At 59.1% G+C, this 69,756-nt stretch overlaps 1 protein-coding gene across 11 annotated transcripts; it reads right to left on the minus strand.

Moving 5' to 3' along the window:
* Positions 1–8,513: 8,513 nt before the first annotated feature.
* On the minus strand, positions 8,514–36,547 carry TLE3 (TLE family member 3, transcriptional corepressor). 11 transcript variants are annotated; one of them, XM_030955063.1, is made up of 21 exons: positions 36,323–36,547; positions 35,759–35,901; positions 35,558–35,658; positions 35,411–35,474; positions 34,492–34,536; positions 26,119–26,181; positions 25,656–25,730; positions 19,873–20,074; positions 19,027–19,043; positions 16,474–16,593; positions 16,021–16,071; positions 15,740–15,895; positions 15,520–15,652; positions 14,873–15,054; positions 14,161–14,237; positions 13,760–14,009; positions 12,892–13,139; positions 11,745–11,892; positions 10,989–11,139; positions 10,015–10,091; positions 8,514–9,743 (listed from the first exon to the last, which is right to left on the minus strand). In XM_030955063.1, exons 2-21 carry the CDS (start codon positions 35,780–35,782, stop codon positions 9,636–9,638), a joined length of 2,292 nt encoding a protein of 763 aa, XP_030810923.1. In that variant the 5' UTR covers positions 35,783–35,901; positions 36,323–36,547; the 3' UTR covers positions 8,514–9,635. The 11 variants fall into 11 exon arrangements, with proteins under 11 accessions (XP_030810923.1, XP_030810921.1, XP_030810922.1 ...); XM_030955061.1 differs by having other exon boundaries at positions 14,858–15,054; XM_030955062.1 differs by having other exon boundaries at positions 19,873–20,077.
* Positions 36,548–69,756: the final 33,209 nt, after the last annotated feature.

Raw genomic sequence — 69,756 nt, forward strand, 5'->3', positions numbered from 1 at the left:
GCGGGCGCCTGGGTGGGAATTTCCAGGAGCGTCGAGAGGGCCCGCGACTACACTGGGGCTTTTGAAGTGCTTTTTCCACGTTTTAGGAGCCCAAAATGAGGATGAAACTAAAATGACACGAAGAAATAATCCCCCATTCAGCCCTGAAAGGATTATTCTAATTACTTTGATTATTAAAGATCAGACAGATTTTTTTTCTCTCCCCTCCTCCTCCTCCTCTTTTTTTTTTTTTTTTATTTTTTTTGTGCCGGCAGAAAGTAAACCAAGCCCCGAAATCCAAATCCTCGCTGGGAATTGAGGAACGTCTTAAGTAAACAGCGGGAACAAACGGGCAGTGTGAGGATCCGCGGGGTCCGGGGGGGCCCCTTTGTGCGGCCTCAATGGGGGCTAAACGCGAGCCCGGGGCCGCGTCTCGCCCCTTTCAGATGCAAATGCCGGGGCCTCGCCTTTATCCCGCTCCGAGCTGCCGGTGTCAAGCTGCGCCCGCCTGAAAGCGCCGGGATCGCGCTGCCCGGGGGCGCGGGGGGCTCTGCCCGCGCAGATGGTGCCGCCGAGCCCCCCCCGGCAAGGGCCGCGATTCGTTTAAGGAGTCTGTTTGTTTCTGCTGATGAGGGCTGTTAATTTGCACAGCGGTCTCATTAGGCCTAAACCACCAATTAATTTCTTTTGTTCTCATTAAACGGCTGATTCCGAAACATTTCGGCAGCCACAATGGATGGCTCCGAGCCGCAGCCCCGGCATCCTCCCCGCCGGAGCTGGCAGCGTTCCTGGAGCCCCGGCAGCCGGCCCAGCAGCCCCAAAAATGCCTGGCACCGGCCCCGGCTCTGCCCCGGCTACCTCAGCATCCTCCCCAGACCTTCCCTGGGTACCCCAACATCCGCCCCACAGTGCCAGCAGCACCCCTGGGTACTCCACATCTTCTTCAGCAGCCCCAGCATCTTCTCCAGGCAGCCCAGCGCCCTCTGACAGCCCTGGCATCCTCCCCTGGCATCCTCTCCAGCCCTGGCATCCTCCCCTGCAGCCCCAGCGCCTGCCCCTGGTACCCTGGCACCCTCTCCGGGTACCCTGACCTTGTCCCCGGCACTCCCTGGCTACCCTGGCGTCTCTTCCAGCTGCTCCAGCATCCTCCCAACGCCTCTGGCACCTTCCCCAGCAGCCCTGGCATCCTCCCTGGCAATGCTGGCATCCCCCCGGCCTCAGGGGGGGCGCCCCGGGCGCTGTCCCTGCCCCCCAGCCCGATCCCCCCGGGCAATCCGGGCACCGAATGCCCCGTCCTGCCCCAGCTGCCGCACCCAGCTGGAAACGGAGCATCCCCGGCTCCTGGAGCGCGGGGTGAGCCGGCCAGGCAGGCAGGGCAGAGCCCCGAGCTCCCCCCTACATATCCCCAAATCAAAAATAAAAGATTTGGGGTTTTTTTTGGCTGTTTTGTTTTTTCCCCCCCCTCTCCATTCCATTCTTTTTCCCGGGCCAGGAGGATCTGGGAAATGGGGATTTGGGGATGGTTGGGGTGGGGACACGCAGGGCCTGGCTCGTCCCAGCCTGGAGCTGCTCTGTCCCCGTGTGTCCCCAAACCTGGGCTGGCTGCGGGATGCTGTGTCCTCCTGGATGTCCCCCCGGTGAGGAAGGGGAATGCTGCATTCCCAGCTCCAGGAGAATTCCCAGGGGATGCTGCTGTCCCCTGCTGCACCTCTGGGGACATCCTCGGATTCCGCGTCCCAGCAAGGTTCCTGGTGCCACCAGCTTCCCTGGCGATTTGCTGGTGCTCTGTAAATTCCATGAAAAATTTATGGTCAGGACAAAAAGGAAAAAAGGGGGAAGGAAAAGAAAAAAAAACCAAAAACCAAACCAGCCCAGGCTCCAGCTGAGCCTCCCCATAAATTACCGGGATTTGCTTCCCAGGGTGGTCCGGGCAGCGCTGCCAGAGCCGCCCGCGTTCCGGGGGGAGGATCCCGGGGTGAAGCCTTGGGAAAGGGGCGGGGAGAGCAGCGGGTCCGGGGAGGGCCGGAGAGTCCAGGCAGAATGTTATATTGCACTAAATAGCTACTTAGTTGGGGGTTTTTTGTTTGTTGTGGGGTTGGTTTTGGGTTTTTTGGGGGGTTTTTAGTTTGGTTTTTTTTTTTTTTTCGTCTGTTTTGTTTTTTTTTTTAATGGCCAAACCTACAGATTTTTACTCTGAATCTTACAGCATTTTATTTCTTATTTATTTCTTATTTTATTTCTTTATTCAAAAATATATAACTTATTGCGTCTTTTCGCATCAGATACTCACAGTGTAGTCTTTCCACAGGTGATGTAACAGGAGAGGTCCCTGGGCCATCCGCTCCTGGGTTCCCAGGCAGGGGAAGCTGTCCCCAAACCAAGCCCTGAGCTCCCAATCCCGCCGGGAACGCTGTACTGGGAATGCCGTACCGGGAATGCTGTACTGGGAATGTCATATCGGGAATCCCGTACCTGGGAATGCTGTACCCAGGAATGCCATATCAGGAATGCCATACTGGGAATGCCATACTGGGAATGCCATATCGGGAGTGCCATACCGGGAATGCTGTACCGGGAATAATGTACTGGGAATGCCATACTGGGAATGCCGTACTGGGAATGCTGTACTGGGAATGCCATATTGGGAATGCTGTGCCCGGGAACACCGTACTGGGAATGCCGTACAGGGAATGCCATACAGGGAATGCCATATCAGGAATGCCATACTGGGAATAATGTACTGGGAATGCCATACTGGGAATGCCATATTGGGAATGCCGTACCGGGAATGCCGTGCCCGGAGTCCTGCCCGAGGCAGAGCCCCAGGAAGGTGCCGGGAGGAGCAGGGCCCTCAGCAGCTCGGGTTTAGCCCTTCTGGGCTTTCATGGGTCACCTATTGAGCCCAGCAGGTGCCGTGGGAGCAGCCCAGGAATTCCCAGGTGTCCATCAGGCCCTGTTCTCCTCCTGCAGCATTCCAGGCGTGCCCAGGGCCTGTGGAGCAGCTCCTGGGGTGTCCCTCAGTGCCCCTGTCCCCAGCCCAGCCCCATCTTTAACGAGGCTTGGGTGGCATTCCCCACAGCAGGAGCACCTGGAGCCATCCCAGAGGCCCTGGAGCTGCTCTGGAGCCGGGATGGGAGAGCTGGGAATGGATCCAGGGATCCAGGGAGAGCTCAGAGCCCTTCCAGGGCCTGAGGGGCTCCAGGAGATCTGGAGAGGGATAGGGATAGGGATAGGGATAGGGATAGGGATAGGGATAGGGATAGGGATAGGGATAGGGATGGGAATGGGGATGTAGGGCTGGGATTCTCCATTCTGTCCCAGCCCTGCCCTTCCACCCTGCATTCCCAGCCTCCCCAAACCCATGGATCTGCTGGTCCCTTCTGTCCTGGCCCTTTGCTGCCAGTCTGGAATATCCCATGTCCATCCCGGCACATGCCAGGGGAAGCAGAGGGGACACGGTGCCAGCCAGGTGCCACCAGCCCTGCCACCAGCCCCTGCAGCCCGGAGCCCTCTGGGTGCTCTCCCAGCCTGGAAATGCACGGAGTTTTATTAAATCATAAAAATCTCCCAGGTCTCATTAAGGCCCAGATACCCACCCCTGCAGCGCTTTAATGCCATTTTTTATCTTTTTGATTAACAGGAAACTGCTCAGCCCTGGGGACACCCCAAACCCTGGGGACACCCTGGGGCTGAGCCCATGGGGTGACAGAGGCACCCCAAACCCTGAGGACACCCCAAACCCTGGGGACACCCCAAACCCTGGGGACACACAGGGCTCAGCCCCACGGGGTGACAGAGGCACCCCCAGCCCCGGGCTGGGTTTCCCAGCTCAGGGGGCTCCCTGCAGCCTCTGGGGCTCCGTGGCTTTCCCCAGGATAACGAGGCCTCTGTGTGCTCCCAGTTTTTGTTTGGGGCTGGAGCTGGCTCCGGAGGGAAGTGTTGTGTGAGGGTGTTGTGGAAAAGCCTTGGCTCCATCTGGGAGCTGTCAGGAAAAGGCTGAGCTCAATCACACGTTGTTATGAATAGCAGCATTTGAGCCTTTAAAACCTTCTCTTTTTATTTTTTTCCCCTCTTTTTTTCTCCTTTTTTTAATATTTTTTTTTCCCCTCACCCCGAGGTAAATTCCAGCTGGGATCAACACTCCCCAGGAATTCCCCCGGAGGAAGTTGGCTGTTCACCAACTCATCTTGTAAAAAAAAAAAATAATAACAGTAAAAAAAAAGGTTCATTATTCCTGTTGAGCCGAGATGAAACAATTCCCTGGAATTAACGAGGCTCCTCTTGGCCAGCCGAGGTTCTGCTGCAATGAAAGTTTTTATTGTTGCCCAGAAAAGCCAAAAAAACCCCAAAATCCCCCAGGGGCTGCACTTGGGGCTCTCTCAGGGCTCTCCAAGAGGTGCCCCCAAACCCATCCCGATCCTCCCAGCATTCCCAAATCCTGCATGGGCAATGCCAGCCACAAACCTGGGATGCTCCGGGCTCAGCAGGATGAGGGAGGCTCGTCCCACATGGATGGGGACAGAGGAGAGGATTTAGGGCAAATCCAACCCCCTGAGCAGGGTGGGCCATGGGACAAGAGCCTGGAGTGTCAGGGGACAGCCCTGGGGGCAGGAGTGGCAATGCCAGGGACAGAATTCAGGGAAAAGGGGGTTGTGGTGGGTGGATCATGGAATCCTGGAATGGTTTGGGTTGGAGGGGACATGGAAGGACATCCAGGCCCATGGCAGGGACAGCTCCCGCTGTCCCAGGGTGTTCCTTGGGCACTGCAGGGACCCAGGGGCAGCCACAGCTCCTCTGGGAATTCCATCCCAGCCCTCTCCCCCCTCGCAGGGTACAATTCCTTCCCAAAATCCCATCCTTCCTGCCCTCTGGAGTGGGAATCCGTGTCCCATCCCTTGTCCCCAGTGCCACCAGCCCCTCCTGCCAAGGGCACCCCATGCCAGCCCCAGGACGGATTTTTCCAGCAGGGTTGGGATTTCTCCTGCCGGGCTGTTTTGCTTTCCTCCCTGCTCTGCTTGTTGATATTTATATTTTTATTTTGGATTAAGCCGAAGGGGTTTTGAGCCGTCTGTGCCGTTTTCCAGCGGGATCCCGGGCAGCCCCAGCTCCGGGAAGAGGAGCACGGTGAGGATGCGAGGGCAGGCGCGGCCGGGCCGAGCCTTCGGAGGCGATGCCACCCCCGGAGCCCGAACAAAGCACCCCGGCCCGCACAATCGTTCATTATGGCTCAATTACTGTAATTAAAGCTGCTGCGCTGCAGAGGCAGAGCCGCCGAGTGGAGCGGTGCCAGCGGCAGCTGAGGGGGTCCCCGAGCGCCGCCACCATCTGTCCCCAAGGCGGGGGTGGCACCCTGGAAACGGGGCTGGGGAGGGAGAGGAGGGATGGGGAGGGAATGGGAAGGGCATGGAAGGGGATGGGGAGGGATAGGAAAGGGATGGGGATGGATGGGAAGGGAATGGGAAGGGCATGGAAGGGGATGGGGAGGATGGGAAGGGAAGGGCATGGAAGGGGATGGGGAGGGATAGGAAAGGGATGGGGATGGATGGGAAGGGAATGGGAAGGGCATGGAAGGGGATGGGGAGGGATGGGAAGGAGATGGGGATGGGATGGGGATGGGAAGGGTTTCAAAGGGGATGGAAGGGATGGGGAGCAATGGGAAGGGTTTGGAAGGGGATGGAAAGAGAGGAGAGGGGATGGGATGGGAAAGGAGTGGAGGGGATGGAAGGGATGGGAAGGGATGGGGAGGGATGGTGATGGATGGGGAGGGGAATCCCGCTATCCCACATTCCCTGCTGGGCAGATTGTGGGGATGTGCCTGGGCACAGCTGGATGTGTGCTCTGCTTTGTTGCTGGGGTGGGCACGGCTCAGCATGGCACGGGACACACAACATGGCACGGGACACACAACATGGAATGGGACACAGAACATAGAATGGGACACAGAATGTGGCATGAGACACGGAAGGTGGCATGGGACACAGAACGTGGCACAGGATGGGACGGACACAGAACATGGAATGGGACACAGAATGTGGCACAGGACACAGGGCATAGAATGGGACATGGAATGTGGCACAGGATGGGACACAGAACGTGGCACGGGACACAGAACGTGGCACAGGACACAGCATGGAATGGGACATGGCATGTGGCATGGCATGGCACACAGAACATGGAATGGCATGGGACACACAACATGGAATGGGACAAAGAGCATGGCACGGGACATGGAACATGCCACAGGACGCAGAATGTGGCACAGGACACGGAACGTGACACAGGACACAGAACGTGGCACAGGACGCAGAACGTGACACAGGACGCAGAACGTGACACAGGACACGGAACATGGCACAGGACACAGAACGTGACACAGGACGCAGAACGTGACACAGGACACAGAACGCGGCACAGCCCAGCACGGCTCTGCTGCCCCCACCCCTTTCCCAGAGCTCCCCTTCAGGGACACAGCCCCAGCCTGGGAAAAGCAGTTTTGACATTCCGGAACCAAATCCCTGCCTGGTTCCACGGGAGCCTTTCCGTGCAGGAATCCCACGCTCACACAAGGAAATCACAAACAAGAAGAGGGCAATGCCACCCAAAACCACCACGTGCCAGGCTGCCACCTTCACATCCTCGGGATCCTGGGGAATCCATTCCCACTCGGTTTTCTGGCCATTTCCAGCTCTGCCTTTCTGGCGGCGTGGGCCAAGCCTGACCTGAGAGCGCCTTTAAAAAGCCCTCATGGATTTATAATTTAAAACTCCAGCATGGGTGGGAATAATTGAATTACAAAATCTGGGAGCTGACAGCACAAACGGGACTGGGAGAGCCCAGCAGCTCCTCCCCAGCCCTGGGAAAAGCAGAATCCACCCCCATGGAGTGCCGAGGGCAGCTGGGGAGGGAGGGGAACCCTTCCCTTCGCTGGGCAGGGCTGGAAGCGCAGCCAGAGCCACTCAGGGTCCCTTCCCCGCCCCTGCCCGGGCTCTCCCCATCTCCCAACAAAGGATTCCTCGCCATTCCGACCTTTTAATGGTCCCCCATGACAGCCCCAGCCTGCAAGGGGATGGAAATGCACTCCCGAGCACTCCCCTGCCCATTATCGGGGCGGGCAGAGCGCTGCTCCTGCCTCCATCCCTCCCTCGCAGCAGGTCCTGTCACCTCGGATCCATCACGGGAGCCCCGCAGGACAGGACGCTCCGGCTGGCCCCGCTCCGGGAAGGGCTTTGTCTGCAGCAGGGAGCTCGGGAACGGCGCTGCTGCCATCCCGGCCGTGGGAGGCACTGCCCGGGGCGGGATGCACTAATCCCAGCCCTCTCCTGCATGCCCAGATCCCGGCAGGAGCGCCAGGGCGCTGAAAGGGAGGGATGGGCTTGGGATGCCCCGGGAGGAGCCCAGCCCCCGGCAGCACAGCGCCACGGGATGGGGGAGATGCCGAGGGCTGGGAATTCCTCCCATCCATGCTGGGCTCCATCCCACCTCCAGCATCACCCCCAAACTCGGGGGTCCCTATCAGGACTGTCCTGTGCCCCCCAACCCTCCCCTCCCCTGCGTTTCCCACCCCTCGGTGAAATTCCATGGATCAGAGGGTTTAGAGACACTTTGCTTGCGGTCGAGCTTCAGTACATTGACTTTTTATTCTTTTTTTTTTTTTTTTTTCTCTTTTTGGCCCTTTTTTACAAAAACCAGTGGTAGTTTATTAACAGCTGTACAGATTCTGCTACATACTTTGGTGTGAAGTTGAGAGCCTGGCTCCGGGCGGCCCCGGAACGCCCAATTCCTGCATTTCACTCCTGGCATTCCGGGGGGAAAACCCAGCGGGGCAGAGCTGGGAGCCTGGGGGACACGAGCTGGGGGTGCCCCATGCCAGGGGGGCCCTGGGGACAGGGCAGAGCCCCCCAGCCCTTCCCAGCACAGCCCCACCCGTGCAGAACGGGCGCTCTGGAGCCGGGAATGCCGTGCCCAGGCGCGGGGTGCAGAAAGGGGCAGAGCTGCCCCCACAGATCCCAAAAACCGACCCCAAAACAGCCCTGGACCTCTCCAAGGCTTTGCTGGCCCCAGGGGCAGTTGTTAATCTGAGCCAAACCACCCTAAAATGCCTTTCCCTAAAAGCAGCTTTAGAGAACTTCTCCTTCCTTGGATCATCAGAGCCCCAAACTGATCCCAGCCTCCCACGGAGCCAGCCCCGGCCTGGAACATTCCCCCAGTCCAGCTCAGAACCCTCTCATGCCGATGGGAACACCAGAGAGGAACAGCAGGAGAGCTCTGCTCCTTCCCAGCTCCTCTGCCCGCCCTGGGAGGGATGGGATGGGATGGAGGCTCCTCGGGGGGCTGCAATTCCAGGCCCCACCTCTCCATCCTCCTCTCCCCCCTCAACAAAAAAACATTTGTTTTTTTTTACCTTTTGGACCAGATCCAACTCGCCAAAAATAATCCATAAAAATGTGGTATAAAAATCCTCTGCCGTGTGCTACGATACAGGTGAGCACTTCTGCTACACAAATACTTTTATTTTCCCGTTAGGTCTTCGTTTGTTTTTTTTTGTCTTTTTTTTTTTTTTGTCCTTTTTGGAACCCTTTAGTACAAAAGGCCTGTGGGGGGAGGGAGTTGCTCCATAAAACCAGAAGACACAAGACCATAAAGCCCACAAGGACCACAAACAGCCCCCCACCACACACAAACCCTACTTGTTAGTAAACTTTTCGATTTTAAAAAAAACTGTATTTTTTTTTTTGTCTTTTTTTTTTTTCCAAGGTTATCAATTCTAATTCTTTACTTTCATTTGAATACAAAACACATAAGTTTGCTATTATCTTTCGTGGCTCCCTGAGCTGAATTTTCTAAGCTTTCTTTGAAATCACTCCTCATTTGCTTCTGTCCGAAGACCAAGAAGGGCTTGCGTGGGCTTCCCCTTTTCTTCAAACATCCAAGCACAGAAAAAAAAAAAAAAAAAAGGATAAATCCATAAATCCATCTATAAAAAACAAACCCCAAGGTGATTGTGTTGATGTCCCGTCAGTAGCTGAGGATCCGAGCGATTCCCCACCATCACTAACACACGACGCACGACAGGAGGAACAACTTTTCACCAGTGGACATCTCTGCTCAGCCTGGATGGCAAAGTCCCCACGGACACTTCCGGAGGGGGGAAGGAAAAGGGGGAAAAACCCCCAAAAAATAAAAACAAAAAACAACAAAAAAAAAAAGCCAACCAAAAAAAAAAAACCCCAGAATAAAATTGCCACCACCAAAACCATCAGTGGAATACAATTACAGCAGACAAAAATACACAACTAAGTGTACTGGGAGGGTCCCCCCTTCCCACGCTATTTCCTAGTCCAGTATTTACATTTTTCACAAGTCTTATGCAGGATGCACAAAAAAAAAAGTCCCAATAAAAAAAGGAGTCCTTTTATAGTGCCACCAAAGCCAGACGGAAAGAACCGGAAAACCAAAAAAAAATTAAAAAAAAAAAAAAATCAAAAGGAACCCCAAAACCTTAAAACCAAATAAAAATCCGTTTAGGGCTTCCATGTGTGCCAGAGTTGCAGATCTCCAAATAAATCCGAGTGTGGCAGGTGCCGGGCGGAGCTGGGCCAGCCCGGGGCCTCCCCTGGGCATTCCCGGAGTGTTCCCGAGGGCTGCACATCCCAGGATCAGTAGATGACCTCGTAGACCGTGGCCTTCTTGTCCCCAGAGCCCGTGACGATGTACTTGTCATCCGCTGAGATGTCACAGCTCAGCACGGACGAGGATTCCTTGGACTGGGAAAAGCAGGAGGGGAAAGAACCCATCAGATTGGGAGAAAACTCAGCAGGGTGGGAGAGAGAACCCAGCAGGATGGGACAGAGACAGAACCCAGCAGGATGGGATGGATGCTCCAGGCTCCCAGGAGCATCCACGCTGGGGTCAGCACCACTTCCCGCACCCTGACACCAGTGCAGCCATCCCAAAGGATCTCCCCTCTCTCCAGGGTAACTGGGAATGGGAATCTGGGAGCAGCACCCACCCCATGCCCTTCCCAAGCTCTCCCACCTGGAAGATGCTGGCTCCGTAGGGCGTCCTCCAGGCGTTGAGCAGGTTGTCCTTCCCAGTGCTCACAAACCACTTCCCTGCGTTGGGAATTTGGGATCAGCAGCTGAACCCTGCCGGTGCCATCTCCCCAACCCTTCCCTGTCCCCACAGTCTGTCTGAGCCCAGAGATCTGGTAGAACTGGGAAAACCTGGAGGTTCCCTGGGGAGTCCTGCCCAGCCCTACTCTGCTGGGACAATCCAAGTGCTGCTTCCCACCTCCAGTGGTGCTCTGTGGCCGTTTGCAGCCAAAATCAGGATGGGTTTATGGGAATAAACCCTGCTAAAATCACGATGGGCTTATGGGAATAAACCCTGCCAAAACCAGGATGAGTTTATGGGAATAGACCCTGCCAAAACCAGGATGGGTTTATGGGAATAACCACCATCACACCCAGGATGGGTTTATGGGAATAACCCAGGGAATAAACCCTGCCAAAACCAGGATGGGGTTATGGGGATAAACCCCAAGTGCAGCATCCATGAGACGGATCCTGCTGGAAACATCCGTGCTCAGCCCCCCTTGCTGCATGGAGCGTAGTCCCCTCCTGCAGTTCATGGCCATCCCCGTTTCCCATCCCTGGAAGTGTCCATGGCCAGGCTGGATGGGGCTTGGAGCACCCTGGGACAGAGGGAGGTGTCCCAATTTAAGGTTCCTCCCAGCCCCAAACGTTCCATGATTCCACGATCCCCACCCATGAGGATGTGCCGGGGCGGGGTCAGGTGGAAGGTGCCCCAGGGATGAGCTTTAAGGTCTCTCCCAACCCAACCCAGCCCATTCCAGGACCGCTGCCCATCTCTCCCAACCCAGCCCATTCCAGGATTCCAGGATGCCCATCTCTCCCAACCCAGCCCACTCCAGGACTGCAGGGTGCCCATCTCTCCCAACCCAGCCCACTCCAGGACTGCAGGGTGCCCCTCCCTGCCCTGCTGCTCACCGCAGTAGGCGAATTTGAGGGAGAGCACGCAGCTCTCGTGCAGGTGCAGCTGGTACTTGTCGGGCTTGGTGTGGTGCAGCACCTCCACGTTGCTGCTCTCCATGCCCACTGCCAGCCACTCGCCCGTCGGGCAGTATCCCAGGGAGAAGATCTGTGGATAGGAGTGGGATATGGGGAGATCAGCGGGAATTCCCAGCCCCCCCATGGAAGGGTGGGATGAGAGATCCTCAAGGTGCCTCTCCCAACCCAACCATTCTGGGATCTGTGGCACTGCTGGAGCTGCTGGCCAGCCCCTGGCCAGCCCCAGATGGATGGAGCAGGTGGGGAGAGGCAGATCCCTGGGCTGGGATGGCTCCATCCCCATGGACACTGCTGTCCTTGCCAATGGGACACAAGGTCCCAGCTCTGCTCCTCTGGATCAGGCTCTCCTGGGAGGAGGCAGGACCCTGATCCCTGCTCTCACCCCACCCAAGGGCACCCAGAGAACCCTGCGACATCCACAGGCATGCCATGAAAACAGCTGCTACCTCAACAGCAGCCTCATCCTGCAAGGATGGAAAAGAGGAGCTGGCACAAGATCCAGGGAGCCCCAGCATTCCCGGGCCACCCCGAAACCAGCGGGAACAGCCACGCTCGGAGCTGCCAGGGCCATTTGCCCAGCAGGAAAAGCCCCGCCCCAGGAGGCAGGGGCCTCCCAGGACGCCCTGTTTCCCGTGGGGATGGATCCCTGCCCCTGTGCCCCGCTGCCCTGCCCACCTGGGAGGTGAAGTCGTGCTGCTGCAGCTGCCGCCCCTCCCGCAGGTCCCAGGAGCGCACCGTGTTGTCCAGGCCCCCCGTCCACAGCTTCGTACCGTCGTGGGAGATGTCTATGCAGCTGGCCCCGTCCGTGTGCCCTTGGAATTGCCTTGGGAGCAGAAAAAAATCATGGAATTCTGCAAGGGGAGTGCTAGAAAAGGCACGGAGCCGTATTTAAGGTGGTTGGATAATGTTTGTGCGGCTTGTCAACACCAAATATTCCTGGAAATCCACCCAGGAACATCCTGGGCTGAGGAGCACCAGCCTGGCCAAGGACTGGGCTGGTTTAGGAACGAGCACCAGGAGATGGTGCAGCATCACCAGAGGGTGTTCCTGGCTCCAGCCCCAAGAAATGGAGGTGGGGGACTTCCCATCCCTGGAATTTTAAGGCCAAGTTGGACAGGGCTTGGAGCAACCTGGGAGAGTGGAAGGTGTTTTGCCCAAGGAAAAGAGGAAAGGGACATGGATGGGACAAAAAGGAAAGGGGACCATGATGGACAGAAGAGGAAAGGGGACCATGATGGACGGGAAGAGGAAAGAGACGGCAATGGGGTGGTGAAAGAGGAAAAGAGACATTGATGGAAGGAAGAGGAAAAGGGATGTTGACAAAAGAAGAGGAAGTGGGACACTGACAAAAGGAAAAGGGACTTTGACAAAAAGAAGAGGAAAAGAGACGTTGATGGAAGGAAGAGGAAAAGGGACGTTGACAAAAGAAGAGGAAGTGGGACACTGACAAAAGGAAAAGGGACTTTGACAAAAAGAAGAGGAAAAGAGACGTTGATGGAAGGAAGAGGAAAAGGGACGTTGACAAAAGAAAACTGACAAAAGAAAGAGGAAAAGGGACGTTGTGGGGGAAGGGGTAAAGGAAAACTGACAAAAAGAGAAGAAAAAGGATGTTGTGGGGGAAAAGGGATGTTGTGGAGGAAAAGGAACACTGTCAAAAGGAGAAGAAAAGGGATGTTGTGGGGGAAGAGGAAAAGGGACGTTGTGGGGGAAGAGGAAAGGGAACAGCGACAGAAGACAAAAAGGACCGTGATGGGATAAAAATGACCTTTAAGGTCCTTCCCAGCCCAGGAGCCCCGAGCAGCAGGACCCGGCGGGGGCTCACCTGACGAGGGTCTGGTTGTGCAGGTCCCAGACGGCGATGTTGCCGTCGCTGCAGCACGAGAAGCACACCTTGGCGTCGGGGCTGATGGCCAGCGCGTAGCAGGCGGGCGCCGAGGACGTCAGCTCGGCCTTGATGCGTGGCGTGGGCGACGCCAGGTCCCAGATGGTCAGCGTGCTGGCCTCGCCCCCCACGATCAGCGTGCGGCCGTCCGGCAGCAGCTTGCAGGAGCGGATGTAGTTATCCCTGTTCTGGGGACACAAGGGACCGTCAGGGACAGCCTGGGGATGGGGAAGCGGTGATGGAAGGGAAAGGGGGTGGAGAGGAAAAGGGACGTGGAGAGGGAAGTGGAAAGAGAGTGCAAGGGCGTGGGAAAAGAGGAACAGGGACGTTGCTGGGGAGAAAAGCAAAAGGGACATTGACGGGGGAAAGACTAAAAGGGATGTTGAGGGGGAAAGAGAAAAAGGGATGTTTGATGGGGAAAGAGAAAAATGGACGTTGATGGGGAAAGAGGAAAAGGGACGTTGATGGGGAGAAGAGGAACAGGGAAATTTAAAGGGGAAAAGAGAGATAAGAGGAAGAGGAATAAGACAGTAACAGAAGATAAAGAGTTGGTAATGGGGAAGAGCAACAGGATGTAAAGGGGGGAAGAGGAACAGGGGAACAGGGAGGACAGAGGGGGTAAGAAGACACATAGATAGCAATGTGGGAAGAGATGTTGATGTCAACGGGGCAAAGCTGATTAACAACATCAGAGGTGGGTGAGGGCAGGGGACACAGCCAGATGATTAACAGCATCAGAGGTGGGTGGGGGCAGGGGACACAGCCCTGGGGACAGCAGCAGCCCCAGCACGGGGGCTCCAGCCCTCACCAGGCAGTCCAGCTGTGAGATGGGGCTCTTGCTGCCAGGCTGGCTGATGTCCCAGATCTTGACGCAGCCCTTGCCGCCGGTGTAGACGTGGCGGGTGGGGTTGCTGATGGTGACGGCGCACACCACCTCGCCGTGGCTCAGCGTGTTGATCTGCCGCGCGTGCCGCGGGATGCCCGGCCCCGCCAGCGCGTCGTGCGGGAACGGCACCGGCTGCATCTGCCCGTCCGCGCTCACGTGGAACGAGTACGCCCTGCCGGGGTGGGAAAGGGCTCAGCTCCAGGGACGGAGCTCGTGGGGCTGTCACACCGCGTTCACAGTGCCAGCCCTGGGTGAAGGCTTCCCTTGTCTCCCTCCTGGCCACTCATCCCCTCTGATCCCACAAAAATCCAAGCGGGACTTACGGTTTCCCTCCAGGGATGGACGCCAGGCTGGAGGGCAGGCCCGGGGCTCGCATGGGTGGGTGAGGGTCAAACCCGACCTGCCAAGAGATGCACGGACACGGGTGAGGCCAGGAATGCGACACAGCTTCCCATCCATGACCCCTGGGGACACTGGGCAGCTCCTGCTTTTCCCTTGATGCTCAAAGCTAATTGGCATTCCCCCTGGAAGGAAGGGGGAATCAGCCAAAGGGGTCAGCAAAACCAGGTGGGACACGCTCCCGCTCCCTGTGTTGTTCCCAAGCCCCCAGGGATGGGATCAGCCACTGTGCCTGGCACCCTGAGGGCACAAACCCCAATCTCTGCTTCAATGGCAGAAACCCAAATCTCCACTTCAATGGCAGAACCCCCAATCTCCGCCTCAACGGCAGAGCCCCCAATCTCCACTTCAATGGCAGCATTTGACTCCTTGTTCTGCCTTAAAACAGGAGTGTAGTGAGAGGAATGGGAAGGGGGTTGAGGAATGGGATAAGGGGCCAAGGAACAGGAAGGAGAAACCCCAATCCACTGGCACATGCACATCACCCCATTAAGAAGCATCTCCATCCCCACCCCTCAATCCAAAGCACAGCTGGCTCTGAGGAGCAGCCCCAGCCTCCCAGCCCCCAGGAGCCCCCCCAGGCCTCCCCCCAGCGAGAAAGGAGCTAAAAGTGCTACGTACAGCTCCAAAGCTCACCATTGGTGACCGGCCGTAGGCGGCGGCGGCGGCAGCGGCTGCGCTCATCTGCGGGGGGAGGTTGTGCAGCCCCGCGTAGGCGCCGGGGCTCGTCAGGGACCCGTTCATCTCGTGGTGCCCCATCATGGCAAAGGGCGCTGCGTACGAGCCCGCGATGGAGATGGGCGTCCGCAGGGCCGAGGCTGTGGGAGCAGGGACAGAGTCAGGGCTGGGGACACGGGCAGGGCTGGGGACACGGGCAGGGAGCAGAGCACAGCCACAGAAAAACCCAACATCATGGAGGAGCCCAATCCCAGGCCCAACACCACCTTCCACCCAGCCCAGAGCACTGGGTGCCACATGCTGGGATTCCCTGGACGTCTCCAGGAATGGGCTCTCCACCACCTTCCCCTGGGCACCCCTTTCGCAAAGAAATTCCTCCTGATGTCCAACCTGAACTTCCTCTAGCACAGCTTGAGACTGTGTCCCCTCATCCCAACACCGCTCACTCCATGACCAGACCTCCCTCCTCACCCCACTGGATCAGGTCCCCCATAAACCTGACTCCCCATAAATTCAATCCCCCAGAGCTGCTGTTCCCCATGGACAGGGACGAGCCGAAGCTGTGCTGGGGACACTGATGACACCGTGGTGACACTGGTACCCACCCAGAGGGTCCATGCCACTGGGTTTGCCGGGCATGGGCCGCAGCCCCGGGGTGCTGCTGGTGCCCGGGGTGGGAGCGTCGTTCCTGGGCGTCGGAGTGTTGGACTTGAGGCCGGGCGTGGAGGATTTGTCGTTCTGAAGAGAGAAGGGATGGAGAAGGAGGGGTGAGCTCCAGCTGCTGGGACCCACACCCTGCCCCAGGGCCCCCCAGAGGGGACGTACGTGGCCCAGGTCCTTGGTCTTGGAGGAGGGAGTGCTGCTGGAGGAGGCCACCGAGGCTGGGCTGTTGGGAGCGTCGCCCTTCTTCAGCCCGCGGGCTTTGTCCAGGCCGTTCTCCGGGGGCGAATGGGCCGGGCTCACCCGGGGGGTGGCAGGGTCCTGAGAGGGGGAAAAGCCTTGGAATTCCCACAGAGGGAAGGAAGGACTCCCTCCAGCTTCCCCTTGAGGCTGGTGTTGGGAGGTCCCTAAGGAATCACCTCCCACATCCCAAACCCAGAGCTCACCTCATTGGAGACATCGACCACCAGGTCATCGCTCTTGTCACCATCGCTGTCCTGGAACACAAAATGTGTCACACCCCGCAGAGAACTCCAAAAACCGGGGGGATCAGCCCCCCGAGGAGCCAAACCACCTCCAGCAGCAGCAGGACACTCGGGCTGGAGATCAGGGGAAATTCCTTCATGGAAAATGTGGTCAGGTGTTGGAAGGGGCTGCCCAGGGCAGGGGTGCAGCCAGCCAGGGGAGTGGATGTGGCACTTGGGGACACGGATTATGGTGGCCTTGGCAGTGCTGGGGGGTGGCTGTACGCAACAATCTCCAAGGCCTTTTCCAGCCTGAACGATCCCACAGTTCTCTGCCCCAGCTGACCCACATCACACCTGGAAAGCACCACCCCAATCCTGCTTTCTGCCCCCAGGTGCTGCCCCCGTGGCCTCAGAGCTGTCCCTGTCACTCACATATCGGCTCATGCTGTCCTTCTCCTCCGCTTTCCTCTTCTTGGAGTCGATGCTGTAGTCCGTGGAGCTCCTGTGCTTCTCGCTGGCCCGCAGGCTCTCCGAGGGGGACACGGAATTATTCTGTGGGACGGGAGAAGCTTTGAGAAACTTTGAAGGGGGAATAGAAAGAAACAAGGCTCCATGAGCAGCACAGCCCTGCCCCAGCAGGGATGAGACCCCCTGGTCCCCTCCATGCCACAGGACCCAGGGGACAGATCAACATCAGCCTCGCTGGGAGCACTGGGAATGCTGTGAGGATGCCCATGGACACCTGAGCTCCTTTGCTGCAATAGCAGCAAAATGCAGGAGGAGGTTGTTTATAGAAATATCTGGGAAAAGCCACACGGCCAGGAATGGCAGAGCGCAGTGCTCACGGCACAGCTCTGCTCATTGGGAATTCTGTCCTTGCCTTAAGCAGCAAAGCCCAGGGCATGCTGGCATTCCCAGGAAAGCTCCAGAGCGCAGGAGTTCTCCCTCTGGCAGAGCTGGGAGCCTCAGCCAGGCGGAGCAAAGGTACGGCTGCATCCCAGCCCTGGGAGCCGAAGGACATCCACAAAATGTCCTGGAAAACCCCCGTGACCAGGAGTGCCAGTGGCACAGGGGGAATTCCGCCCCTGCTCCAAGCAGCAAAGCCCAGGAGACGCTGGCATTCCCAGGGAATGCTGGAAGCAAACATGGCAGCATCATGAGGAGGATGCCTGGCCCTGATCCCACATTCCCCCTCTCAGTCCCTGGGAGCAGCAGGATCTACCCCTGCTCCCTCCCCACACATTCCGTCCCCAGTTCCTGGGATCAGCAGGATCCATCCCCATTCTTCCCCCGCACATTCCCTCCCCAGCCCCCAGGAGAAGCAGGATTCATCCCTGTTCCCTCCCCTCGGTCCCTGGGATCAGCAGGATCCATCCCTGCTCTCTCCCTGCACATTCCCTGCTCCATCCCTGCTCTCTCCCTGCACATTCCCTGATCCATCCCTGCTCTCTCCCTCCCCTCAACCCCTGGGATCAGCAGGATCCATCCCTGCTCTCTCCCTGCACATTCCCTGCTCCATCCCTGCTCTCTCCCTGCACATTCCCTGCTCCATCCCTGCTCTCTCCCTGCACATTCCCTGCTCCATCCCTGCTCTCTCCCTGCACATTCCCTGCTCCATCCCTGCACATTCCCTGCTCTCTCCCTGCACATTCCCTGCTCCATCCCTGCTCTCTCCCTGCACATTCCCTGCTCCATCCCTGCTCCCCCAGCCTGCCAGCCCCGCCGTTCCCGAGCCGTGCCCGCCTTTCTTCCCCGGCTGAAAGGGAGAACCAAAGCAGTTCATGTTTCTCCTCGGTCCCCACTAAGCAGCTTTGGATAACACGGAGCTCTTTCTTCCCAGGCAGTCATGCTGAAAACCCTCGCAGCTCCCAGAGAATCATGTCAGGCATTTAGAGGCATCGATCCATTCAGCCCCGCTCCTGGCCCGCCGCCAAGGAACTAAATATTTTTTATTGCACAGGCAAAGGCTGGGGAAAATATGAATGACTAACGCTGATTATCGCACACATTAAACCTCCACGGGGAATACCCCGGCTCGCAGTTTATGGATTGGGAAGCTGCCCGGCTCCGACGGCCCCCTGCCCGCCCCAGGAGCGGGTTAATGATGCCCAATTCCCCTCTGCCTCTCCCCCCTCGCAGAGCACTTCCCTTCCCCGCTCTCCAAAGGGCCGTTTGTGGGCTCGGGGCTGGCAGGAAATCGCTGCCAAGCCGCAGCTCAGCCGCCCTTTGTGTCCTGGCAGCTTTTCACACGGAATGCTGCGCTGGGGAACGAGCTCCGGGATCGCCCAGCCCCACCTGGACCCGGCCCCACCTTGTCAGCAGCACAGGGAGCTCAGGGACACCTGCAGAGCCTCCCTGCGCTGCCCCTTCCCATGGAATAATTCCTCCTGATGTCCCATTTTCCCTGACACCGGGGTGGGAGGTGCTGGCTCAGCCCCGTTCCATGAGCAGGGCAGCCCCCACCTGGCTCCTGCCTCCCTCCACATCCTCTCCATCCCTGCTCCCAGGGAATCCATCCCGAGGGCAGCCTCCGAGGTGGCTCCAAAATCCAGGGATTTTTCCTGGTTAGGAGCTGCTTGAGCAGCATAATTTGGAGAAATAACCAACCCCATCCCAGATTAGCTGAGCCCAAAAGATAACAGGGGAGTGATCAGGAATGAAGCAGCTTCCCTGACCACCCAGGGGATCTGGTCTGACCACATTCACACAGCCAAAACGATGGAATTTCCTGACCTTCTGCCACAAGCAAAGGGATTTAAATCACATTTCCAAACCACCACCACCACGGAGAAGGTGACTCCTCTCACCCCAGCGCAGCTCTTCCAGGCAGGATGAGGGATTTTATTGCCTGGTTTATTATTTAATAAGAGCTGTGCCAAAGGCAGCCCTGCAGCTCCCAGTCACCAGGTAGGTTTTTAAGGGATAAATAAAACTCGGCCGTGCAGCCAGCAGAAAGTGGGAGCAAAAGGAAGGAATGGGACTTACTGCACTTGAGTCTCGCTCTTCAGGAGATGCCAGGGCACAGGGGAGGGCACAGCCAAAACAGAACAGGAAAATAAAGCAAGTTAGGATAACTCTTAAAACAGAAAAATAAACCCAGAACCTCCTCGTGCTCTTAACTCAAACCCTTAAACTCCAGCCCTGTCTGGGCTCTCTCCAGCTTTAGAATCTCCCTCCATCCATGTCTCCCATCCAATTCCTCCCCTTTTTGTCCATGTGATTTATCTGGCCAAACACAGCTGGAAATGCCCTGGATCCAAAGGGAATGGCAGCAGCCCCAGGTGTGTCCCTGGAGTCACAGCTCCACCACAGGTGCATCTGTGATTGGTCTTGTGCGGTTGTTTCTAATTAATGGCCAATCACAGCCCAGCTGGCTTGGACTCTCTGTCCGAGACAGAAGCTTTTGTTATCATTCCTTCCTATTCTATTCTTAGCTAGCCTTCTGATGAAACCTTTTCTTCTATTCTTTTATATAGTTTTAATATAATATATATCATAAAATAATAAATCAAGCCTTCTGAAACATGGAGTCAGCTCCTCGTCTCTTCCCTCAACCTGAGACCCCTGTGAGCACGGTCACAGACAGGAGACCAGGAATGGCTTCATAGTGGAGAAGTGGAGATTTGGGTGGGATATTGGGAATGAATTGTTCCCTGTGAGGGTGGTGACGCCCTGACACAGGGTGCCCAGACACCTGGATCCCTGGCAGTGTCCAAATCCAGCTCAGAGCACACTGGGACAGTGGGAAGTGTCATTTTTAACTTCCTCCCCTTTCCAACCAACGCAGCCCAGGCCTGTGGCAGCTGCAGCAGCAGCAGCAGCCCCGCTCACCTCTGTGGTCCAGGTCGTGGTGGTTCTTCTCGTCCTTGACGGCCAGGTGTGCCTGGCTGCCCAGGGCGCCGAGGGCCAGCAGCCCCGAGCTGGTGCCGGTGACGGGCGGGATGCCGGGCGGCTGCAGCCCCGAGGGGTGCGGCGGCAGCTGCACCGGGGGGCCGTGGGCGGCGTGGGACAGGTGCTGCGCCTGGAGCTGCTGCTGCTGCAACGAAAGCACCAGTGAGCTGGGAGGGAGCGGGGCAGGGGGGGTGGGAGGGACGCTCCGGGATGGGACGGGCCCGGTCGCGCCAGGAGCGGCCCCGCTGGATGCCTGGAAGGAGAAGCCCCGTTAGCAGGAGGGCAGGGGTACCCAGGGGTGTCCCCAGGGGTGAGCAGGAGGGCAGGGGTACCCAGGGATGTCCCCAGGGGTGAGCAGGAGGGCACAGGTGCCCAGGGATGTCCCCAGGGATGTACCCAGGGGTGAGCAGGAGGGCAGAGGTGCCCAGGATGTCCCCAGGGGTTAGCAGGAGGGCAGGGGTACCCAGGGGTGTACCCAGGGGTGTACCCAGGGGTGTACCCAGGGGTGTACCCAGGGGTGTACCCAGGGGTTAGCAGGAGGGCAGAGGTGCCCAGGGATGTCCCCAGGACACAGCACAGCCCATGGCACAGCACACACAGCTTGCCCCCCAGGACAATCCTGCATTCCCAGAATGCTCAGCCCTAAGGACGTGGTTAGTTTGGCTTTTCCAGCAGTAAAAAGGATAAAAAAATCCCCCAGGAATCCCACCCAGGAGGCAGAGAGACGCCATGGCTGGAGGGCAGCAGCTAAACCAGGCAGAGGGAGAACATTCCAGCACCCAGGAGCCTCCCAGGCAGCTCAGCACAGGGAAGTTCTGCTCATTTGGTCAGGAGCAGCTTCCAGGTGCTTCATGGTGGGAGGAAAACTCCACACAATGGCCTGATCCCATCCCAGGACCCTGCTGCTCCCAGCCCCTCCTGACAGCGGATAAATCCTGCAGGGATCCCCCATTCCCACCGTGGGTTGGACATAAAACCCCACACTCCCTGGAGCTGCAGCCCAGCCAGGATGGCTCAGGGCCCCCAGCTGCTCCCAGGGGCTTTTTGGGAGTGAATCCCAGCACTCCTCCAGCCATGGAGATTCACTGCCTGCTCCAGCTGAGCTGCAAAAAGCTGAACTGCAGCTCTGGGGAGAGAAGGGAAAACCAGACACATTCCCTGCTTCACACACAGTCCTGGAAGAAAATCAGCTGAAATTCAGGGAGCGACTTCAGAGAGCCCCCAGGCCTGCCCTGGTGCAGCCAGGAGGGTCCTGGAGCTGGTGCTCCTGCCCGGGACCCTCCTGCCTGCACCCACAGCCCCTCCAGCAGCATCCCAGGGAAATCACATTTGGGTATCTGAGCACAACGGGAATCACGGGCTGGGGACACCCGGTACGAGGGGACACCTGGGCTGCAGCAGAGCCCTCCAGCCCACTCCAGGTCCCCACAAGCAATTTGGATCAGGATTTGTCCCAGGGCACTCTGAGGGGCAGGGATGGACAGCAGGACCTGCTGGCACAAGGGCCAGCCTGATGGACACCCCAGGAACACACCAAAACCACCCCAGGGATGGAGGGGTCCCCAAAACAACACCCCCAGGGATGGAGGGGTCCATCCATATTCCCACCAGTTCCATCACAGAAATTTCCAGCACATCTTGCCCAGAGCTGCAGGAGGTGCACCCAGGTGCCCCTGGATCCCTGGAATGTCCCTGCCATGGCAGAGGTGGCACTGGGTGGGCTTTAACCCCAAACCATTCCATGATTCCATGATTAGTATCCCCACATCACTGGGGGAACAGCCCTGGCCCGCTCCCGATGGAAGGACCCATTTTGGGCAGCAGAAGGCGACGTCCTGTCCCACTCCATGGACACAGCAGGATGGAGCAGGCCCTGGCAGGGTCACCCACCCCTTCCAGAGCTGCTTTGGGATGGAGAGGGAAATCCCCATCCAGAAGAAGATTCCAGGGGGGAGCTGAGGGCAGCCCCAGGCACAGGAGATCCATGGAAGCAGCTCTGATATCCCAGCTGCAGCAGGAGCCACATGGAGAAGGCCATCAGGCCTCTGCTGCAGGAAATCCACAAATCCCTGAGCCCTCCAGAAGCAGGAGCTGGTTCTGCCAGCAGGATGGGAAGCATCCTCAGGATGGACATTCCAGAGTGTCCCCAAACCAGGACATGGAGCAGAGCTGGGGCTGAGGGGCACAAGGTCGGTCCCTCGGCAGCTCCTCAGCGCCAGGATCAATCCTCTGGCACCAAAACAAATGGAAACAGATCCCTGGGGCTCTTCCCAATCCCCATTTCACAGCATTTCCACCCATTCGAGGGAGAGGCAGGGCTGGCCATTGTAGCAGAGCGTCATCCCAGAGAACGGCCCCGGGTGGTTCTCCAGCACCTCCAACATTCCCACATTGCTCTCCTGGGAGCTCTCCATTGGTATTTCCATAGCCCATCCCTGGAACACACCAAGAGCCAGTGGTTTATCCTCAGCAATCTCCAGCTTCCAGAAACATCTGCAGGCTGTAACTCATCCCAGCAGCTTTCCACCCAAAAAAGGGACGTGGCCTCGTGGAACAGCAGCACTCCAATTCCCAGGCTGTGGATGGCAATTCCAGCCCTGGAACAGCCCAGCCCCACCACCAGCGAGGCAGCAGCACCGTGGGGAGAAGAATCAGCACCTGGAGTTGCTCCAGCAGAGAAGAACAAACTGGGATTTCTTCCTGGTTTTCAGGTTGCCAACAGGTAAATCCATCCACGGGCTCGGTGAGGAGCAGCCCCTCACAGGACACAGCATCCCTGGTGGCCCACAGCAACATCTCCAGGTGGGTTTGGTTTTCTCCCCTCTGGCAGTGAGAGCAGAATCCAAGTGGGATGTCCTGAAGCCCCATCCCCGTGTCCTGGGGTAGCCAAGGTCCCAAAGCAGGGCTGCAGAGCTCCATCCGTGTCCCAGGCAGGTCATTCCCATGGCAAGGAGAGCAGGGTGAGCCACGGAGCCTGGGCTCAGCCCAGGGTGGTGCTGCAGAATTCCCAGGTTCCCAGTGCACCATCCTTCCTGCACATCCCTCGGGAACAGCGCCCTGGAGGCTCCCAGGAGGGGCACAAAGCCCACCTGGGCACAGAGCTCCTGCTCGCCCCCAGTGTCCCCTGCTGGAAAGGGCCCTTCCCTCCCTTCCCATCCCTTATCCCAACCCTGGAAATGCTGTGTTCCAACAGCACCACGGGGTGAGTGCTTCCTGCAGCATCCCAGGGATGGGGAGCCTCTTTGGGAACCCCAAACCCCCCTGGCCAGGGACCGAGGTCCTGCCGGACAGGTGACACAGCACAAGGGCTTGGAGCAGCATCCCAGGGATGGGGAGCCTCTTTGGGAACCCCAAATCCCCCTGGCCAGGGACTGAGGTCCTGCCGGACAGGTGACACACACAGCACAAGGGCTTGGAGCAGCATTCCGGGATGGCAGAGTGACTGAGCCCATCCACGGCTCAGATCCCTCAGGATGCTGCCCTGGGGCTCCAACTGAATTCCAGCACCAGTTTGGGCTCCTCCCGTGCTGCAGGGAGTGCTGTCCCCAGAATCCCAGGAAACAGGGGCTGGGAGGGATGACAATCCCAGATAACAATCCCAGATAACAATCCCTGCACACCCAGCCCGGGGCAGCGCCCTCGGAGCTCCTCGGTGGCGTCACACAGACATGGGGACATGGGAAGAGGTTCCAAATTTGGGAGGAAGGCTGGCAGGGAGTGTCTGCTGGTGGAGTGGCTTTAATTGGATTATGTCCATCACGCTCCATGCCTTTGTTCCCGATTTAATGGTTCAGCACCTCAGTTCAGCGCCGGCGTTAAATTTAGTGACGGAGTTTAATCATTTCCAGGGCAATCATTTCCAGGGCTACAACCAAATCAAGGCTCCATTTCAGCCCAGCCTCGAGCGCAGGAGCTGCGAGACAATGGCCCAGATGCATAAAATTAACAGATCTTGACCTCAAAAGGGGCAAAAAAAGAGCTTTGCACCGCTTGGGTGGGAGTTTGGGTTCTGCAGCATCAGCACCGGGGCACTGGGGCAGGCTGGGGACAGTGGGGCCACCCAGAGCAAACCAAGCCAGGGATGTGTCCACGTGGGCAGCCCTACACAAACAACCAGCTGAGGGCAGGGCAAAACACCAACTCCTCTGCATCTTGGGGACTCGAGCTGGAGCTGCCACCCAAACCAGCCCCACGCTCCAGGAGGAGCCTGGAACCATCTCCAAAAACCATGGGAGGCCAAGGAATCATTGTCCCTTCAAGCCATGGAAGGCCGTGGAATCACCATCCCCTACCATAACAAACCACTCCATGCACAGAGGGGAAGGAAAAAAACCCAAATCCTTTGGATTCTGTGCCTTTGTGGGCACCAGAGCCGGTGCAGGAGCACAAATCTTCCACCCAAACCAGTGCCATGCTCTGGGATGAGCCTGGAACCAGCTCTGAAAGCCATGGAGTCACCATCCCCTCCAGCCAGCAGCAACCCTACAGCAACCAACCACTCCCTGCACAGAGGGGAGGAAAAAAGGCAAAATCCTCTGGGTTTTGTGCTCTGGAGCAGGTGCAGGAGCACGGACCCAGCGCCCACAGCCACTCCCCATCTCTGGCCAAGCCATGGAAGGCCGTGGGATCACGGAGCAGCAGCGTGTCCCTCCCTGCTGGGCCAGCCCAGGGGAGATGCCTGTGATTCCTCGTCAGGGAGGTGATTAAAGGGCTGGGCTGGCTGTTAATGACAGCAGGGCCTCGCTGTGACCCAGGGAAGCAATTAGCCAGGGAATGGGGGTCATGGGCCTCCTCATCCACCTTAACTGAATTCCAATATCTGCCACTTCCAGCAGCTCCTGCTCCATCCCCGAACTGGTGAGGAGCAGCAGGAGGGTGCAGTGTCACCCCAAAACTCATCTGCCATTCCTGGGGCACTTCCCAAGAGGCACCAGCCCCACCACAAGGGATCCAGCTGCTTCCTCATTCCCAAAAAGTGCAGGAGCCCAGAGCACGATTCCACAGTGGGTGACACCCATAAAATACAGGAAAATGGAGGGAAGAGCAAGTTAGACACAGAGAATTACAAAGATCCTTGAAGCCTACGAAGGGTAAATAGTCATTAAAAAATAAATATAATTATAAATGAGTATTTTCTGGGAAACAAAGCCAGAGAAGCACTGGAGCCACCTGCCCAGGACGTGGATTGGGAATTCCCATGTCCCAGGGTTTGCTGCAGGACCAAGGCAGGGACAGCAATCACAGAAATGATTAGAATTGTTAATTTTCAATCAGAACCCCTCAATCTGCGCAGGGGGGAAAGGGTCAATGCATGGAACAACAACTCCGCCGAGGGCACAGCACATTCCACACCAACAGCCCGGCAGAGACAAGCCTGGCCTCAGGGGCTGGGGAGGCTCCCATCCCAAATCCCCCCAGGAACATCCCACTGGAATCCCAGAGCTGCCAGGGAGGCAGCAGCTCCCCGCCCTGTCCTGCTGGGGGCCAGACTGGGGCCGTTTTGGGGTTTGGGGACAGCCAGGAGCTGTGGGATTGGGGCCGTTTTGGGGTTTTGGGACAGCCAGGAGCTGTGGGATTGGGGCAGTTTTGGGGTTTTGGGATGGCTGGGGTCTGGGAGCCGCCCTGGGTGCCCTCCTGAGTGCAGGGTTGCCTCTGGATATGGTAAATGATAGGAATAAAAGGGGAATACACACGGTGAGAGGCAGATTGGGAAGTCCACGTACCCCGATGATAGCATTCAACTCCGTCATTGTCACTTGCTTGGCACGTTCAACAGCCTGGGCCACCTGCTGTTGGTGCTGTGGGGACACAGGGCCTGGGTCACTCACAGCCCAGGTGCAGGACCCCCCCAGGCATCGTTCCCCTGCTTTTGGGCCCTATTTTGCCCATTTTTCCCTATTTTTTTTGCCCAGTTTTGTGTGCAGCAGCCCAGGGGCACCTCCCAGCTCCTCAGGGAAAAGGGGAAGCCTCTCGGAGCCTTTTGGGCTCAGTGCAGCCCCCCAAGCTGAGCAGAGCCCCTGCAGGGCCCAGTCCTGTCCATGCCAAGGGTTCTCCAGCACTCAGGCAGGATTTAAATCCCATCTCTCACATCCAGCCCCCACCCAGGGGCCCAGCACTGCCTGCGAGGGAGGGGAAACCCCTGGGAGAAGCTGCACCCCCTCAAAGAGGGCGTGGAAAAGTCCTTACCTCTTGTGACAGAAAAGGCATGATCTGGGCTAAAATCGTGTTCAGTCTTTTAGCAATTTCTGTCTGAAAAAAGGGAAGAAGGAAAAGCAGCAGTCAGCACCCGGCAGCGGCCTCCCACGGGTGCCACAGGGCTTCCTGGCAGCAGCATGGTGACCCCTTCCTGTCCCTTCCCAAAATCCCCTGCCTGTCCCTCTTCCTGCCACAGATCCCCTGCCTGTCCCTTCTTCCTTTCCCTTTCCAAAATCCCCTCTCTGACCCCTCTCCCTTTCCCTTTCCAAAATCCCTCCCTGTCCCCGCTCCCTGTCCCCTCCCAAAATCCCCTCCCTGTCCCCTCCCAGCAGAGGCACTGGGAGCCCCCTCAAGCTCCCCATCCCACAGACACTTCCCTGCTTCCCTGGGACACCTCCATGCCCTTCCCAGCACGGGATGAGTGTCCTGGCAGTGCCACACCAGCCTGGACTGCCCTGGCTCCGAGCAGACAGCCAGGCCCATCCAGGGAGCAGCTGCTGCATCCCAGCAAATCCAGGGTTTGGTGGCCCCTCCATCTCCTCCCGCTCCCAAGGCTGCAGTGGGGGGTTGGTTTCCCCACAACACACCTTGGCAAAGCCACTGCCCTATGCAGGGAGCTGAGTCCCCACCAGGGCTGGGGTTCTGCTCTGCTCCCTGCCCATGGGTGGGATTCCCTTTGCCAGCCTCACATCCTGCTCTGCAAACAGCCTGGATGCACCAACACCTGCCAGCTGCACCCTGGGGGAAAAACCCCAAAGGACACCCAGCCCTTGCTGGGGATGGCTGGGACACGCTGCTCCTGCTACACAAACAACCCAACAAGCACCATCAACATTCCCAGCAGCACCAGGGAATGGAGACACCGGGAAAATCCTGACCTGCCCCAGCCTGGAGCCACCCCCATGGAGGGAACAACCCCACAGACCCCAGAGCTCTGGGTCCTGCTCCAAGGGGCACCCACAGAGCTCCTCATGGGCTGCAAAGCCACAGGAACACTCCTGGCCATCCTGTTCTCCAGAAGCACTCCCGGTGATTGGGTTACACCTGATGCTTTCTTAGGAATTAGCTCCGTGGGAGCTTCCAGGGATGTTCCTGGTGGGATGGCCATGTCCCTCTCCAGGGATGGCTGTGCCCCTCCCCAGGGATGCTCCTGGTGGGATGGCCGTGTCCCTCTCCAGGGATGCTCCTGGTGGGATGGCCATGTCCCACTGCAGGGATGGCTGTGTCCCTCTCCAGGGATGCTCCCAGTAGGACAGCCGTGTCCTGGCTCCCAGGGGTTAACCCAGGCTGTTCCTGGCCGAGGCAGCTGTGAAAACAGCTCCAGCTCCAAGTCAAACACGGCGGAGCGGCCGCGAGGATCCAGCGCCACAACAATGGCCGGGGCCGAGCGCTGGCAGGGAATCAAACGCCCCGAAATTCCTTCCGCCAGCCCCAGCAGCTCCTTATCAACAACACGAGAGATTAACCGGGAGAGCTCCGGCCTCCTGCTGGCAGGGAGCCTCCTTCCCAGGACAGCCACAGCCACCATCTCCTCCCAAACCCCGCCGTGCTCCCCACATCACCCCAAAGCCTCACCCTGCTGATCCCACAGCTCAGCTCCCTGGGACAGCTCCTACAGCACCCATGGGGTTTAAGCCCAGCCAAACCAAAGGAGCCATCAGCTCCACCTGCTCTCAAGCGCTCTGAAGAAGATCCCCAAATATCCTAATTTGGGGTAGAAACCCCAAAGGACACCCAGCCCTTGCTGGGGATGGCTGGGACACGCTGCTCCTGCTACACAAACAACCCAACAAGCACCATCAACATTCCCAGCACCACATAAACAAGGAGACACCAACTAAATCCTGATCTGCCCCAGCCTGGAGTCACCCCCGTGGAGGGAACAGCCCCACAGACCCCAGAGCTCTGGGTCCTGCTCCAAGGGGTCCCCAGAGAGCTCCCCATGGGCTGCAAAGCCACAGGAACACTCCTGGCCATCCTGTTCTCCAGAAGCACTCCCGGTGATTGGGTTACACCTGATGCTTTTCTTAGCAATTCCAGAGGCAGGGAACGTGCTGGCACACCGTGCCAAGGCAGGGATGGCTGGAAGTGACCACAGCTTGGACTCAGGTACCCTGGCCACAGCCACCAGTCAGTGGGATCATCATGGCCCTGAGCGTGAGGATGCACGGATCCAGCAGGCAGCCGGGGATCACGGACTCCTGGAACAGTTTGGTCAGATGGGACTTCAAAGCTCATCCAGTTCCACTCCCTGCACCTTCTAGGAGCCCAGGTTGCTCCAGCCTGGCTTTGGACTCTTCCAGGAATGGGGCAGTCACAGTCACAGTGTCCCAGCCCCCTTTCAGGGAAGGATTCCTTCCCAGTATCCCTGTGTCCCACCACCGCAGGGACACTCTGCCATGGTGACCCCTGTCCCCAGCACCAGGCTCTGGCCAGCACAGGGTTTTCAGCACCCAACGCTCCCACAGCTCCAAGTGCCAACCCCAAGCCCAGCCCTGGCGCCGTGGCCGGAGCAGCCAGGCTGGCACCACGAGTGCCACCAGCCCCTGTGGTGCCACTGCCGTGCCCTGCCATGGGAAAAGCTCCTTCCAGCCTCTTTGGCACTGGCACTTTGATCAGATTATATTTAGCTGCAGCTGCATTAAAGATTTATTCCTCCAGCTCCAGCCCTTGGATTGGGATGCAGCAAGCACAGCCGCTGCTCCAGGGTCTCTGCCCTGGCAGCTCCCGGGTTCTAGAACAAATCTGATCCATGTTTGAGGGGAGAACACCAGCCAGCCTCCCTCGGCTGCACCCTGGAAAAACACAGCATCCAGCCAGGCTGATCCCATGGAGCAGGAAGGGAAGGAGCTGGGTTTTCCCCAGACAGCCCTGACCAGCAGCACACACGATGCTTCCACCTTTAAATGCAAAATTTCCAAGCGAGATGTGAAGCCAAACTCCCCATTCCACACAGAAAGAGACTTCCCACGTGGGATCAGGCACAGAGATATTGGATGTCCAAAATATTATGTTTACAACCATGAGGTTTCCTGCGAACACGAGATTCAATCATCTTTAAATATTTGCTCACTTTCCCTCTCCCCATTCCCTGGCACGTTAAACTCCAGTTGTCCCCATTAAAACTTTAACTGGGAGTGAAGGGGATTCTCTGGAACGCTGGGAACATGGGAGGGCTCCCTGCCTGACACCTTCCCCTTCACAGGGCTCATCCATCACCTTGCCCAGAGCCCCTGAGCCCCACCTCAGCTGCTCCTGCCAAGGAAAGCCTCCATTCCCACCGCGGGTTGCCATGGCAATCCCAGCTCCGCATCCCCTTCTGCTGCCCTGCATCTTCCCTGGACCAGGGCGGATCAAACACCCGGAGGGGGCACGGGGAGAGGCTCCCAAACACCTCCTGGCTGTTAAAAAGGGCAAGGAGTCGGGAGAAGCTGAAATCCCAGCTAATCCCCCCTCGCTGTGTGCCCCTGCCAGGAATCTGCCCTGCTCCCTGCCCGGAGCCTCCCGGCATGGGGTTTCAGTGAAACCAGAGAAAACATCTGCACCGGTGATAAATCAACACCGGCACCACTTGGCCCCGGCTGAGGCTCCTGTCACCTGCTCTCAAAATGGCCAGAGCCACCAGCAGCATCCCAAGCACTTGGGGACACGGGGAGCTGCTGCTGGCACTGCCTGGGAGAGGTGGCAGCTCGGTGTTAAATAGCTGGGGCTGGCTGGGCCCCGCAGCTCCTGCACTCCCGTCCCTACACCTGGATGGGGCAGAGGGAATTTAAAAATAACCCCCCGGATGTCAGTCATGGCAGAGGCAGAGCAGCCTTAAAACTGACCCAAAAGCTGGGAGTGCAGAGCTCCAGGCTGGATCCAGGGTAGGGGGGACACCCCAGACAGGGCTCTGGGCACTGGGGACACTCCTTGCGCCAGATTGTCTCAGCTTGGGATGTCCAGGAGGCAAAGGGGAGCTGCAGGGATGTGCCAGACCCGGGGTGACCCCCCCAGACAGGTTCCAGCATCTCCCCCATTGCACAGGACAGCACACAGATCCCTGCTGGGCTCCCTGCTCCTGGGAGGATGGAGACGCCATCAGGGACCAGCCCCACAGGCACTGCTCAGCATCCCAAAAAACCCTGCACAGGACACCCCAAAAAAACCCCAAACAGCAACCCCAAACCTGCAGAGAACACCCCAAAACCCCCTGCACAGGACAACCCCAAAACCCCCTGCACACATCACACAGCCCTCAACCTCTCCCCCAGATGGAAAATATTCTCCGTGGGGAAGGGAATCCCACCAGGCCGTGGCAGGTGGAGATTTTGGGCCACGCCAGCCCCAAGCCCAGCCTGCCCTTGCTGCTGGGTTTATGCAGTGGGATGAAGGATGGGGAGAAGGAGCTGAACACAGAACACTGCACAACACCCCAAAACATATATAACACATCCTCAAATCCAGGAATCTCCAGAGGTGGGAGGGAACACCAGGATTATCCAAGGCCCTGCACAGACACCCCACCAACCCCACCCTGTGCCCCAGAGCGTTGTCCAAACGCTCCTGTAGCTCTGGCAGCCTCGGGAATGCAACCATTCCCTGGGAAAGAACAAATCCATCCCTACACCCACAGGGCACCCTAAACCCCTGCAGGGGCTGCAGGAACACAGCACCAGCACCACCCCACAGCCCCCAAGCTTCTCCTCGTCTCCAAAGCACAGCTCCCCCCACAAACACCCCGTGGTGATTCCCCAAAGGCTCTGCACCCCACAGCCCCCTGCAGACCCCCCCAAACCCTCCTCCCCCGGCAGGAGGAGGAGTAAATCACACGAGGCGTGAAGCACCAGCAGCATTTGTTGAAACCAGGATATTGTCTCTTTAAGCACATGAAAATCAGGCCCTTGAGCAGTGTGGTTCTCACTCGGGCGCACAATTATGGGTACTTTCAGCTGTCTACCACTATTTCAAGTGCTCTCTCCAAGCGGGCTGTCAATGGCATGTTGAAAGCTATTTGTGGCTGCTATCGTTATTAGCAAAGTGGAGAGCCTGGCTGATGAGAATTAAATTCAGGGCGGGGGCGTGCAGGGGCAGGACACAGCCCCTCATTAGGGAATTACCACCAGCAATGGGGTAAAGCTTGCAGAGACCCCCGAAACTCAGCCAGGAGCCCCCAGAATTCACCCAGGAACCCCCAAAACTCAGCCAGGGAAGACAGAATTCCCTTCTGCCTTGGGAGCGCTGAGAGCACAGCTCGCAAATTACTCGGCTTCTGAAGTATTTAGCAAATTATTACCTGGCACTCCTTGCTAACGAGCGCGACAGAAAGGATATTGTGTTCCTAGAATATTCTAGAAACACACACACATACACACACAAAAAGCTGCCTCTCTCCCCTGGAAGTGTTGGGGGCTTTAGGCTTGTTCCAAGCATTAGGCAGGGAAACAAGAAGTGCTTCTGTGGAGCGTTCTCAGCCATAACAAGGAATCAAAGGCAGCACAAAGGTTCTGTCCTCCGAGGTGTCCCGTTTCCCCACGCAAAATGCGTTTTCCTTTTGGAATGGTTATTGCCCTCGGCGATTATCCACGGAGATCTGCACAGAAACAATGCACGGCCGACAGGGGAAGGGAAGTTTCTTTTGGAAAAATCAATTAACCCGACCGAAAAAAAAAAAAGGAAAAAAAGTTTTGTCGGCGTTTCAAAAGAAAACTCCTGATTGGAGCCGGGTTTAGGAAAGCTGAGCCCGGGGGAGGAGTTGAGTTCAGCAGGAAGACTGATGTAAGGAGCAATTCACTGCAACCGACTGGGGAATCACTTCCTAAATATTTCCTTGCATATGGAGTTGTTTATGAAACTCCATTTTTTTCCTAACGAGAAACAAAACGAGAAGAAAGGGGGGAGGCAAAAAAAACCCCAACCCCACACGCAGCCACATATGCACACACTTAATATTCAGCGTGGAAGAGATAATCTGTTATATAAGCCCACAGACAGACAATCCCCTTTTGCTTAAAGATGAAGTATCCATCAATGTTTGTCTGGAGCAGATGTAATCACAAGCAGTCAAGTCTGGAGGGCAGGACACTGCATGAATAATTCAAGCACTTCAGTCTACTTGATTGTGTGCAGATAAACACAAGTCAACCGCTAAACAGGTCAGCTGATAAACTTGTTTGTTCAGGACCAGCCACCCTCAGCCAGATGCCGGCAGGACCACGCCGCAATTAGCGGGATGCCTTGCGGGATGCCTGCCGGGGGGATGCTGCGCCAGGGATGCCTTTCAGGGGATGCTGCGGCCCCGCAGAGGGGGGAAAGCCCTCCCCGGGCTCCCGCTGCGGTCCGGCGCTCCCCGCTCGCCCCATTTTCGCCTGGAAGCGCAGCCCGGGCTGCTTTGTTTGTTTGCTCCGCGCTGCTGTCAATTAGAGAAGGAGACAGCTCCAGCTTGCCCCGGTTCCCGGCAGCGGGCACGCAGCAGATGTCACCGGGAAGCGCCCGGGCGGGCACGGGATGCTGCGGGAATCGCTCGCACGGCTCCCAGCAAAGCGGGGACCACGCCGGCCTCCTGGGCTGCCGGCACCGGGAAGCACCGGGACGGGCGGGGACCGAGCCAAACCGGGAATTCTGCGGCTCCTGGGGCAGCCCCGAGACCCCCGCGGCACACGGAGGAGGGGCTGCTCCATCCGCACCTCCCGGCGCTGCCAAACCTCGGGACGCACCCATGGACCGGGGGGAAACACTTGGGAACGTCTTGGGAATGGCATCTCCCAGCGAGGGAACCAACCCGGCATCTCCCAGGCCATCATTCCAGCATCTCCCAGCGAGGGAACCAAGCCAGCATCTTGGGGTGTCATTCCAGCATCTCCCCCAGCATCCTGGGCCATCATTCCAGCATCTCCCACCGAGGGAACCAAGCCAGCATCTCCCAGGCCATCATTCCAGCCTCTCCCAGCGAGGGAACCAACCCAGCATCCTGGGGTGTCACTCCAGCATCTCCCCCAGCATCTCAGGCCATCATTCCAGCATCTCCCAGCACTGAGCAGAGCCATCCAGCACCCAGGTAGGAGGAGGGTGGGCAGAGGAGACCCTCTGCCCCAAGAGCCTGGGCTGGGGTCCCTCCAGGTGACCCCAGAGTCCCCTGGGTGTTGCTGAGGTGGCCGCAGGCTCTGTGTCCCTCTGGCCACACCAACGCCGTCCCTTCCTGGCAGGAGGCCGGGCCTAGCCCACAATCCCGAATTTTGGGGTGTTCCCGAGCACCCCAGCTCAAAGCTGGCCGCGTTCCCCCGAGCTCGGGGGTCCCGCAGCCCCCACGCAAGGACCCCGGGGCCGGGCAGCGGCCCCCGAGCGGGGAGTCGGGATTATCTGCGTGGAAGGAGATATTTATAAAAAACTGAAGACTAAGCAGGAATTATTTTCGCTGCCCCGTGACTACGGCGCAGCAAGGCGAGGGGAGGAAGAGAGAAGCGCATTCAGAGACGCTGCTTTGCATCTCATCAGCGCCCTGCGAGCCTCCTCGGAGGAGGAGGGCGATGCCGCTATTAAGCCAAACCACTTTGGAGTTGAATGGGGCTGATTTGCGAGCGGCAAAGTTGATGTCAACTTCTATCTGCCCTAAGTTCTTAATTAGAACTCCTTCTAAAACCAGTAAGCAGCAGCAGCACAAATAATCAGGTCTAATCTCAATAATAACTTTATTCCTTTAAGTTTTACCATCATGTGCGCAGCCTTTAGGCTCTTTACCGATAATCTTATCAAGGTAGCACACCACATTCTGCTGGGGCCTTTTCTCTATTTTTTCCTTCAGGCAAGTTACACATTAGAGAAGACTGGAAGGGAGGGGAGGGAGGAAAAAAAAAAAAACCGACAAAACCAAAACCCCAACCAGCCCCAAACATTGCTTCACTTCCCAGATGCAAAGACAACTCCGTGCCATTGAGCAACACGCGGTGAGCTCTGGAGATAATTCCCGGCTCGGTCTCACGCTCCGGCAGGGCCGGGAGCTGGGGATGACCTTACAAACAGCCCTGCTGTACCCACAACACGAGCAGAGGCCAGCACAGCCCCTATCAGTGTTTTCCAAGCCTTGGGAACGCGCTATTCCAGGTATTGACCTCCCAGCACGGGAGGCGAGGCTGTTCTCACCTCTTTGCATAAACACGCTGCCGAAAACCGAAATTCCTCGTGAATATCGACAAAATAACCCCACCGAGTGCCATCAACCTGCGGTGCCAATTTAACAGCCGGGCCGCGGGATCCCACCTGGAGTCACATCCCTGCCTCCAGCACTTATTCCCCATTTAGTGCAATCAGGGCCGATTTTACCTCAGGTGGAGGAAAAGGGCAACAGGAGATCAATCAATCGCAACTTCCCCCCTCGAAATTACTCACCTGTTTGTGCATTTCAATATTCAAACCGTACGACATTTCGTAGTACTGGGGAAGGAGAGAAAAAAATAGAAATAAATTCAATTAAACACGAGAGCCAAGGAGAATTTGAATTCAATTCACAGAAGGCATTTGCATAAGGTCATTACCAAAAAGCATCCTGGGCAAAACTGGGCTTAAAGCACGGGTAGCCAAGGAAATTACACCTTATAATAAGCAGATGTTTATGGGTTTAACTGGCAGGCACTTAACGAGGGGACACTCCTTTTGACTCCTGTTTTCTCCTCCTAAGCTACTTAGAAAAACAAAGAGGCGCAGAGCTGGGTGACAGGCGTCTGCTCAGCCCTGGCAGAACAGGTACAGCCCGGAGTCTGGCCAAAAATCCAGCTTCTCACCGGGGGGGGGTGATCTGTTCCCCCCCGGGACCAGGGGAGCGGCCAGCAAAGGGGGTGCAGGGCCCGGCCAAACCCACCAGAACCCCCAACGAGCCCACCCGGGGGCCCGGCATGCTGATTTAGCTTTAAAAAGAGCGTTTTGTGGCAACAAAAGTGCCCATTTCCCTCGGGAAGGATGAACGGGAGCGGGGGGAGGAGCCGCGATGGCTCCCGGGTGGCCTCGGGGCAAGCGCGGGGGGGACCCCACGAGCACCCGGGATCCCCCCGAGCTCGGGGTCGCCGCTCCAGCCCACCCCCCCCGCAGCCCCCCCGCGGCCGCAGCACCGCTCCAAAGGGGTTAACAGGAAACTTGGGATGGCGCTGGCAGCCGGCTGGGGCTCGGAGCGCCGGGCACCGCCGCCCCCCAAGCCGGGGGTCCCCGGGCAGGCAGTGCCCGTGCCGGGGGGGGTCCCCTGGTCCCCCCCGTTCGCAAGCTCGCAGCTAATGACATTTGCAGGCTGATCCGAAATCTGATTAAAGTCTCTCACCATAACGTAATGGCGCTGCATTTCGGTCTTCTCGTTCGCCAGCTTGTCATACTCCACTTTGAGGCTGGGGGGAGAGCGCACGGTGAGACCCTGCGGAACCGGGGGGCTCGGGGCGGGGGGGGCGGCCGGGGGTCCCCCCGGGCTCACCTGTGGTACTGGGCCTGCAGGAACTGGAACTCGTCCTTGATCCGGTCGCAGGACTCGGCCACGGTGAATTTGAAGCCCGGTTGGCCCGGCTGGTGCGGAGCCTGCGGGAAGCGGCCGCGGGGGTTACCGGGGGGGGGTTACCGGGAGGGGGGGGCAGCCGGAGGGAGGGGAGCGGGGGCGGCGGGGGGTACCGGGACTCACCGGGTGCCGGCCCTGGGGGTACATGGCCGGGCTGGGGCGCGGTCACTGGAAGCAGCCGCGCCGAGCCTCGCTACGGCGATCGCGACGTGCGGAGCTGCCGCTGCTGCCCGCCGGCCTCGGAGCGCTCCCGGAGAGGCCGAGAACTGAACAAAGGGACGAGAGGAAAGTCCGTGCGGGGGCGGAGGGGAGGGCGGAGGGGGGGGGGGAGCGGGCCCGGCCGGTTCCCCCCCGCACGTTCCCCCCCCCCCCCCAGCCCGGCCCCGCACCGCCGGGGAGGCGCCCGCGGAGCCGAGCCCAGCCCCGCAGCGCCGGGGCCAGGTGCCGACCCCCCCGGCCGCCGCGCTCCGCGGGCCTCCGCTTCCTCAGCCCCCCTCCTTCCGGCACTCACTGGCGGAAAAAAAAAAAAAAAAAAAAATCAACCACCCCCCCCCCCGCCGGAAAAAAAAAAAAGGAAAAAAAATAGATCAAAAAGCCACAGCGACAACAACAACAACGCGGCGGCGGGAGGAGGGTCCCGCGGTATTCCTGCGGCCGGGAGAAGGGGAAGCAAAGCCAGGAACTAACGCCGGAGCACGACGGCCATGGAGGAGAGGAGGAGGGGGAGGAAGGCCGTACACATCCGACTTCCCGGGCGCCGCGGACATGCGAGGTGCGAGCGGGTCCCCCGCCCGGGGGCGGCCGTTCAGCTGCGTCCAGCCGGGATCGCCGTAACTCCGGGAGCCATCGCGGAGCGGGCGCGGAGCGGGGCAGCGGCGCCCGAGCACGCGGTGCCGCCACAGCGCCCGGGCGGAGCGGGGCGGCGGGCGGGGGACAAAACCCGGGCGGCCTCGCCGCCGCCAGCCAATCGAAGCGCGCCGCGCCCACGTGGGCAGCCGCCGGCAGGTGCTGATTGGACGGCGCTGGTGTAACGTCACAATGGCAGCTTGTGTCTGACGGAGGGGTGGCCGCGGGCCACGCCCACCTCGGGCCCCGCCCCGCGCAGGCCCGGCCCCGCCCCGCGCCCCCCGGCCCGGCTGTGACTCGGGCCCGGCGCTGCCGTAACCCGGCTCCGGCGGCCCGGTTCGGGCGGTAAAACAAACACGGGCGCTGTGGCACCGGAGCGCCTCCGCTCCGCACCGGGAAAGCGCTCGGTACGAGTCCCCCGCACCGGCGGGCGGCGGCAAGGCCGCCCAGCCTCCCCCGGCGGCCGCGCGGCCCCTTTGATGTGTCGTGAGGGCCGCGCTGCTCCCCCTCCGCGCTTCCCCTCACGCCTGAGGGGCTTTAACGAGGAACACGGGTAATGGCGTTAACGTCAGGCCTTCCCGCCGCGCCCGCGGGACACCCGGCTGCGGCCCCGCGGGGGACTCCCCGGCCGCCGCAGCGGAGCGGGAGCAGCCCCGGTCCCGGCGGGCCGGAGGGAGCGGGGCCACAGCACCGGCGGCCCCACGGGCGGGCCGGGCCCGGCCCGGCCCAGCGCACAAAATGGCCGCTCGCCCGCGCGTCAGACGGAGCCTCCGCCCCACGTGGGGCCGCGCGCCGCTCAGTGCCCCCTCCGCCAATCACGGCGCGGAGCAGGCCGCTGCTCCAACGCTATTGGCTGGAGGGAGCAGCGCTGTCAATCAAAACCACGCGGGGCCGCCGTCGCGCGGCCCCCGCCCGCCGCCCGCCCGCCATGGCGGCGTAATTAGCCCGGGCCGGCGCTTCCTCCAGCTCAAACAATCTGTCACCGCCGAGCCGGGCGGGCCGCGGCACCGCCGCGATCTCTGCGGCAACGCCGCGCCTCGCCGCTCACTCGACAAGAATGAAACACCGCCGCTTAAATAACAAACAGGAACGGGCAAAGCGCCCCGAAACGCCGCCCCGCTCCTCGCTCCCCGGGCGCGGGGGTGCGAGCGCCCCGCTGACCCCCGGGTGCGGGACGGGGGTGCCCCGGCCCCCCGCCCGCCGCTAATTGGGCGCGTTCCGGTTGTTGACGTGACGAGCGCTGTCAGCGCCCGGCGCTGCCCATTGGCTGCCGCCGCCGGGCCACGCCCCTGCCCCACGTGGGGCGCGGCCGGAGCGCCGCAAAACGAGGAGCGGATCGAGCGCGGAGCGGAGTCACGGCGGGGCCGCTGCCTCCGCAACCTTCCCGCCGCCTCCGTCATTCCCAGCTCTTCCCAATTCCCTCATTTTGACGCCTTTCGCGGTTTTTTGTGGGGGCTTTGCCTCTGTCCGGGCAGCAGCTCTTTGTCAATCCCCTGCACTGCACAGGGCATGTCGGAGTGATGTTGGGGTATCCATTGGGGTATCCAATGGGGCATCCATTGGGATGGACACTGGGTGTCCATCCCTTGGGGTATCCATTGGAGCACGCATCAGAATGAACATTGGGTTGTCCATCCCTTGGAATATCCACAGGGGCACCCATCAGGATGGACAATGGGGTGTCCACCGGGATGTCCACTGGTGTCCCTCGAGTGACCCATCGGGACCCCCATTGTGGTGCAAATCCCCCCTGTCAGGCAGATGCTGGGGGCTGGGATCATGTGGGAGCACAGCTCCCCGGAGCACTCGGAGCAGGAGCAGCTCCTGGAACCGCCGGTGCTGGAGAAACAACAAAAATTAATGGCAAGGAGCCAGCCTGGAAACCTTCGTGGTCCTTATTCCCCCTGCAAAGTGCCCTCTCCGAGGGGGCCAAGGTGACAGGGATTTAGTGGAGGGACGTGGCCGAGCTCCCAGTGTCACACTCTGCCATTGCTCCCAGGACATCCCAAAGCAAAGGGATCAGCACCTGGGAATCCTCCCCTTGGGCAGGCCCGGCATTGGGTCACGCTGCCCTTCCCCAGCACTCTGCCCTTCTCCGCAGCCCATTCCCGGCAGGAAAGGGAGGATTGTCCCCTCTGCCCCCCCGTGAGACCCCACTGGATCCCAGCATCATCAGGGAGATCAGAGCTGCTCCAGGAGCCCCTCTGGAGCCAGGCTGGGAGAGCTGGGAATGTTCCCCTGGAGAAGGGGAGGGTCCAGGGAGAGCTCAGGGCCTGAAGGGGCTCCAGGAGAGCTGGAGAGGGACAGGGGACAAGGGATGGAGGGACAGCACACAGGGAATGGCTCCCACTGCCAGGGCAGGGATGGATGGGAGATTGGGAATTGGGAATTCCCGGCTGGGCTGGAATTCCCAGAGCAGCTGGGGCTGCCCCTGGATCCCTGGCAGAGCCCAAGGCCAGGCTGGGACCTGGGACAGTGGAAGGTGTCCCTGCCATGGCAGGGGTGGCACTGGATGGGCTTTGAGGTCCTTTCCAAGCAGCTCCAGGGTTCAAGGATTGTGTCCAGTCCTCACTCTGTACCCCCTGAACTGGAAGACGTGGAAAAGGGGGTCATTCCCGTGGTGGGGCTGAGCCAGACTCTCTGTCCCAGGGACTTTCCAGAGCCAGACTCAGGGGACGTGAGGCCACTGGGAGAGGAACAGAAAGCGGCGATTTTGCACTGAAAATTCACTTTATTGCTCAAAATAGAAGCCATTAGCTGGGCTGTGCCCCTCCCCCTGTGGTACTTATGGACAAATTCTGATTTTTACTTAATGGTTTCCCTGAAAAGGTTGTAATTTTCTTCCCATTCCCATCGAGCCGCAGCTCCAGCGCTGTTGTGGTGAACTCCAAGGGCTGAGGATGGCTCTGTTAATTGATATTTCTCATGCTGGGACTGCACTGAAAGAGGAGATGTTTTATTTTAGCTTATTAAAACTCACCTGGTTGGGGGAAAGAAAAAAATCAAAAGAACGATTAGGGGTGAAAGGAAACGTTCTGGTTCATATTGATTTAAGGTCTGCTTAAATTGATATTTGCACATCCCAATTAGAAACCCGTGATCTTTTCCCAGAACTTATTTTTCTTTTTCCGACTTGGGTTTTCTTTTTCTGCAGGATCTTGGGAGAAGCCTCAGAGGGAGAAGCTGCTGTCTCCTCTCCCAGCTGGCCACGAGTGTGGACATCAGTGGGGACGTGGTGTCCCGAGGATGGAGCCCCCTCCAGGTGGGGATGAGGATGAGGATGAAGGCTTTGAGGACGTTTGGTGGTGCTCAGTGTCACCATCCCAGTGCCATGCAAAGAGCAGCTCCCCATGGGATGGTGTCCCCGTGGAGAGCGGGAGGATTGGGGTTTTGGGGACAATGTGGGGATGTCACAGCTCCAAGGGTGGCTCTGCCCCGTTCCTGGCGCCCTGTGAGGTGGCACAGCCGGGAAAGGAAGCTGGAGATGTTCCCTCTCCGCGTCCGGGGAGAAACCTCGGGCTCAGCTGCTGGGCACGGGTGTTGTGACACTTGGTGACACCGTCCTGTCCCCTGCAGCCTTTCGGGGAAACCGCCCGAGCTGCCCCTTCCCCTTCCCCTTCCCGAAAGCCCTCTGCGGGATCAGCCTCTGTCCCCATCCTCCTGCCGCTGCCGCTGCCACTGCCACCCCTCGGGGGTGTCCACAGCCCCCAAACCCCAGGAGGGACACAAGGGAGGGAGAATCCCTCAGGATGAGGGCAGGGACTTCGGGAAGGGTCTGCACAGCCACCGCCACCCCCGGCCTCCTGCGGGACACGGGTCAGGACGGGACCCCCGGGATGTCCCCGCGGCTCTGGAAGGGGCCGCAGCTCCCCGGGGCGATGCGGATTTGCTGCGGGGCCGCGGGAGAAGGCGGCGGGGCCCGAGTTGATGCCCGCGCGCGGACCACACAGCCGCTCCCACGTGTGTCCCTTGTGTCCCCTCCTGTCCCCTCCTCCCCGGGGCACAGCCCGGCGTGACGGGAGCCGCCCCAGAGGTGACTTTATCGCTGACAAGGCGGTGCCAGCCCCGGTCACCGGTGTGTGTTTACACTGCAGGTGACATTATCTGCCCTCCGCGCAGGGCAGGACCCTGCCTGCCAAATTCCCTTCAGCTTTCAAGTTTATCTAAACAGGGACTGCGGAGCGGGGAGGCAGCGCAGCGCTCGGGAGCCTGCGAGCCCGGAGATTTGGATATTTGGATATTTATTTGGATATTTGGATATTTATTTGGATATTTGGATATTTATTTGGATATTCGGATATTTGGATATTTGGATAATTGGCTTTGCGGGGAGCTGGGCTGTCTCTGCTCTCGGCACCGAGGTTTTCCAGCTCCCCTGGCAGGAGAGGGCTCAGTCCTGCGCCCCTCTGGCCCCGGGGCTCGGTGGTGGCGGCACCGGGGGAGGTACCGGGGCGGGGCAGGAGCAGCACGCTCGGAGGGCGATGTCGCTGCCCGTGGCAGGGGCAGGCTGAGCCCTTTGGGGTCCCTTCCCCCCGGACCATTCCGAGGTCTCCAGGCGGTTGCCGCCGTTGCCACAACAGGCCCCGATTGCCGCGGCTTTCACAAGCCCGGCTCCCCGGACCTCGCCCTCAGCCGCGGATTTGCTTGAGCAACGCCGGTGCCCGGCCCAGCCCGGCGCCTCCGGCTGCTGCCGCACGGCCGGGGGGGCTCTGGGGGCAGCACCCCGGCCCGGGACCCCCCAGAACCCCCCGAGCCCCCGGCACGCTGCCGGCACCAAAGCCGGCACTTCTCTGCCTGGGTTTGGGGCAGGGAGAGCGCCAGAGCCCTCCCGGCAGCACAGACAGCTCCAAAGAGCTGGAATTGCCAAGTTCTGCCCAGGATGGGGGACCGCAGGAAGAGGGATCGTGCCCAGGACTCACACTGCAGCCCGGGTCCCATCCCAGCAGCTCCAGTTTGGGTTGGAAGGGGCCTTAAAGCGCATCCAGTGCCACCGCTGCCATGGCAGGGACACCTCCCGCTGTCCCAGGCTGCTGCGAGCCCCGGCCAGCCTGGCCTGGGACATTCCGGGGGGGAATGTCCAAGTTAAATCCTCAGGAGGATGTGGGAGAGGAAGACAGGTTCAACTGTTCCCTGCACATCCTGCTCATGCCCTGTGGCTGGAGCCAGGTCACTCTGGCATCCTCAGGGATGCTCCTGAATGCTCCTGGAGACTCCCGGGATCCTTCTGGATGCTCTTGAACCCTCCTGGGTGTCCCTGGACATTCCTGGCTGCTCCTGGATGGTCCTGAATGCTCCTGGATGCTCCGGGATGTTCCTGGTTGTTTCTGAGTGCTCCTGGATGGTCCTTAATGCTCCTGACTGCTGCTGGATGTTCCTGGATCCTCCTGGATGTTCCTGGGAGCTCCTGGGTGCTGTCCCGTGCCCGCCGCCCCCGGATCCCGGCCCGCGGTGCCTCGGGCTCACCTGCCCTCCCTCCCCTCCCGGGGCAAACAGCTCAGCCCCGGCTTTTGCTGAGCGCTGTCTAATTATAGATATTATATTGCAAATGGCTTTTGGGCCTGCTAATGGTATTACTGGTGTTATTCTTCTACTTGTTAATTATAACCAATTTGTTTGGGATGCCTTCCCAGTTTTCGGCTGTAATTGCTCTCCCCGTTCCCCGATGGCTGTGACTCAGCAGAAACTCCGCAGTTTCGCTCAGGGATGAGGTTTCTCTTTGTCTCTCCTGCCAAGCGTGGCTGCAGACGCTGCCCGAGCGGCGCGGCCGCTGCTCCCAGCCCGCCGGTGGCGCGGGAGAGGCCGCGGGGCTGCGGGGCCGGGAGCGGGCCCCGTCCCCGAGCGGCTTTGGGATGCTCGGGAGCAGCCGGGTCCGGGCCGTGACCCGTGAACCATCCCAGGATCCCGCCTGAGAAATCCCAGCGAGCTCCGTGCGGCCAAAGGCTTAGCCCGGGGAAAGGGGGGAATATTAAAGGCATTGTTTTCTTTTTGTTATTGCTAAATTCTTAAGGAGTTTGCTCTTCTCCTCTGGCCGGCATTAACTGCTGATAAGTTATTTGGAAAGCGAGTATTTCGGCAGAACAGCCGCTCAAGTAGCCTAATACACACATTAGAGTCTATTTGCACTTAAAAGAAGTGGGAGGTATTAAATCAGCCCCTGGCCAGATAGGCATTGTATAAACAAGAGCTGTTAACTCCTACTTGATAGCGATGATAGCGAGGGAAAGCAAAACAGCCCTGCAGTGTCACCGCCGGCCTGACACAACTTGTTGTAGGTCTGGGCAGAGAAAGAAAACAAACCCCGGGCAGTTCAGGGCTGCGGGAGGGCGGCGGGCGGGGGGAAGATCCCAAAGCCCTCCCGGCCCAGCAGCGGCGGCCCGACAAGGCGTGGACACGAGGTGGACACGCTCAGGGACCTGCGGAGGCCACCGGGAGGTCGGGACAGGGGGGTCGGGACGGGGGGTCCCCGCTCGGCCTGCGGGGGTTTCCGTCCCGGATCCCGCTCGGGCTGTGTACGTTGCTGGGGGATGCTGCCGCCTGGGTATTAATGAAATTTATGAGTCAGAGCGAGCAGAAGAAACTGTTTTCAGCTGACTTCACTCACCACTTCCTCTCGTCGCCTTCGCCTCTCCCGGCAGCCCACTTATCCCGGCCTGGAGCGGTGCCCGCCGCCCCTGGCCGGTGCCGCTCCCGGGAAGGGCCGGGGCGCTCAGCTCCGCTCCCCCGGCGCAGCTCCCTCCCTCCCTCCCTCCCTCAGTCACTCAAGCACTCGAGTTGTTCTCTGCGGCTAATCAAATGTCAAAACAAGCTGCCCCCGTGATTTGGAGAGCTTTTAAGCAGGAAGACATTCACCGCCGAGACACGAGAGTGCGGCAGCGGGAGCGGCCCGGGCTCAGCGCTGCTCCCGGGACCTGCTGGGCTCTTTGGGATCTCTCTTTGCCAATCCCAGGAGCTGCTGGGCTCCTTGGGGTCTCTCTCTCTTGGCGATTGTCATGAGCGGCTGGTACCCTCGGGATCCCTGCTTGCCCAAAGCCAGCACGCTGGGCTGGGCTCTTCCTCCTCCTCCTCCATCGGGGGCTCCTCCACTCGTCCATCTCCCCATCCATCCACCATACCCATCCATCCATCCATCCACCACCACCAGCCAGCACTGCTGGGACTGGGGCTTCTTCCATCCATATATCCATCCCTCCACCATCCATCCATCCATCCATCCATGGTTCCATCCATCCATCCATCCATCCATCCATCCATCCATCCATCCATCCATCCATCCATCCATCCATCCATCCATCCATTCATCCATCCTGGTGGGCAGCACAGCATCCCCATCCTTGTCTCCCAATCCTTAATTCTTAGCCTTGGTTTACAGCCTGACCCTAAACCAGGTGCCCTGGAGCCAAACCACTGCCCTCAGCTCTGTCCTGGCTCTGCAGCTCGGGGGGATGGAGGGGACCAGAGCTCAGCCTCACTCCCCACCCCAAATCCTTCCCCAGGGCGCCTGTGCCACCCCCGGTGCCATCTGTGGGGCTGGCAGGGGGCTGTGCCCGCTGTCACTGTGGGGAGAGCACCAGGAGCAGACAGGGAGCGGCTTTGTCCCCGTGTGGGACAAGGAGAGCCCTGCGGGTTTGTTTTTGGACAAATGAATGGATTTCAGTGTCTGACCAACACTGTGGGGAATGCCAGGCCCGGGTGCAGAGCTGGCTCTTGTCAGCTGAGGGAGGGAGCAGCCCTCTGTGCCCTCTGTGCCCTCTGTGCTCCCCTCTGTCTCCTCTGTCCCCTCTGTCCCCTCTCTCCGAGGGCAGTGACTGTGTGGGGCCATTCTGGGAAGATCCAGCAAATCCCCGGGAGTGCCACATCCCAGAGAGCTTTGTCAGCCAGCTGGGAAGTTTGGGAAGGGCTTCACACTCCGGAGACAGCCATGGCACTGCTGGGAGTGGGTTTGGGAGCACGGGAATCCCTGTGGCACCCCTGAGGAGCCAGGCCTGGGAGCTGCTGTGCCAGCCCAGCGCCAGGAGCTTTCCATGGGGGCTCTGGCACAGCCCAGGCCAGCCTGGATGGGAATTCCCAGGGGAAGAGCCCCGGGAATGACAGCCCTGCACCCCGGTGAGCCTGGGAAGGGCAGGGCTGGGAGCTCGGCGGGGCCCGCGGGCGATGCTGCAGCAGGAGCTGAGCCCAGCCTGCGGAGCAGCCCCGAGCCAAGGGCCCAGCCCAGCTCCCCGTGCCTCATGCCGGCCGTGGAGGCCATCCCCACCTCTGGAAGGGCAGCAGCTGCCTTTCCCTGCAGTGCTTGGGAGAGCTCCCGAGGGGTCAGGGCTTTCCAGTCTGTGTCAAATCACAGGATCGTGGGATTCCCAATGGTTTGGGTGGAAAGGAACATTGAAGCTCGTCCCATCCCACCCCTGCCATGGCAGGGACACCTTCCACTGTCCCAGGGTGCTCCAAGCCCCATCCAACCTGGCCTGGGACATTCCCAGGGGTGAGCAGTCACAGCCTGGGCTGGGGAAGGGGTCCCTGGGTGCACTGGAGGCCTTTGAAGGTCCCTTCCAACCCAAACCACCCCGGGATTCTGGGACTCCAAGGGCTCTGGGTTCATTGGAGCTGCTGGGCTCTTTGGGGTCTCCCTTTTGGCCCCATCACCCTCGTGCTGAGGCACCATCAGCCCCTCCAACAGCTCTGTATCCTCGGTTCCAGCTCATTGAGGGGGTTTGGAACCCAACCTGCATGGCCCCCAAACCCGAGGGAAAGGATAAAACAACAAATGATGCCTCTGGAGCACGAGAAATTCCTGCTTAGATCATGAATGTTCCTATTTCTTGCTTTAGGAGAGCAATGAAAGCTGCCCGAGCCAGCGTTTATCAGGGGTGCCTGCAAAGGGGCACCAGACGGCCCCAAATAAATCCCAAAATAAATGGGATTACAGCCCTGCTGTTCCACCTCCCTCACCTCGTCCTTCTGGGCGAGCTCGGAGCGGCCGTGAGGAGCCTCCGGGGTCCCTTTCAGCTCCTTCACTAGGGACATCCCAGAATGCTTGGAAAATCCTTCCCGGACGATGCTCTGGAGGAATCTGCTCTGGACATCAGAGAGGCTTCGTTCCCGCGCTGTTATTTTATTAAACCATTAAAAGATACTTCTTTAATAGCTCCAGAAATACCTTTTCTTTTTGTTTTTTTCCTTTTTTTTTTCATGTGGCTGGGGCTGCTCCCGCCTGGAACCGGCACAAATCCTCCCGCAGGTTCAAAGCTGTCTGGCTGCTGGGAATTGGGGATAATTGGGACGAGCGCGTTCAAAGGAGAGCGAGGCCGGCGGAGCTGACCCGGCTCGGCCCGGCCCGGCCCGGGGGATCACTGCTGGCCCCGGAGCCGGTCCCGGAGCCCGCAGCCTGCCCGGACACGCCGCTCGGGCTGCGGGAGATGCAAACGCGGCTGGAAGGAGCTGTTAATTGTCAAACCGCCGCATTTCGGGGCGAGCGCCCCCGGAACGCCCCGAGGGCTCCGAGCGGGCCCGCAGCTCCCCGGGCATGGGCTCCGGGAGGGGAGGATGCGCCTGGTTTGTGGCTGTGGTGGATGCAAAGGATGGGGAGGGATGTGGGAATGCGGGGGGAAGGGAAACTGGAGAAATGGGAAAGGAGAGGGGCCGGGGGATCTGATCTCTGCTCGGATCCCAGGGGATCCATGGGCAGGGAGGCCCCGACGGAGCGGGAGATGGGGCTCAGCCGGCTCCTGGGAAAGGCCGATCCCATCGGGAATGGCCCCGGGGCAGGCACGGAGGCCGGGGAGGCTCCGAGCCTGCCCAGCCCGGGGCCAGGGCTGTTCCCAGCTCGCTGTCAGCACGTCCTGTCCCCGCTGTGGCAGCCCCGGGGCTCCGAGTCCCAGCAGGAGCTGCTCCCTCCTGTTTCCTACCGAAAAGGGGAGCGGGAGGCGGCCCAACTCAGCGAGAAGGGACGCCAAATCCACCCTGGGACCTCAAATCCACCCTGGGACCCCAAATCCACCCTGGGACAGAAACCCAAATCCCCCAAAAGGGCGGCCCCGGCCCTGGGGGTTCCTGCGTGAGCAACGCGTCCCAGAGCACCGGGATATTTTTTTTCTTCCCTGACTTTGGGAAGAGAGAGAACCCCCCGGGCGGAGAGCGGCTCCTTCAGAGCCGGGTTCCAACAACCGGCAACTCGTGTGTGTCTTGGACTGGAACCCCGTGCGGCTGGGGCCATGTGCGAGATGTAATTTAAGCTCCAGCTCCGGGCCCGAATGTTCTCCAAGTGCGGAGGTTTTGGCACCGAGGGTTTGGTTTGGTCCCAGCTTTCATGGCAAATTGAATAATCACAGGAGGGGGAGGAACGGGGAGAGAGCAAGAGAGAAAAAAACCCGAAAACCCAACAACACTCGACAGTTCTTCCAAAAGTGGAAAGAACCAAAACACATTTTGGCTTCCTCAGCCCTGAGCCGGAGTTATTTCCCTCTAGATCTGGAGCAGCTTTCCCAACAACCCTTTTCAATTTAGCTTTTTATTAAAATCAAGCCGTGCCCTGGCAAATCCGTGCGGAGCTGCCTCCTCCCCCGGCCGTGCCCGGCTCTGCAGCTCCTGCTCTGCTGCTGGCACCACCACCAGCACCCCCTGCCCCCAGAGAGCCCGGGGCACGTCCCTAAATCACCCACCCCTGTGCTGACTTCCTCTGCCTTTTAATTATTCCCGTGTTTAGGGTTTGCTGCGGCTTACGGGTTTTTTCCCCTGTTTTCCTGACTATTTGCTGGCTGAGAAGCAGCGATCAGGGATGGAGCTCAGCAGCACAGCCCAAACCTCCCTGCTGGGAGCAGCCTGCGACACTGCGACGTGTCCCTGCCGCGCCAGGGGTGGCACTGGGTGACATCCAGGTCCCTTCCCACCCCGACCATCCCAGAATTCCAGCACTCACCTGCAGCCGGGCACACCCCAGTTCCAACCCCCACTGTACAGCCGCACCTGAGGCCCTGCAGGGGGAATTTTGGGGTGCCTGGGGGGTCCCAGCAGAGCCCCCCTGCACCCCTGGTTAGGCTGCATCCCCGGGATGAGGCGGCAGGTCGCTGTTAATCAGCTACAAACGATTAAGTCATTGGCCAAGCGCTTGGCTGCTGCTTTGGCGAGGAATTAGGCCTCCATAAAATCAAGCAGCATGAATCTCCGAGATTTACACGCTGCTTTCTTAACAGTTTTCAGTATATTTCAGTAGTTAATAAAACTAAATGCTGCTTTGTGTAAAAGGTAATAGATGACGATCGTGGGGGGTTTTACTGGCACTCAGTGCGCTCAGCCAACACCTCATACGTTCACCTCGGAATCCACGGAAAGCACTCTGCGCAGATTAAAAGCAGATTTATCACAGATGTGCCTCAACATTATGCTTGGCTTGAACCATTAGACTCCTGGAGTTTAAAGGTTAGGCTTTAATGACTTCAAGGAAGTCGGGTGCTTTTTAAAGCTTTAAATAAGCAGCTCGGATAGTCCTGGCATTCCCAAACAGGGCAGACTGGTTCCGGGCTGCTCCAAGGATGCAGAATTCCCACTCCGGAGTCGGCTGGGCACAGCCCTTTGAAGCAGGCCCAGCTCGGGAGCTGAACCCTCATGCAAATCCACAAGGAATCATTTACCAGATGAAAGTGCTGCCCTGAAAGCTTTGGTGGTGGAGCAGCTTCGCATCCCCATGGATGGGATGGGATGGGATGGGATGGGATGGGATGGGATGGGATGGGGTGGGATGGGATGGGATGATGGGATGGGATGGGACGGGATGCGGGATGGGGGTGGGATGGGATGGGATGGGATGGGATGGGATGGGATGGGATGGGATGGGATGGGATGGGACGGGACGGGATGGGGTGGGATGGGATGGGATGGGATGGGATGGGATGGGATGGGATGGGATGGGATGGGGGATGGGATGGGATGGGATGGGGGATGGGACACTCAATCTTGTCCTGTTCCATGGAAAAGGACAGCTCCCACTGTCCCAGGCTGCTCCAGCCTGGCCTGGGGCACTGCAGGGATGCAGGGGCAGCCACAGCTGCTCTGGGCACCCTGTGCCAGGGCCTCAAACCCTCACAGCCGGGAATTCCTGCCCAAGATCCCATCCATCCCTGCCCTCTGGATGAGGGGACACCTGGCTGAGCAGACACTTGGATGAGCTGCCAAGGCACCGCATGGATTTTCCACCGGCACCCGATGGATTTTGCCCCGATGCTCCAGGACCTCTCCTGTGCGGATTTTGGGTTCCCCCATCCCTGTCCCGCCTCTCCCCCGTGCCGAGGGAGCTCCGGGGCCCCGCCGAGCTCCGCCTGCGGCCGGAGCATCGCGGAGCTGCCGGCGGAGGGGGAGGATTCCGGCAGAGCAGCCGTGCGTGTTTGATGTGGTTTAAATTAACCTCGATTGCTGTCTAATATTTTAAAAAGACACTTTTTCTAACATGCGGGAATAATGTAGGAGAACTAATGTTCCCTCCTGAAATGCCTTTCAGGATGGTGATAAAAGTGCACTTTAATCTGCTGTGAGAAGGCTCCGGGAGGGAGAGACGTCACCCGGACAGGTGGAACCGTGGAATAAATACATTCATTAATGAGAAGGAGGAATTTGCATCTCCCGACTTTTCCACAACACCTGCTCCGTTGTTTTTTGTTGTTGGGTTGGTTTTTTTTTTCCCCTCCAAGCAGCTTTATTTTGTTTCCTGAGGGTCAGGAGAACCCAGGGATTCGGGATTGTGGCCGTCATTAAGCGACGCTTCCAAAGGCTGTAAAATGTCAGGGAAGCAGCGCCTGGGAACCGAGGGCTCCATTAAGTTTTTCCCTGTGAAATTAAGCACCTCTATTGCCTTAAATGAGACTTACAGCCTCATGACGGCCCCATGCAAATCCTCAGCGGCGTTCCCGGGCCGGGGGCAGGGAGGGAGGAGCTGCGGGAGCAGGGAGCGCTCCCAGCCCAGCCCCACATGCCGGGGAAGGAGCCCGGAGCTGTGGGAGCAGAGGGATGTGGGGTGCCAGGCACGGGGCACCAGGGCGTTCTGCCTGCCCCCAGCCCCGCAGCAGGAGGGATCCCGGGCTAGGGGACAAATCCTGGTCCTGGGTGCTCATCCCGACTTCCCACAGAGGCTTCACTCGCTGGGGTGGTTCCCAACTTCCCCATGGATGGTGGGTGCTACGGACACTGCCAGAGAGCTGTGGCCACAGCGGTGTCGCCCCCAAATATCAGCATCACCCCAAATATCAGCGTCATTCCCAAACATCAGCATCATCCCAAATATCCGCATCATTCCCAAACACCTGCATCACCACCAAATATCAACATCACCCCAAATATCAGCATCACCCCAAATATCAGCATCATTCCCAAACATCAGCATCATCCCCAAACACCATCATCATCCCTAAATATCAGCATAATCCCCAAACATCTGCATCACCCCCAAATATCAGCATCACCCCCAAATATCAGCGTCATCCCCAAATATCAGCGTCATCCCCAAACATCAGCATCATCCCTAAATATCAGCATAATCCCCAAACATCAGCATCATTCCCAAACCTCAGCATCATCCCAAACATCAGCATCATCCCCAAATGTTTCCATCACCCCCAAACATCTGCATCACCCCCAAATATCACTATTACCCCCAAATATCAGCATCACCCCCAAGCATCAGCATCACCCCCAAATATCAGCGTCATCCCCAAACACCATCATCCCTAAATATCAGCATAATCCCAAATATCAGCATCATCCCAAATATCAGCATCACCTCCAAATATCAGCATCACCCTCAAGCATCAGCATCACCCTCAAGCATCAGCATCATCCCAAACATCAGCATCATTCCCAAATATCAGCATCATCCCAAATATCAGCATCATCCCAAACATCTGCATCATTCCCAAATATCAGCATCATCCCAAATATCAGCATCATCCCAAACATCTGCATCATTCCCAAATATCAGCATAATCCCAAAACATCAGCATCACCCCCAAACACCGCCATCATCCCTAAATATCAGCATCAATCCTAAACATCAGCATCATCTCTAAACATCAGTGTCATCCCCAAATATCATCCCTCCCAAACACTGTCATCATCCCAAAATATCGGCATCATCCTCCAAAACCACCAACACCCGGAAATATCAGCACCATCCCTAAATACCAGTGAGACCCCCAAACAGCAGCACCCCCGCAAACAGTTAGAACAACCATCACCCCTAAACACCAGTGACACCCCAAACACGAGAGCAAAGCAGCATAAAACAGCATCACCCCCAAACAGTGAGATCGTTCCTAAATGTCAGCACCACCCCAAACATCAGCATCACCCCAAACAGCAGCATCACCCCCAACAGCAGCATCACCCCCAAACACCCTGGACAGAGGAGTGAGGGAGATGGGAGGGGGCCCAGGCGTGGGATGGGGGGACGTGGAGAGGTGCCAGGTCCTGAACAGGATCCCAGGTGGAGATTCCATGTCCTGGACAGGGGTCTCAGGTCCCTGCCAGGATCCCCCTGTCTCACTCTGGGCTCCCAGGGGCTTTCCCCGTGCCCAGGACCCCACAGCCCCACAGACCCCACGTGGAGCAAAGCCCAGCAGGGCCAGCCAGGGCTCCTTGGTGTTTCCTCAGTGTTCCCTCAATGTTCCCTCAGTGTTCCCTCAGTGTTCCCTCAATGTTTCCTCAGTGTTTCCTCAATATTCCCTCAATGTTTCCTCAGTGCTCCCTCAATGTTCCCTCAATGTTCCCTCAGTGTTCCCTCACTGTTTCCTCAGTGTTTCCTCAATATTCCCTCAATGTTCCCTCAGTGTTCCCTCACTGTTTCCTCAGTGTTTCCTCAATATTCCCTCAATGTTCCCTCAGTGTTTCCTCACTGTTTCCTCAATGTTCCCTCAGTGTTCCCTCAATGTTTCCTCAATGTTTCCTCAATGTTCCCTCAGTGTTTCCTCAGTGTTTCCTCAATGTTCCCTCAGTGTTCCCTCAATGTTTCCTCAATGTTTCCTCAATATTCCCTCAATGTTTCCTCAGTGTTTCCTCAATGTTCCCTCAGTGTTCCCTCAATGTTTCCTCAGTGTTTCCTCAATGTTCCCTCTGTTTCTCAATATTCCCTCAATGTTTCCTCAATGTTTCCTCAATGTTCCCTCAGTGTTCCCTCAATGTTTCCTCAATGTTCCCTCAATGTTCCCTCAGTGTTCCCTCACTGTTTCCTCAGTGTTCCCTCAGTGTTACCTCAATGTTCCCTCAGTGTTTCCCTCACTGTTTCCCAAGACCCCGGAGGAAAGGGAGCACTAAACGCGGGCAGTTTTCCCCGGGCAGCGCTGACAAGGCCGGCAGGGCGCAGCGGGAGGGGGAAGCGCTGCTCGCTGTGCCCGTGCCCCGCCGAGCGCGGCTCGGCTTTAACGGGCTCGGCACCTCCACGGCGCAGCTGACAACAAAGATGTTCCCCTAAACCTAACACGAGCGGGAAACAGCTCCGGCGCGCAGCGAGTAATTAGAATCTAATTAATTTGCATTTCACAGGAGAGGCAGGGATGTCGGAGGGAGAGGGAACATCCCCTCCTCGCCGAGATTAAAGGGCTGGCGGAGGAGAGCGAGGGGTGACTCGGAGCGCTCCCCCGCGAGCAGGATTAAACGGGAGCAGGTGGGAAGATGACAGGTCTGGGAGCTGCGGCCAACAGAGGTGTCTGCGGGTCAGCAGCGCCGTGCCGAAAATACCCAAACAGCGACTCTTCCTGGGAACAGCATCCCCTTCCTCCCGCGCCTCCGCCCGAAATGAACCCTTGCAGTGTGACAGTCCCGGTGCTCCCCAGCCCGTTCCCAGCGCCGGCTGCTCCCGAGGCATCCCCGAGCTGCGGAGCGCCGGGGGAAGATTTACAGCTCCTTTCCATAATGATGACACCAGGCAGGAGATTTCGCTGTCAGAGCCGCCGGCGCAGCCACGGGAGCCCTGGGGAAGAAAAACAACCCTCAAAGCCCGGGGAGCTCCGTGATTGTCATCCCTGTTCCATCCTTACTCCATCCCTGCTCTATCCTTATTCCATCTCTGCCCCAGCCCTACTCCATCCCTGCTCTATCCTTATTCCATCCTTGCTCCATCCCTGTTCCATCCTTGCTCCATCCCTGCTCTATCCTTATTCCATCTCTGCCCCAGCCCTACTCCATCCCTACTCCATCCTTATTCCATCTCTGTCCCAGCCCTGTCCCATCTATGTTCCATCTCTGCTCCATCCTTACTCCATCCCTGCTCCATCCTTACTCCATCCCTGCTCTATCCTTCCTCCCGTCCCTGCCCCATCCCTGCCCCATCCCTGCCCCATCCTTGCTCCAGCCCTGCCCCATCCCTGCTCCATCCCTGCTCCAAGCCCCATCCAACCTGGTCTTGGACATTCCAGGGATCCAGGGGCAGCCCCAGCTGCTCTGGGCACCTGTGCCAGGCTCTGCCCACTCTCCCACCCAGGAATTCCTTCCCAACATTCCCAGTGTCACTCCGAGGCCATTCCCTGTGTCCTGTCCCTTGTCCCAGTCCCTCTCCAGCTCTCCTGGAGCCCCTTCAGGCCCTGCAAGGGCTCTGGGCTCTCCCTGGATCCTGGTGAACACCCCCAGCTCTGTAAAAGTTTGGGGATTTTGGGCCAAGGAGAAGCAATTCCCTGCAATTCCCTGGCTGGGGCCAGGAGCATCCATCCCAGCCAGGGGGGAGTGAGCAGCAGCCTCATTTCCCTCCTCCTCCTCCTCCCCACTGGGGTTCCTGAACCTTCTCCCTGGGCCCTGCCCAGCCCTGCCCCTCGCTGGGGCTGTCACAGCCCCCGTGCCACCCTGGCCACCAACACCTGGCACATCTAGCACATCTGGCACATCTGGCACATCTGGCACATCTGCACGGGCAGGGGCGGCCACGCATGGGCGGAGCCGGGGCCGGATGCAAAAAAACCCCAAATGCAGCCAAGGGCGGATGCAAACCAATGCAAATGGGGAACCTCGGGCAGGCAAAGGGCTGCCTGGGGGACACTGGGGACACCAGGGGACACAGGAGGACACCAGGGGACACAGGGGGACATTGGGGGATGCAGGAGGACATTGGGGGATGCAGGGTGACACAGGGGGGGGACACAGGGGTCCCCCAGTCCAGCCCCACACCCCGAGCAGTGGGACAGGAGCAGGGCGCAGGATGGGGATGGGGAATCAGCCGGGGTCACGGTGCAGGAATCCCCCAGCAGGGCAGGGACAGGGCCTGGGAGGGGTCTCCAAGCCCAGATTGGGTTTTCCCTCCCCGAGGGCAGCCCCCAGGGCCCCTCCTGCCCCAGGCAGGGCCATTCCAGCCCCTCCTGCCCCAGGCAGGGCCATTCCAGCCCCCAGAGCCCTCTCCAACGCTGTCCTCCCTGTTTTCCTGCCCGTGCCTGGCCCTCCAGTCGCGGTGTGTGCGGCACCAAATCAGCTCTGCAAACACGCCGAGGGGGGATTTATTCTTCTTGAAAGCAAAATAACTAAACAGCACATCAGAGGGAAGGCGTTTAACTCAGCCAGCTCCTTCCCTTTGTTGGGAACCAAAGCGATGGAGATTTGAGCGGGTTTCTCCCAGGCTTCCCAACCAAACGCGCGGCAAACGCGGCTCCAGCTCCATCCCCTCGGGATTTGGGGTGCTGGGGACAGGAGATAAGGCTCCTGCTGCTCCTGCATGGCAGGGGGATCACAGGCAGCACAGCTGGCACAGGGGAGGGATGGGAGGGAGGCTGGGAGCGGGAACATCCCCAGGGAGCATCCCCAGCGGCGATTTGAAGGCTCCCACCTGTCCTTCCTCCCCAGGAAAACAAGCCAAGCCCAGCCCAGTGCAGCCCCCTCACACACTCTGCAGTCCCTGTGCCCCATCCCGATCCCCGGGCACGGAGCCACCGGGATGCAGCTGGAATTCAGTGGGATGAGGCTGGGAGGCCTGGAAATGCTGCAGCTGAGGGCCTGTGTGGCTTCTGGAACACTCAGGAGCTCCTGTCCCCATGGAGAGTGTGACAGGAACACTCAGGAGCTCCTGTCCCCATGCAGGGTGTGACAGGAACACTCAGGAGCCTCCTGCCCTGAGGTGCTCCCTGCCCCAGGGGCATCACTGGGGCAATTCCACCCTTCCAGCCCCCAACACATCCCATCCCTGGGAAAAGGGGACGTGGATCTCTGGGCAGCATCACATTCTGAAAAGAGTGGGGATGTGGCACTTGGGGACACGGTTTGGGGTGACCATGGCAGTGCAGGGCTCAGTGATGTTCAGAGGGCTTTTCCAGCCCGTGGATCTGTGGCTGGCAGGGCACAGCTGTGGCTCTCTGTGTCATTCCAGGGATCCCATGGCACAGCAGAGGTGCGGCTCTCTGTGCCATCCCAGGGATCCAGGGCACAGCTGTGGCTCTCTGTGCCATCCCAGGGATCCCAGGGATCCAGGGCACAGCTGTGGCTCTCTGTGCCATCCCAGGGATCCCAGGGATCCAGGGCACAGCTGTGGCTCTCTGTGCCTTCACTGCTGTGCCCGCGGCTCCAGCCCAAGGGAGGTGACACGGGGACAGGGCCGAGCCGTGCCAAGCCCGCTGTGGCACATCCTGGGGACACGAGCGGGTCAGGCATCACCTCCGGGATGTGCCACGCTCCAAAGCAGCTCCCCGGAAAGTTGTCAGAGGCGGCAGCTGGGAAAGGCGCCGGAACAATCCCAGTGCCAGTCCTGGCGCGGCTCCAGCGCCGTCCTTCAGGGCCATTTGCAAACAAACCAGGCGAGATGAAAGATTGATGCCCGGCTCTCCCGGCAGCACATCCAGCCCCTCCCCTGGGATTCGTGGCTCGGATAATTCATCGTTCCCACCTCGCTTGTCACCGCCGCGCTCCGGAGCAATCAGGGGTGAGAATTCCGGGAGGTTCCCGGCTCGCCGCTGCGATTCGCCTGCAGATTTGTCACTTCACTAAAGACCCAAATTACACCCGTTTAGGAGCCGGCTCCGCTGCTCGAACCTGCGCGAGCTCCTGCCGGGATTAGGGATTCGCGGCGGTAATTATGGAAATGGGGATGTGCAGACGGAGAGCTGGCAGCAGGAGCGGTGCTGAAATGTCTATTTATAGTTCAGGGGGAAGAAAATAAACCTCGCCTTCTCCAGGCAAGCAGATGGGCTCGGCGGCAGACGGGTTCAGGGAGAGGAGCGGGGAGGGGATGGGAGCCGGGGAACATCCCGGGATCCGGGCACATCCCGGGAACCGGGCACATCGCGGGAACAGAGCTCATCCCGGGAACCGGGCACATCGCAACCGGGCACATCCCGGGAACCGGGCACATCCCAGGGAATGGGCACATCCTGAACCGGGCACATCCCAGCCGGGCACATCTTGGGAACCGGGCACATCCTGAACCGGGCACATCCTGAACCGGGCACATCCCAGCCGGGCACATCCGGGAACCGGGCACATCCCAGGGAATCGGGCACATCCTGAACCGGGCACATCCCAGCCGGGCACATCTTGGGAACCGGGCACATCCGGAACCGGGCACATCCTGAACTGGGCACATCCCAGCCGGGCACATCCCGGGAACCATGCACATCCCGGGAACCGGGCACATCCCGGGAACCGGGCACATCCCGGGAACCGGGCACATCCTGAACCGGGCACATCCCGGGAACCGGGCTCATCCTGAACCGGGCACATCTCTGGAGCCGGGCACATCCTGAACCGGGCACATCTCGGGAACCGGGCACATCCCGGGAACCGGGCACATCCTGAACCGGGCACATCCCAGCCGGGCACATCTTGGGAACCGGGCACATCCTGAACCGGGCATATCCCAGGAACCGGGCACATCTAGGGAACTGCTCCGGGGGATGGCTGCGGGCAGGGAGGGCTGGCAGGGTTGGGCACCCCGGGGCACGCCGTGCCCTCCGTGCCACCCCTGCAGCCCCCGGGCCGGGCTGGGCCTCACCCCGAGCTCAGGTCACCAACCTTGTTGTGCCCCCGGGATGTGGGAAGGCAGCCGGGATAGGGAGCTCCTGGGGGGTTTCTGGGAGGTGTCCCCGAGATCCGGGGCACCCTGAGCCTGGGAACACCTCAGGCAGGCAGCCTGGGGGGGCTCAGCAGCCCTCGGGTGCCCTGGAGCTCCCAGGGAGGATATCTGGGGTGTGCTGGAGGTCTGGGACACCCCAGATCCGCATCCTGGAGGTCTGGGACACCCTGGATCCACATCCTGGAGGTCTGGGACAACCTGGATCCACATCCTGGAGGTCTGGGACACCCTGGATCCATGTCCCGGAGGTCTGGGACACCCTGGAGGTCTGGGACGCTCCGTATCCAAGGCACCTCCATCGCCCCCTGCTCGGGGGAGCTGGCAGCCCAAGGGCAGGGTCCCCAGCCCGGGGTTGTCCCACGGCCTGAGCCGCAGCCTGAGCACCCCCAGCTCCTCCTGGTGCCGGGCAAAGCCTCCATCCTGCGGGGAAAACCAGAGCGGGGATCAGCAGAGCCCCCCAGACCCATCCCTGGCACGGTGCCCCCGCTCCGGGCTCCCAGCAGGATCCAGCCCGAGCCGTGGAGCCGTGCTGAGCTCCAGGGCCCATCAGGGGCTCCGGAGGGCTTCGGAGCAGACGGATTTACCCAGAGTTACCCAAACACCGCCAGCGAACCCTGCCCCGAGATCCCCATCCACCGCGCATGACATAAATCATCCGTCGTCTCCCCTTTGCATCCATCCATCCGAGCTTCCTCCCATCCATCCGTCCGTCCATCCATCCATCCATCCGTCCGTCCGTCCATCCATCCATCCATCCATGCTCCCGGAGGGATCACAGCCACTTTTACACTTTTATTTACCACCAAGCCAAAGCAAAAGCCCCAGGGGAGCGCCATGGGACCGCGAGTGGTGGTGATTCCCACCCCGGCCGGCCCTGCTGGAATCACCGGGACATCCAAGGAATGGCTGGGTTGGAAAGGAGCCCAAAGCCCATCCAGATCCACCCCTGCCGTGGCACGGACACCTTTCCCCACTCCAGGCTCCTTCAAGCCCTGTCCAACCCCCCTTGGACACTCCTGGGATGCAGGGGCAGCCAATTCCATGGCAAACCTATGCCAGGGCCTGAGGAATTCCTTCCCTGATTGTCACCCCATCGATCCCTCCTTCCAGCACGGCCCCTGTCAGGAGGGAAAATTGCCGAGCTCCGCTGCCAACGAGGATTTGTGGCGTTCAATAAATATTATTAGAAAAGCGCAAGATAATAATTATGTCAATTAGAGGATGGGTAATTGGGCCTGCAGAAGAAAAGTGCTTTTCTCCCTAATTGCTGAGGCCATGTGCCTCTGATTGCATGTGTGGCTTCCAAAAATAAAAGGGCAGCCAGCGAGTGGGAAAAGCACTTTTGTTTTCCCAATGAGCTCTGTGGCAGGAATTGCAGGGATGGATTGGGGAGAGGGAAGAGATTCCCTGGTGCATCCCTGATACGGGGAGGGACGGGGAGAAGGGACCCAGAACTGGGGAGAAGGGGGCCCAGAACTGGGGGGAGAGATCCAGAACTGAGGGGGGAAAGGGATCCAGAACTGGGGGAGGAGGGGTCCAAAATTGGGAGAGAAAGGGCCCCAGGAATGGGGGGAGAAGGGACCCAAAACTGGGGGAGAGGGGCCCCAAAGCTGAGGGGAGAAAGGACCCAAAACTGGGGGAGAAGGGACCCACAACTGGGGGAGAAAGGACCCAAAATTGGGGGAGAAAGGATCCGGAACTGGGGGGGAGAAGGGACCCACAACTGGGGGAGAAGGGACCCCAGCACAATTCTGGGAGTCCCAGCGCACCGGGAGCTCTGTGCCGTCTCCAGATCCCTGGGACCAGACCCTCAGCAGACATTCCCATGGGGAAGCGGAGCCAGAATTCCATCTGAATTAAACCCTCCCGAGGCTCCAAGAGGAGCTCCAGCAGAGACTTCCCCACCCAGGCATCAAACCCGTTTTCCTCCCACTGCCAAGCCCTTTCCCAGCAGCCAAATCAGCTCCCAGATATGCACTTGGCTTTTGCATATTCCCATATTCTGGAAAGCCACCGTGAGCACCGGGCCAGCTCCAAGCCCTGAAGGTCTGCAGGGCAGGAGGGGGAAGGGCTGTAAGCAAAGCAGGCGCATTCATTTCAAACAGGAGCTAGAAGAAAAAATATATATATATATTAATTTTAATTTTCTTTTGGCTGCCTGGGGGCCGCTGGAACATATGCACAGACAAGTTATGCAGAATTCCTGCATGGAAATGGGCTGGCTGGCTCCTCTGGGTTTATCATCTGATCCAGAAAAATCTGCCGGGCTCTCCCCTCCCTGCAGGGCTGTCCTGCGGTGTCACCGCTCCCAGAGGTGGCAGCGGGAGGGAGCAGAGCCCTGCCGGCCCACGGGTCGGGTGCTCCCCATGCCAGGCTCTGCCCTCCTGGTGCTCCCGACCGGGAATTCCGGGCACTCCGGGTGCCACATCCCTGGGAATGCTCCAGGCCAGGCTGGACAGAGCTTGGAGCCGCCTGGGCAATGGGAGGGAAATCTCTCAAGATGTCCCCTCCAACCCAGAGCAGTGCAGGGCTCTGCGACTCCCGGTGCTCCTCTGGGATGGCAGCTCCCGGCCAGGAATGCCTGAGAGGTTCCAGGCTGCGTCCAGGGGGACGGCTGGGGATGGTCCCACACCCAGGGGGACGGGGGGATGGTCCCACACCCAGGGGGATGGTCCCACATCCAGGGGAATGTTTGGGAATGGTCCCACACCCAAGGGAATGGTCCCACATCCAGGGGATGGTTGGGAATGGTCCCACATCCAGGGAGATGGTCCCACACCAGGGAATGTTTGGGGATGGTCCCACATCCAGGGAGATGGTCCCACACCAGGGGGATAGCTGGGGATGGTCCCACACCAGGAGGGAGTCCACATTCAGAAAGGGGAATGGTCCCACACCCAGGGGGATGCCTGGGGATGGTCCCACATCCAGGGAAATGGCTGGGAATGGTCCCACATCCAGGGGGATGGTCCCACATCCAGGGAAATGGTCCCACACCCAGGGGAATGCCAGGCCCAGCACAGATGGAAACCCCACACACCCAGAAATCCTGGGGTTTTCCACCGGTTCTGGTAAACCCCCACAAAAATCCAGCCCTGGAGAGACCCAGCCACAACCACGGCAGGAAAGCAGGGATAAAGCAAAGCCCCAGCTGGTGCTCCAGCCTCCGGAGCCGTGGGTTTGAGCCTCTTCCAGAAGCCAAAGGTTTCTCCCAGCCTCCTGGATGCAGCACGTGGGGGTGTGTGATCCCAACCGCTGCTTTTCCTTGCATAATCTGCATTATTTATGGTCATGAGCTCCTAATTGTCCCGGTTATCTGATAGGTGAGGGGCGAGGGCGGGGCGGGGAGTTCCTGGCAGGGCACAGCTGTGCCCGGCACCGGCTGCTGCTTTGGGAAATTCTTCCCAGCGGGAGATGAGGCCCGGGAGGCTCCAGGGACCCGGGAACGCCCCTGGATTCCCCAAAATGAGAATTTCTGAGGCAGAGGCTGCAAAGATGAACCAGATCCACGGCTCAGGTTGTTCCATTATCCCTTCTCTGGACTATTTCCGTGTGGGATTGACCCAGCATGGAAAGAGCACAGCTTTTCCAATCCTCTCCATCCCGACATTGCTGCTCCTGCCAGCGCCGTCCTGGCAGCTCCAGCAGCGCTCACTGGTACCCAACCAGGCCTGTTCCAACCGCAGGAAGGCGGATTTAGGTGGGATTTGGGGGAGAAATTCCTCCCTGTGAAGGAGGCGAGGCCCTGAGGTTGCCCAGGGCAGCTGGGGCTATCCCTGGCAGTGCCCACGGCCAGCTTGGAGCACCCTGGGACAGCGGGAGGTGTCCCTGCCATGGCAGGAGCCATTCCAGGATTCTCTGGTTCTATTTTGAGGCCAAACCTCCCATTTCCTGCTGGGGGTGTGGGCAGGAAAAGCCCTGGGAGCATCTCCAGCCAGTGCCAGAGTGCAGAGCGGTGACAGAGCGGTGACAGCGGCTCAGGGGACACCAGGGCGGGGCTGAGCCTCGGGAAAGGGGCTGGGATCACCCCTCCGATCCCCTTGGTGACCACAGCCACCTCTCAGGCCGGGGTCACCACTGGCCCCCGCGCACAATGCCCCCATTGTGGGGAAATCTGATCCATCTCACCCAGGGATAAAATTAGCAAATCAGCCCGGTTCCCAGGAGCCTTGTTAAATCAATACAACACACATCAGGCAGGCCCAGCACAATGCAGGGCTCAGATAAAACGAGAGCCAGTCCCCCTGGGTGGGTTGATATCAGCTCTGCACGCGGAATTGGCAGGTGCTCGTGCATAATTTATCAATTACAAACAATTTAATTCATCCAGAATAACGAGCAGCGGGGCAGCTCTCCGTGAGTGAAGGGACACAGGGGTGGACTCAGAGGAGACCCCCCCCAAATCGGGTTATTCCAGGGGCTGGGAAGGGCAGGGGGCTCTCTTGGGACGGTCCCAGCCCTGCGGGTCCTCAGAATGTCTGGATGCTCCTGCTGTAGGTGAGGGCACAGATGGGCCACAAGGCTGGGAATGCCAAAAAGAGAGCCAAGGCTTCTCCAGCAGCGCCCTGGAGCCCAGAATCCCCAGCACTCCCAGCCCAATCTCGCCGTCCCAGCAAGGAGGGGAAGGGGAGGTTATTTCAAAGGACAAAAGGGATAAAAACCAAAAGCCTTTCTGCTGCTGAGAGGAGCCTTCAGAAGGCTGGGAAGCGTTTCCTTCCTGCAGCCCTCCTTTGCTCCCCTGCCCATCGCCCCCGGGCCGGGGAGCAGTGGGAAGGGCTCCGGGAGAGGGCAGGAGGAGCCGCGTGTGAGGATGACACCCCTTGGGAAGGCCTTCCTCCCTCTCCAACGGCCTCACCGAGCACCGGGAGCTGCTCCCGCCTCTCCTGCTGCCTCCCGCAGATGTTAAAGCCAAGGAGTTAAGTGGTGCGTAATTATGGCATTGTAGTGGCTAATTAGGATCCCACAATGAGATCAGGGCCGGGCAGGGACGGCCGCAAGGAGCTGAGGGTTTGGAGCAGGATCAGCCCTGAGCCCTCGGAATTCCTCAGGGAAGCCAGGAGAGCTCCAGGGGAGGGTTCAGGGAAAGGGAGAGGAGGATGAACCCCAAACCCATCATCCTCCTCCCAGCCCCAGTGCCCAGGGATTGCTCCATGGAGCCTCTGGTGGGATCAATGCCATGGGGATGGTGCAGGACACATGGAGTGGCCAGGGACAGCCCATGGAGCGCCCAGGCACAATCCAAGGAACGTCCAGGCATGGCCATGGAGCGTCCAGGCAAAATTATGGAGCATCCAGGCAAATTTGGCCCATGGAACATCCAGGCCCAGCCCATGAAGTGTCCAGGCACCATCTAAGGAACATCCAGGCACAATCCATGGAATGTCCAGGCCCAGCCCATGGAAAACCCCAGCACAGCTCACAGAGTGTCCAGGCAAAGTCATGGATCCAGCCCCAGTCCATGCAATGTTCAGGTACAATCCAAGGAATGTCCAGGCCCAATCCATGGATTATCCCAGCCCAATCTGTGGAGCATCCAGACCCAGCCCAAGGAATGTCCAGGCACAGTTTACAGGCTATCCCAGCCCAATCCATGCACTATCCTGGCCCAGCTGAGCCCAGCCAGCTCACACTGGGAGTTACTGGAAACCACAGTGTGCTCCATCCCCACTGGAATTCCTGTTTCTCCAGGGACTGACCTCTGGGTGCAGCCCAGCCCTCTCCAGCCTTCCCATCCCGCCTTCATCCCCCTCTGTGCCATCCCTCTCCCTAATGGCTCTGTCCCTGCCCTGGCAGGAGCTGATTTATGGGGTAATTTGTTCCTCCCTTCCGCTGGCAGCCGTGTAATGGGATGATGGAAGCTCCAGCCAGGGACAGCGGGCAGGAGGAGCTCAGCAAATGGGACCTGTCCAAAGGGCCGGGCCCCCGATCCATCCATGGAAATTCTGGGCTTTGCTGGGAAAGGAAAGACAAAAATATAAAAATTACAGCGGTTCACTGGGGCCTGACTGCTGGGAGAAGCGGGGATGGTGGGGCAGGGAGTGGGATGGTGCTGAGCCTGTGCCCAAATCCAGAGGGATTTTAGCCCGGGCTCTACCCAGAGCTGGTCAGCCACTCCCTGATTCAGGGAACCCCAGGAACAGCCTGTGCTCCTGAGCGGGACTCAGCCACACTAATCCCGAGCTCCTGATGGATCCTCATGGATGCTCCTGCTCTGCTCAGTGCCCCGTGTGGCTGGGAGAGAGACGGGAGGGAGGGCAGGGATGGGATGGGAAAGGGATGGGAAGGGATGGGAAGGAGTGTCACTATGGGGTCAGGGCATGGGGCATCTCCAGCTGCTTCCCAGGGCTCAGCCTCCTCCATCCCTGCAGAGCCAGCAGCACTTACTGGGAGTTACTGGGGCCCCAGTACTGGGAGTTACTGGGAGTTACTGGGGCCCCAGTACTGGGAGTTGCTGGAAAGCACAGTGCGCTCCATCCCCACTGGAATTCCCGTTTCTCCCGGGACTGACCCCGCCCCGGGAGCTGTGCGGGATCAGCGTGAATCACCCACCCGGGGGCAGAGCAGGAGCCCGTGAAGGGTCGGCACCGGCCTCGGAGCCCCCCAGCCCCTTGTCTGCCCCTTATTCTGCCCCAGTGTCCCTGCTGGGGACCCTGCGGAGCCAGACCGAGCGGGATGGGCTGATCCCGGGATTGCAGCAGCCTCGGCCCGCTGGGGATGGCTCGGGAGGCCGGGCCGGGCCGGGCCGGGCCGGGCCGGGCTGGGCTGCAGTGACACCTCCCACACCGATCCCACGGGCGGGCGCGTCCCGCAGCGCGGCTCCCGGGATCGGCGGGGATGGGCAGCTCCATCCGGGATCACCGAGCCCGCCCCGCCAGCCCCGGGGCTTTTCCAGGGTTTGGGATCCCCATAGGGATCGGCCGCCGTCCCCTGAGGCACCGGGCACGCCGTGCCCGGATCGGCCCCTCTGCCCCTCTCAGCGCCCCGGACGGCTCCGGGGATGTCCCTGTCCCCAAACCCACTGGGAAAACCCAGGATAAGCACAGGAGGCCGAGTTCAGGGAATCCCAGCGTGGTTTGGGTTGGAAGGGACCTTAGAGAGCATCCCATGGCAGGGACAGCTCCCACTGTCCCAGGTGCTCCAAACCCCAGTGTCCAACCTGGCCTGGGACATTCCAGCGATCCAGGGGCAGCCCCAGCTGCTCTGGGCACCTGTGCCAGGGCTGCCCTCCCTGCCAGCCAGGAATTCCTCCCCAGCATTCCCTGGGTCCTGTCCCTCCATCCCTTGTCCCGGGCCCTCTCCCGGAGCCCCTCCAGGCCCTGCGAGGGCTCCGAGCTCTCCAAGCACCGCACAGGATGAGCTGGCACGCATGGAAAAAACCCCTAATGAAGCCAGGGAGCGTTAATGAGCAGCTGGAAACCATCAGCCCAAACCTGTTTTGGCTGCGGGTGCCGCCCCGACGTGCCAGACGAGCCGGGAGCTCCGGGGGAGGAGGAGGAGGAGGTGGCGATGGTGGCGAAGGCTGCGGCTGCCGCCCTCGGGGCTCTGCGGAGATGAAACGGGGTTTGTAAATCCGCGTCTGCAGCCAGGGCTGGGGCAGGAAGGGCTGCTGGGGAGCGGGAGGGAGCGCCCAGCGCCCTGACTCACCCCTGCTCTCCCAAAGGGCGCCCGAAACCCGCCCGCCGCCCCTCCCTGGCACGGCCTTACCCGTCCCAAAACCAGCCGCCAAGCAAAAGGGAAAGTTAAATCTGATTCCAGCGCTTTCTGCCTCTTTTTTTTTTTAATCCTTTTTTTTTTCTTTCCCTGCCGTTTAATTCCTTGTTATTACTTTTATTAGCCTCGCTTCTCTGGCTGCGGGGCCTCGCTCAGAGAACGGAGTGTGGCGTGGGTGTTACTGCTGCTGGCGCTCTCCCCGGCTTCTGAAAGAAATGCCAATTACTAATTTCATGGAGATAAGCCATCCTGAAGGAGGGGAGGTAGAAAAAAACAAGGAAGGAAAAAAAAAGAAGGGGAAAAAAATTCCTCCCGGCTTTGAAACGCGAAAGGCGCCTTGTTGCACTGCACCAAAGCCTGCTTTAAAAAAAAAAAAAAATTTATTTATTTCTTTCTCTCCGGCTCGTGGGGGCACCAGACTTGCTCGGCTCTGTTTGTGGAGGGCTGGGAGCGCCTGAGGGGCTCTGCCGGGAGATGGGATTGGGACATCCGTGGATCCATTTCCACGCACACACGCGTGGTCCCACATCCTGCTGAGTGTGACACCATCCCTGCGAGGCCCGGCGCTCCCAAACCTCGGACCCCACCGGACCCAGCAGTGTCCGGCTCTCAGCAGCACGAGGTGACGCCTCTGCCGGCTCCCACAGCCCGCAGCCACCGAGGGCAGGGGCTGGGGAGGGAAAATGACGGTGCCCGGAATGAATCTGGGTGTAGTTTGCATTTTTATTGCTCCAGCCTCAGATTCCAGCCTACAGAAAGGTTTCAAAAAGGATTAGATGCCATAAAACCTTTAATAATCCTCCCACATCTTAGGTTTAATTATTGTTTTTATGCATGCAGAGCCAACACGCCTGGAGCGAGCAATCAAGGCTCGTACGCCGCTCCTCCTGCTGCTGCTGCTGCTGCTGCTTCCCGGCTCTCCCAGAGCCTCCCCGGGATCAGCCGGCACCCGGAGGTCTCCTCCTTCCCAAAAACACTCCTCCCCCACATCCCAGCCCTATAAAAACCCATCCCGGCGGAGCGGCTGCGCTCCACGGTGGGATTTGGGATCAGGGATTGGTGCTGGGGACACCCATGGATGTCCCCATGGGAGCTGCTGAAATCACCGCTGCCTGGGAATTCCGGGAAATCCTCGGCTCCAGGTCTGACCCGCCTGTTCGGGAGGAAGGTTTCAGCATTAATTTGGCGCCGTTGGAATCGCTGCTGTTTCTTTGGGGGGAAGAAATAAAGGAAAAATCAGAAAAATCAGACCTCAGAATGGTTTGGTTTTTCTCCCCGAGCCCAGCAGGCACAGAGAGCCTTCATCCAGGGAAAACAGGATCACAGGAAGCGGAAAACCCATCCAGACTGGAGTTTTGGGGATATTGAGAAAGCTGCATTGTTCATAATAAATTATTCCGAGGCACCTGCTCTGCATCCTGAGCACCCTCACGGGGGTGGCCCTGGTGTCACATCCACGGGGGTGGCACTGGTGTCACACCTATGGAGGTGGCACTGGTGTCACACCCACAAGGACACGACAATGGAAACGCTCAGGGCCACAGGGCCACGCTCCTGTGGGGACAGACACAGGGTGGGGATAAATAATTCCAGCGGGCATTCCCTGGAGAGGATAAATAACTCAATTAGGCTCCCAGTGAACTGGTTTATTATTGTTCATTATTATTATTAATTATTGTTATCGCCATTTTCATTGTTGTTGTTATCGTTCGCTTCCCCTGTTGCCTGCAGCGTGGCTCCGTGGGGGAAGGAGCTCTCCCAGTTACTTCTGGGATGGGGGAACCAACCAGTTCTTCCACTCCTGGGCCTGTTGGGATTCTCCAGCAGATCCCAGTCTCTTTAGGAATGTTCCCCATTGGATCAGAGGTGGGCTGGGATGGCCTCAGTGTGGGGGGCCCTGGCCAGGTCCCAGGTGGAGCAGATGTCCCACCCTGGCAGGGCTGCTCCAGCACAAGGTGTCCCTGCCCAGGGACTGGATCCCGTCCAACCCAAACGATCCCAGCTCCAGATCCCAGCCCCGGGAGGGCTCGGGGTGCAGCGGAGCTCGCGTGAGCTGCCCTGACCTTTCATCCGCTGCAACACCCAAAGTTTCAGCGATTCTGACTCTTTGGAGAGGAAGACTTCTCAGCGCAGCTCAGAGGCGGGACAGGCCCCCAGCGCAGCGCCACCAGAGCCACCAGAGCCACCTCCCTGCGGGGACGCGGGTGCTGCGGAGGCTCTGTGGCCGGAGGCAGCCGCTGGCCGGGCGGGGACAGAAGGAACAATGGCCATTTCTTCGGGGCCCATTGAAATCCGGGCCGGACAAAGGCGGCCTGTGCTGCGCAGATGTTTTATTCATGGCCGGCCCGGGAGCACAAACAAGCCCGGCTTATTCTGCCGCCCTTTGTGCTCTGCGAGCCGGGAGCGGCACAGCCGGGCTGGGGGAGCCCTGGGGGCTCCGCTGCGGGGCTGCTCCCCCTCCCCGGGCTCGGGACAGGCCGGGATTGGGGATCCTTGCCCAGTGCCTCTGCTTGGTGGCATGGTTCATCCATCAGGTCCCTCCATCAGGCTCCTGAGGACACGGGGACAGCAGGAAAAGGGCACTGCAGGCAAGGCAGAGCAGCCTTAGTGCCCCGATCGGCTCTAACTGGTGATTAAACCCACCCTGGTGCTCCTTTAATGCTCCATGACAGCGTGGGCAGTGGGGGATCCGCCTCTGAGAGACAAACCCAGCAATGCGAGAGACCACAAATCTGCATTTCCAGCCTTGAAATCTGCATTTCCAGCCTTGAAATCTGCATTTCCACCCCTGAACTCCCGCTGCCCAGGGTCAGAATGGCCCTGCTGCCCACGGCAAGGCCGGACCAACCAAGGGCTGGCAACAGCCAGAGCTCCTGTCCAGGCATGACTTTGTTTTCCTGCTCGAACCCAGGCTCTGCAGAATTCCCAACTCATCCTGGGATGTGAGACAAGCAGGCACTGGGTGAGGGTAAAGCTGGGAAAAAATCATTTAAAACTCCCTGGGGTTTGTGTGGGAGGGATTGTGTCCCCCACTGCAGGGCTCGGCCACCCCTCAGTGCCACCCTGCCAGCCTGGCCCAGTGTCCCCAGGGCTCGGCCACCCCTCAGCGTCACCCTGCCAGCCTGGGCCGGTAGCTCCGCGGAGTTTTGGGCCGGTTTAACCCCTGCCCAGGCCGGCTCAGCCCCGCAGGATGCGCAGGAGGAAGGCGTGCAGTGCAGCGAGCTCAGTGCCAGAAATACCAGAGCAATGAACAAACCGGGCTGCAGCTCTGGAGCGAAACCACCGATCGGGGCTGGCCGGGTTCCTCCCGCAATCCCCGTCGGGAGCCGAGCCGAGCCGTGCCGGGCTCGGGCCCAGCCAGCCCCGGGGCTGCTGCCAGCGCTGCAAAGCCTCGATCTTGCCCAACGCCATTTGCAAGTCAAGCGCGTTTCTTTCTTCGCTTGTAATCGGCTGGGAGCAGCGGGAATGTCGGCTCTGGAGCTGAGTGTGCCCAGCAGCGTTACCTGGGAATGTCGGATCTGGAGCTGAGTGTGCCCGCGCGATCTGGAAGGCTGAGCTGAGTGTGCCCAGAGTGTTACCTGGGAATGTCGGCTCTGGAGCTGAGTGTGCCCAGAGCGTTACCTGGGAATGTCGGCTCTGGAGCTGAGTGTGCCCAGAGTGTTACCTGGGAATGTCGGCTCTGGAGCTGAGTGTGCCCAGCAGCGTTATCCGGGAATGTCGGCTCTGGAGCTGAGTGTGCCCAGCAGCGTTATCTGCTCCATCTCCTCCCACCAGGGCACCGGGGCATGTGTCCGGGCATGAGCAGCCCGGGGTGGTGCGGCTCTCTCAGGTGGCTCTGGCACACGTGGACCTGCCCTGTCCCCTCCCTCCCACCTGCTCCGGGCACTCTCAGGAGGGGACACCACACGTGTGCTGTCATCTGAAGGTGTTTCGGGGTCCTCGGGACAGAAAGTTCCAGCAGGGCTCCAGCTGCCCTGCTCCACAGGGACCAGAGGGAACAGCCTGCCCAGGGAACCACAGGGTCCCAGAATCAGGGAAACATGGAACCACAGAATCACAAAATCATGGAATCACAGAATCACAGAGTTCCAGAATCACAGGAACATGGAATCACAGAATCATGAAAACATGGAACCACAGAATCACAGAATCATAGAATTACAGAATTACAGAATCACAGAATCACACAATCATGGAATCACAGAATCACAGAGTCCCAGAATAACACAATCACGGAATCACACAATCATGGAATCATACAAGCACAGAATCAGAGAGTCCTAGAATCACAGAGTGGTTTGGACTGGAAGGGCTCTGGAAAATCGTCTCCTTCCACCCCTGCCTTCCACAAGATCAGATTGGTCCAACCTGGACACGTCCAGGGATGGGACAGGGAGAGCTGGCTCAGGGAAGTTCAACACTCCCGATATTTATTTCAGGGACATTCTCATGGAGAATATAGAACACCTGATGACCCCAAACCAGAGAGAGGAACGGCCTTCCCCGGGCACTGCCAGGGTGACAGGAAGGGGACAAAGGAGCTGCCCCTGGGCAGTTTTGTGCTTGGAACACAAACAACTGGCGAAGAAGGAAGCTTAGGAGGAGAATGGAGCAAGTGCCAGGTGAGGGAGGCTCCATCCTGCCAGGAGCACCGGGAGTTCAGCGGGGCTGTGCCAGCCCCAGTGCCAGCCAGGGCTGCTCCCTCCAGCACCGGGGCTTGCGTGCCAAGTGCGGCTGCGGCCGCTGGGCTGCGGCACACCCGGCTCCTCTCCAGGCCAGCAGCCCTGCTCTGGAAGCGCAGCTCTTTGGAAATCGCCCTTCTTGGGGCTTTTGATGTAGCCCGGGAGGAGGTGCGTGCTGAGCGTTGCTTCACTGCTGTTTGTGCAACCTCGCTGCTGCAAATCCTTCATTATTCACGATGCTATCTCGCCACTTGATATGCAGAATAGCTCAGAGGTACCGTTGACTACATTTTTCCAGCCCTTTGATGTGCCAGAGATAACTCGTTTCTGTTTCGCAGCCATTAAGTTCGGTGGAAATCATTACACCACGTTAAACGCGGTGCTTGTTCTTTAATCAGCGCCCTTCTGGTTCCAGGCTGGGTGTTGCAACCTGTCAGACGCGGAAAGAGATCCTGTGAACCCAGGTGAGCAGCGCTGGAGGAAGTGAGGGCAGCGCAGCGGAGTTTCTGCAGGGTCAGAGGTGCAGGGCTGGGTCCTGGGGGGATCCCAGATCCCTGTGGGAGCAGCAGGGCTGGGGGTGCTGCCCCAAATTGCCACATCTCAGACACGTGGTGGGTGGAATCGCACAGACATGGAATCACAGAATCGTGGAATCGCAGAATCACAGAGTCCCAGAATCAGGGAAACATGGAATCATAGAATCACAGAATCACAGAGTCCCAGAATCAGGGAAACATGGAATCCTGGAATCACAGAATCACAGAATCACAGAATCACAGAGTCCCAGAATCAGGGAAACATGGGATCCCGGAATCACAGAATCACAGAATCACAGAATCATGGAATCACAGAATCACAGAGTCCCAGAA

This window comes from Camarhynchus parvulus, chromosome 10, assembly GCF_901933205.1.
Source record: "Camarhynchus parvulus chromosome 10, STF_HiC, whole genome shotgun sequence".
In the NCBI taxonomy this organism is placed as follows: Eukaryota; Metazoa; Chordata; class Aves; order Passeriformes; family Thraupidae; genus Camarhynchus; species Camarhynchus parvulus.

Coding starts and splice junctions, on each gene's coding strand:
- TLE3 (XM_030955052.1), bottom strand. CDS start 35,782: ATGTACCCCCAGGGCCGGCACCCG. Junction 34,537..35,410: donor TGCAGCGCCATTACGTTATG/GTGAGAGACTTT, acceptor CTCCTTCCCCAG/TACTACGAAATGTCGTACGG. Junction 14,010..14,160: donor TCCATCCCTGGAGGGAAACC/GTAAGTCCCGCT, acceptor CCACCCCGGCAG/GGCGTACTCGTTCCACGTGA.